Source organism: Syngnathoides biaculeatus, chromosome 17 (genome assembly GCF_019802595.1).
Source record: "Syngnathoides biaculeatus isolate LvHL_M chromosome 17, ASM1980259v1, whole genome shotgun sequence".
NCBI classification, from domain to species: Eukaryota; Metazoa; Chordata; class Actinopteri; order Syngnathiformes; family Syngnathidae; genus Syngnathoides; species Syngnathoides biaculeatus.
Genome location: NC_084656.1, coordinates 5,632,576 through 5,696,522, shown reverse-complemented (window position 1 = coordinate 5,696,522; position 63,947 = coordinate 5,632,576). Strand labels below are relative to the sequence as shown.

Below are 63,947 nucleotides of genomic sequence, written 5' to 3'. Positions count from 1 at the left end.
CTATCTATACTATTCTGACCCTTCTGCTCCTGCCCACATTGACATCTACAGTGAAGAAAATAAGTATTTGAACACCCTCCTGTATTGCAAGTTCTCCCACTTAGAAATCATGGAGGGTCTGAAATTTTCATCTAGGTGCATGTCCACTGTAAGAGAGAGAATCTAAAAAGAAAAATCCAATAATCACAATGTATGATACAATCAGTAAGGCTCAAACTTGTAAAATGGCCAAGACCAAAAAGCTGTCCAAAGTAACCAGAGACAAAATTGTACAAGTCCACACAGTTGGAAAGGGCTACGGAGAAATTGCCAAGCAGCTTGGTGAAAAAAGGTCCACTGTTGGAGCAATCATTAGAAAATGGAAAAAGCTAAACATAACAGTCAATCTCAATTGGAGTGGAGCTCCAGGCAAGATATCACCTCAAGGATCCTTAGAAAGGTGAGGAATCAGCCAAGGACTACATGACAGGACTTGGTCAATGACCTGACAAGAGCTGGTACCACTGTTTCCAAGGTGAGTGCTGTTAATACACTAAGACGTCATGGTTTGAAATCATGCATGGAAGGTTACCCTGCTTAAACCAGCACTTATCAAGCCCCATCTTAAGTTTGCCAATGACCATTTGGATGATATAGAGAAGTCATGGGAGAAGGTTTTGTGGTCAGATGAGACCAAAATGGAACTTTTTGGTCATAATTCCACTGACCGTGTTTGGAGGAAGACGAATGATGAGTTTCATCCCAACAACACAATCCCTACTGTGAAGCATGGGGGTGGTAGCATCATGCTTTGGGAGTGTTTTTCTGCAAATGGGACAGGACGACTGCACGGTATTAAGGAGAGGATGACTACGGCCATGTATTGTGAGATTTTGGGGAACAACCTCTTTCCCTCAGTCAGACCAATGAAGATGGGTCGTGGCTGGGTCTTTCAACATGACAATGACCCGAAGCACACAGCCAGGAAAACCAAGGAGTGGCTCCGTAAGAAGCATATCAAGGTTCTGGCGTGGCCTAGCCAGTCTCCAGACCTAAACCCAATAGAAAATTTTTGGAGGGAGCTGAAACTCTGATAGGGTCTCAAAAATATCTGTGTGGAGGAGTGGGCCAAAATCCCTCCTGGAGTGTGTGGAAACCTGGTGAACAACTACAGGAAACGTTTGACCTCTGTAATTGCAAACAAAGGCTACTGTACCAAATATTAACATTGGGTTTCTCAGGTGTTCAAATACGTATTTGCAGGTATATTACACAAATAAATAATTAAAAAATTATGCATTGTGATTTCTGGATTTTTCTTTTCACATTATCTCTCTCATAGTGGACATGCACCTACAATGAACATTTCAGAACCCTCCATGATTTCTAAGTGGGAGAACTTGCAATATAGCAGGGTGTTCAAATACCCATTTTCTTCACTGTGTATTGGACAGCACACTATGGCTCCACTAGGACAAACTGTCCGTGCCTCATTTGTGTTGCGACAGAAATTACATGTACAATATGTCGTTATGAGGGGTCCGCGAGCCACATGTAACCATCAAAAGAGCCAGATATTGCTCATGAGCCATAGGTTTCCAACGCCTGAGTTAGATCATTGGCCTCACAGCTCTGAGGACCGAGGTTCAAATCCCGGCCCCGCCTGTGTGGCAATTGTATGTTCTCCCCGTGCCTACGTGGATTTTTTTTTTTCTGGGCACTCCAGTTTCCTCCCTCATCCCAAAAACATGCAACATTAATTGGAAACTCTAAATTGCCTCTAGGTGTGATTGTGAGTGCGACTGTTGTCTCTCTCCATGTGTCCTGCGATTGGCTGCCGACCAATTCAGGGTGTACCCAGCCTCCTGTCCGATGAAAGCAGGGATAGGCTCCGGGACTTCCTCGACCATTGTGAAGATAAGCAGCTCGGAAAATGGATCGATGAATGGAAATAATTAATTAGTTGAATCCATGAAATAATTACTTTTAAGTCTTCATGTTTTAAGATTTAACTGTAATTAGTCATTGACATTTTGTCTCCATTGTTAGTTTATTTATCCAGGTGCCAACGTGGTCCAGATGCGTTTTCTGAAGTTGCATAGTAGCACGGCCACGCAGAAGATGACCTACTCCTGCCACCCAGGACACAAGTTGGGCCAGTCTGAAAAGGACATCAAATTCCTCTCTGACACAAGAAAGCAAAGTTTCCTTGGAGCAATTCCAGATTGTGTGGTATGTATTGAATGGTGTATATAAAAAGATTCCCCCCCGAGCAGTCGAGTTTGGTTTAGGTTTAATTTGGCCTGCAATTGTTGTTTCCATTATAAAGGGTCCCAATCTATCTAAACCCTTCTGTTCCAGTATTCAGTGAGAAATATTTTGTCCCTCCCCTGATATTTACTGTAGATAGCTGCAAACCTAAACACCATGAAATCACAAGCCCAATGTGTTTATTAACCACAAACTACACTGTGGCAAACTGAACTGGACTTGTACTGCTTGATGCCCAGGCAGCTGTCGTGTCAGTAAATGTTTGTGATTCCTTATAAGTTCAGGTAAGTAAAATGTATATATTTTGCTTTCTCTATCATCAGCCAGAAGAAGAGATGGCGTCTGGGCCCATGGAGTCGGTGTTTGAGTTTGAGGACCTCCACCTACTTCCTGTCAGAGATGTGGCACTAATGGGTGGTTCAAACTTCACATATCAGTTTGGCCTCAGTGTTGAACCCGTTTGTTTTAGCTAGAGTAGCTCATCTGTGCCATCCCAGAGGTTTCAGGTGTTGGGCACAAACTCAAGATAAATGCTGACTCTCCGCTAACTATTAAGGACACCCTCTTTTTTTTCTTTTTTGGTCTTTGGAGAATTCAGTAGAACTTGAATGATTCTTGTGCTCAAACTCATGGAGAAGTATGTTGTTTACAGACACTTACATGATGTAAATAGGGCTTTGATTACAGCCAGCCCATTGTATAAATAATGAATACAGTATACACTTCCATATCGTGCAGTCCATGCTTCATTGGAACATACTGTAGTCGCTTGTGAGCTCCTCGCCATCAGCCAACCGTTGAACTTGACTTTCAAGGTGCTGATCTCAATTTCTTTGAGTTCCACGTTTTTAATCCATCCAAAACCTCACAGGGCAGTTTTTTATTATATTCAAACTATCAGTAATGTCTTTTGGCAGTCATACAAATAATTGTTTACTGTGTTTTTACGTTTTCATTTGAATGTTTAATCTTTATATCTCAGGTAGGGTATGTGGATTCTGTACATGTGGGGATTGAAAACAGGTTTGTTCCCAAATGTCATAGCATTTATTGAGGTAAATGGGAATATTTTCTAATGAAGACATGAAATGACATCCAAGATGGCATAATTTAAACCCAAATCAAAATGACAGTTTCGTTTTACAAATGTTGAAAAGCGTTAACATTCTAAATCAGTACCACATTCATTCATGTATGTGTTAAAGAAACATCACTGGTAATGTCCTTTGTTTATTACCTCTTAACAGCCTTACTTTTTTTGGGGCTCTGTTGCTGTTCTAGGGAATAAGTGTCTTCCTAGCCTTACTCCAGAATTACTGCCAAGATCAACATATGAGATGCTGTACCTAATAATGGGCATTTTCTCTGCTTTTTGAGTAAATAAAGCCACTCTGAGCATTGTTTGCTCAGATAAAACCATCACTGAACTTGATCGACTTGCGATCCCACTTGGCAGATTGGTGCTCATCTTGTGATCGGTGATTATCTGATAGGAGTGGTGTACTCTCACGTGAATGCTTATTTTTTTTTTTTTTTTTTTAAAAAGAGAGCATACAGTACACTGTAATCAGTGCTATCGTATCGGGCATTTTATCAAAGACCCAAATTTAATGAATTCCCCATGCATTGCAATAACATAGAGATACAAATGTATTGTTGATTAGAATGCTCTGTACTTTGCTAAGTTAACATGATCTTTTCAAATGTTGCAAACTATTGTTTTTAATCTTCTTTAACCAGGGATAGCTATCTTTTTTCAACGTCTATACAATCTTGTTATGAGCCGCTTCTTGTCACAAGGCTCACAGGAGTACACCCTGAACTGGTCCCCAGCCAATCACAGGCCACATATAAACAAACATTCATACTCACATTCACACTCACAGGCAATTTACTGGCTTCAATTCATGTTTTTTAAATGTTGGAGGAAACCCATGCAGACACAGGGAGAACATGCAAAGTCCACATACAGTGTTATGTAAAAGTATTTTCCCCCTCCTGATTTTTTTTCGTATATCTATCACACACAAAGGTTTCAAATTATCAAAGCAATTTTAATATTACTGAGACACATGCCAAGGAAATGCATGATGCAGTTTTGAAATTATAATTCAATTTACTAGGGCACACAAAAAATCCAAACCTTCCTGACCCTCTGGGGAAAGGTAATTGCTGTCAGAGCCATTCTCCACAAATGGAGAAAACAGAACAGTGGCAAACCGTCCCAGGAGTGGACGACCAACTAAGATTACTCCAGGAGTGCAATGATGACTCATCCAGGTGGTGACAGAAGAATCTCAAACAACATCTAAAGACCTGCAGGCCTCACTGGCCTCTGTTAAGGTCCGTGTTCATAACTCTACCAGAAGAAAGAAACCGGCCAAAACTGGCATCCATGGTAGAGTTCCCAGGCAAAAACCCCTGCTGTCAGCTAAGAATACAAAGGCTCATCTCACATTTGCCAAAAAACATTTGATGATCCTCAAGACTTTTGGAGAAACATTCTGTGGACTGACGTGTCAAAAATGTAACTTTTTAGAAGGTGTGCAGCCTGTTACATCTGGCGTAAAAATGGCAAAGCATTTGATAAAAAGAACATGATGCTAACAGTGATACATGATGGGGGCAGTGTGATGATCTGTGGCTGCTTTATTGCCTCAGTACCAGGACAACTTAGCGTGATTGATGGAACAATTCTGCTGTGTACCAGAAATTCCAGAAGGACAATATCTGTTCATCAGTTCGTGCACTCAAGATCAAGCAATCTTGGTTCTTGCTGCAGGACAACAATCTGAAAAACAGGCAAGTCCATCTCTGAATAGCTCAAAAAAAAAAAAAAAAAAAGAAAAGAAAGGCCAAGTCAAAGTCCAGATTTAAATCCAACTGAGATGCTGTTGTGTGACCTTTAACGGGCAGTTCATGCTAGAAAACCCTCCAATATGGTGGAGTTAAAACAATTCTGCAAAAAGAGCAATGCGAATAATTCATCACCAATTATTGCTAACATATTGCTAACTTGATTTCATTTATGGCTGCCAACAGTGGAACAATCTGATATTAGGTTAAGGGGGCAATTACATTTTCACAGAGGGTAAGAAAGGTTTGGATTTTTTTCTGCCTTAATAAATTTAATTGTCATTTGAAAACTGAATTTTGTATTTCCTTGTGTTGTCTTCTGAGTGATATGTAAACAGGTTTGATTATTTGAAACCCTTGTGTGTAATAGCTATGAAAAAAAAATAAAAAACCAGGAATGGATCAAATACTTTTTCACAGCACTGTAGGCATGACTGATTTGAACCCTGGACCTCAGAATTTTCAGGCAGATTTGCTAATCAGTCACTCACTGTGCCAGCTTTCAATTTCTTGAACAGCCCTTAGAATGCTGTGCAAAATTTACGTAATCCGCTGAGATTTCAAGGAATAAGTATTTTTAAAATGGCATTGCATCAATGTCTCTTAGGTAATGTAATTACAATATTTATGGTATTGTAACCCATTACATTATTTGGAGCGAATCCATCCATTTTCTGAACCACTTACTCTCACAAGGTTCGCGGAAGTGTTGGAGCCTATCCCAGCTATTTTAGGGCAGGGTTATCATGATCCTGCCGGTCCAGCCCTGGCTGTGCGGGTGCCCGCACGCCCGCACTGATTGGGAGGCGCACACTTGCGCCTCATGCTGGCTGATTGGCCCCAGTGTATATAGGGGAAGACTGGTCCGGCGCCAGGTCGTTGCGGTTCATGCCCCGTTTCAGCACTCACATTTGTACCGACCCCGTAAGCCTGACTCCTTTGATATTCCTGCCTGCTTTGATCGATCTCCCGTGTACCGACTCCTGCCTGCCCGCGGACCTGCTCTCTACGCCCGACGTCCTGACTACCGCTGCTGCACCTGACTGCCTGCCCGTTCCCCGACCTCGGAATAATAAACGTTTTTCCCGAATTACCTCTGCATCTCCCAACTCCTGCATTTGGGTCCTACCTCCGTTCTGACGGGTCGTGACAAGGGTGCAGTCAAGACCCTGATCGGCAACCACTCGCAGGGCACATAGACGCAACCATTCACACTCACGAGTACACTAAAGTGCAATTTAGAGTCTCCAATTAATGCCTGTTTTGAGGGTGTGGGAGGAAACCACAGTGACCAGAGAAAACCCACAGAAGCATGGGAGAACATGCAAGCTACACACAGGGGGCCAGGATTTGAACCCCAAACCTCAGAACTGTGATGCAGATGCTCCGACCAGGCATGCACCATGTCACCTATTTGGAGAAAATGTGTAATTAAACTTGCTTTAGGCAATGTTCATGTTACCAGTTTCAGTTACAATTGAGAAGCAGCTATAAAAGCTAAGTTTTCTTGTATCACTTCCTCCTTCTAAAGTTATCACTCGTGATTTGTTCTCTCTGGTCATGTGCCATTTTGCTTTAGTCTCAAGGAAGACATATTTACAAATATGAATTAAAAGCACCACATTATGGAGTCAATTAATTTGTCTCTGATTTGTAAAAGCTTTGTTTCATATGTAGACTTTTGAACACATATAAGAATGTTGAGTTTTGAACAATTTTGTCTTAATAATTTTGGACTCTTATGGGAAATTGATTCATGTTAGTCACAGACACAGGTAGATAGAGAAATATTCATCAGTTATGTTAGTTAGTTATCTAATATTGACATGTGACTCCAAGATGTTGCTTTACACATCAAAGTATCTCTATGTGTATAAACACTGTGTACATCTAAAATGCAAAAAACATTTTTATTTTGTACTGTATTTACATTTCATCATGTTTTGTCATTAATTTCTTGTTTGTATGAAGAACTAATACCTGTATGTGGTTAATTCCAAAATAATGATCTATAGAGGAAACATCAAGGTTCTTTTCATGTCTTCATGTAAAATTAGTAATCGAAATCTAAAATATAAAACTGAAATAGTTTCAGTATTATATATTCAACAGGGCAACTTGTAATTGTCAAGAACAACACATCCAAAGTAACTACCAATATCAATGGAATCGACTTTAAAACATCTGATAAACCTGATCTCATGTGCATCAATTGACCTTTGAATTTTCCAAACGTATTTACACGTTGTTAGAGTTGTCTTTTTTTTTCTTCCAGAAAATACAGCACCGTCAAACATGGGAGTTGTCGTGGTGGAAAGGCCAATTGACAGTAATGACTGTTCCAATAGGGCGGCCACTCTGACGTGTCCAATGAGTGTTCAAACAAAGACTCATCACGTGATGTTACGGGACACATTACTTCCGGGTTCTTTGTAGCATTTCTCTCCAAATAATACGTTGTCTCCTTTAACGCAGTAGTCAATCCCTTGTTTTACAGTCATGGAATTTGTTGATTGACAATTTCCGATTAGTTATTTGAGGATTCCCATTAGGTTGAATACTAGCCCGGCTGGCCAGCACTAGCTAATACTACGAGCTGGTTAGCTTTGACGACAACATCGACGTGGGGCGCCAACTCAACATAAAGGTGAGGAATGGGTTTACTTATCCAGTGTATGGTTTTGTTGTGGTGTGGAAGTAAGAGAAAACACTATGTCGTGTTTTTTAATATGAATGTGTATTTTACTACTTTCACCCACACGTACTAAGAAATCAAGACATGCCGTGTCAAAACCTGAGGTGAAAATGCTGGGGCTCACTCACAGTTCAGTTTACTGGAATACAGGAAACTGCTATAAAAAACAAACTACAAAAAAAGACCAGGAAATAAATAAATATATCATGCCAAAATTTCTTTCGGCTGTTAGCATCTCTTTCAGTTTTCAACTGTGCTGCTGAAAAAATGCATTGCCCCAACCATGTTATATCTTAATTGGGGATATAACAGCACAAATTGTTCAAGATCAAAGCTGGAAGTACACGTCTACTTTTGCAAGGATTATAAAACTAAACTTTGAAAAGTACTCTATCACCGTGGTGTTAATGGGATTTTTAGTCATTATTTGGACAGCATTTGGAACAATTAAATTTAAATCTCCATTATTTTCATATTTTGGGTGTTTTGATAGTGGTACAAGGCCAAATGCTGACTAAACACGGCATCCACCTTTTCAGTGTTGACACATTTATCACTTTTTTTTCAGCTGAAAACTGGCAAAAACGTTTCCATGTGCAAATTACAATTTCTTATCATATGCACAAGTCTTCTATGACCATTAATATCTGTTAATCTATTCGAAGTCCCTGTCATGTAACTTATTTTAGTCCCTGTCATGTAACTCATTTTTGCTGAATAATGTGAGAATGCAACCAACATCCATCCATCCATTTTCTGTGTTGCTTATCCTCACCTGGGTTGTGGGAGTCCTGGAGCCTGTCCCAGCTATCATCGGCCAGGAGGCAGGGTACACCCTGAACTGGTGAATAATGCAGTAGCCTAATAGATTAAAGGAATACTCCGCTGAACAATGAAAAGCCTGATCGGTCTTGTCACATGTACTGTACCTTGAAAATTTGAGGTTAATCCGATATCATTAAGTGGTGTTTTGAGATGATTTTTATCGGCAATTACAAATTTTCATGGGCGCCGCCATTTTGGCGAGTTACATGACTTAAAACACAGAAAGTGACGTATCCTGTACGCAAACACAATCACTGACACCGCTGATTTTGTTGGATTTATCCTCATCTGCTGAAGAAATAGCAGCATCGGTTGATCGGGAAGACAGAGGAATTCGTCCATGCAGATTTGAACCTGTGCCTGTAAATAATGGTGAATATTTGGATGGATTTTCAGACAGGAATGACGCGGAGTCTGACTCACTAACTAACCACAGGCACAGCATGTGGAACAATAATTCTGGAAACTTTTGACAAAGGTCGCTCAAAGAAAAATATATGAGGAGTACTGAAGTTTTCAACGAGAATGGACAGCCTTTGTGGAGAGGGAGGGTTCTGCTGTCTGTTTGAATTCACAGATGGGGAGTATGCCAAAGCATTCTTACTCACCACTCAAAATTTTGCCAAATTTGTGCAAAGACAAGATAATCAAACAAATAAAAGATGTGACTTTGTTGGCAAGAACTGTTCACCATCGTACCATCATGATGGCAAATCAAATTGAATTACGTTCACGATTAACGGATGGAAGTCTCAACACCTGCATGACGTATGAAAGCACAAGAAGTTGCATTCATGGTAAGAAGTACTTTTGTCATCATTGGTTAGCAACATCATAACAATGTTATTAAAAATAATTCAGAGACTTATTGTACTCTAAAGGTGTTGGTCTTAAATGCGCAAATACGCCTGCACATAAGTTGTACGGCTCAGGGCGACCACACTTCGCTAGCCACTGGGTCCTTAAATGTTTCTTTTTCTTACTGGGGAGAATATGCCACTGAGCCTTCCTTGGATTATTTCTATTTAAATTATGGCAAAATTTCGCAATAAAGTAGGGTACTTTCACGTGTCCGATAGTGGTACTGCATGTGATTACACTACAAATCAGCCATGATTTCTTTGTTTAGGCACAGAATACGTCACATCTGCGCAAGTAGGTCATGTGGCTCACCAAATTGGCGGCGCCCATGAAAATATGTAATTGCGGATTAACCTCAAATTTTCAAGGTACAGTACGTATGACCAGACCTATCCGATTAAGGCTTTTCATTGTTCAGTGGACTATTCCTTTAATGCAAGGCTTTTAGATATACAATGTATGTTTTTTGTTAAGAATGAACCAAATTACAAACATCTTATGACTTTTGTAAACTTGCCTAATGCACAAATCTATTGATTTATGTGAACACTTAATTTCTTAACTTACTGAGCTTTAACAAATGTGTGTTTCGTTCGTGCACATTTCATTCAGAACAACTATTCTTTTTAGTGAATGAGCTTAACTGAAATAGTTTACCTTGGAGCGGAAATAGAACTGCTGAAGCATTCTGTCACTCCCTTCTGAATCTTTGGCTAAATGACCAAAGAGCATCCATCGTGCAGGCGGGGGCGGAACTTAATTAAATTTACTGCCATGTGATTTGGAATTTGCCAATGTTGTCCCTCACTTCGGTGAATGACCAATGAACAGCCAGTGTCGGGCAACATTCTGCTGGCAAGCTGAGACTTAAATGAACTGAGTGATTCGTTCAGTGAACTGGTATACTGAGGAACTGAAGGATTAGTTCGTTGAACTTATCACGGGCCATCTGTTAGACCAGTGATTTCCAACCTTTATTGAACCAAGGCACATCTATTACATTTGAAAAATCTTAGAGCACACCAGCAAACAATAATGTCCCAAAACATGGATCCACAAGTCAATTATATTTCTGATATCAAATAGAAAGGCAGAAGAAAAAAAAGCTTGTCTTTATAAGTTGCTGCCTTTGATAGATGAATAAAGATACATTAGGCCAAAAAAGAAATGTTGTGGTTCTCATTTCCTGCATTTCAGAACTAGGGTCAGTAGGTAGATTTTTTTTTTTTTTTTTTTTTTAAACAAAATATTTTTCCTCATTCTCCGCCATTTTCTTGTCAGTTCTCATTAATTCAGGCTCGTGAAAAATTTGACCCAAGGGTATCACGTACAGGCTGAACAGGAGGGGTCCAAGAACTGACCCTGAGCGACCCCATAGGCCATTGCCATTTGTTGAGATTGAGCGCTTTCAATGGTTACAAAGTAACTCCTTTTCTACAGGTAGGACCTGAACCAACAAGACCAAAATTGATACGTTTCCTGAATTAGCACTTTGATAAGAGCAGATTATATACTGTGATGAATTCAGAAAAAAGTCAATTTATAGTCAAGAAATTGCTGAGTTGATGAAAATAACTTTCTCGACAGTCTTTGCTATGAAAGTGAGATTGGAGGATGGGTCTATAACTTGCTAACTTGGAAACGTCCAGTGCCTTGTTTTTTTAGAAGAGGCTTAACAACACCTACTTTAAAAGCTTTAGGAAATTCGACAGACTGTAGTGACCAATTGATGCTGCAGATCAGCTAGCACTGAGTTCACAGTAGTTTTGAAAAAGTCAGATGGTATTGAGTCAAGACACCTCATTGATGGTTTCAGCTGCTAAACTCTTTTCTCTCCAGTTTTTTTGGTCAACTATCAAATTCTGACATGGGCATAGAGGTTTCCCTTGGTGACGTCAGATGTAGTATCATTTTATCGTTTTGTTGATTTGTGCTGATATTTAACCTGATGGATTGTATTTTTTCACTAAAATAACAGCGAAACTCATAGCATTTGTCCGCTGTTATCAGTTCTAAAGCTATGTGTTTTGGGGTGGGGGTTATTATTTTGTCCACCACAGCAAACAGAGTGCGAGTATTGTTGAAGTTCTGACTGATTATTTCAGAGAAGTGCTGCTGTCTTGCTCTGACCAACTCTTGGTTAAAATTACAAAGACTCTGTTGCGGTCATAGCCATTTGGAGTTTGTTTTTTTCTCCACTTATGTTTTGCTTTCCAACACTTTGATTTAGAGCTCTTGACCATCATTGTGCTCCGCCACAGTGTTCTAGGTTGCCTCAAGATTGTCTTAGTTCTTACAAGAGCAACAGCATTCTTGACATTTAAGAATTTCCTGGTGAAATTGTGGAAACATTCAACTGTCTCAACATTCTGTTTGTGGCACAGTTATAATCTAATACAGGTGTTTGGAACCTTTTCCACCGAGAGAGCCACAAATGCCAAATATTTTAACATAATTTTAAAAGACCCATAAGTATTTATTTTAAAAAATAAAGCTGTATTTCCTCATTTATGTAAGACCAACACTTGGAGTACAATAAGTCTCAGAATTTTTTTAAATAACATAGTTACGTCGTTCCTAACCAATGATGACAAAAGTACTTCCTACCATTTATGGGACATCTGGTGCAGAATAGTTTTGCTGATGGCTCTATAGTCTGTTTCATATGTTGCTTGATTAAGCGTCATGCAGGCATGCATTATTTGCCTTGAGGATGCTAGTGGAAAAGTACAGAGAAGGTCAGAAGGAGCTACATTGTGTCTTTGTGGATCTACAGAAAGCACATGACAGACTACCATGGGTGGAACTGTGGTACTGCATGCGTAAGTCTGGTGTGGCGGAGAAATATGTTAAAATAGTACAGGACATGTATAACGGGAGCAGAACAATGGTAGGGTCTGCCGTCGGTGTGACAGAAGAATTTAAGTTGGAGGTGGGACTGCATCAGGAATCAGGTCTGAGCCCCTTCCTGTTTTTTGTTGTAATGGATAGGCTGACAGATGAGGTTAGACTGGAATCTCCTTGTACCATGATGTTCACAGATGATTTTGTGATATGCAGTGAAAACAGGGAGCAGGTGGAGGAACAATTAAAAAGATGGAGGCATCCACTGGAAAGGAGAGGAATGAAGATTAGCCGAAGTAAATCCGAATACATGTGTGTGAATGAGAGTGGTAAAGGGGGAAGAGTGAGGCTCCAGGGAGAAGAGGTAGTGAGGGTGGATGATGTCAAATACTTGGGATCAGCAATCCAGAGCAATGGTGAGTGTGGTCAGTAAGTGGAGTAACGGGTCCAAGCAGGTTGGAACAGCTGGCGGAAGATGTCCGGTGTGATATGTGACAGAAGAGTCTCTGCGAGGATGAAGGGCAAAGTTTATAAAACAGTGGTGAGGCTGGCCATGATGTATGGATTAGAGACTGTGGCACTAAAAAGACAACAGGAAGTAGAGCTGGAGGTAGCAGAAATGAAGATGTTGAGGTTCTCGCTAGGAGTGAGCAGGTTGGATAGGATTAGAAATTAACTCATTAGAAAGACAGCCAACGTTGGATGTTTTGGAGACAAGATTCGAGAGAGCAGACTTTGATGGTTTGGACATGTCCAGAGGTGAGAGAGTGAGTATATTGGTCGAAGGCTGCTGAGGATGGAGCTGCCAGGCAAAAGAGCGAGAGGAAGACCAAAGAGAAGATTGATAGATGATGTGAGGGAAGACATGCGGGCCGTTGATGTTGGAGAGGAAGATGCAGAAGAGGTTAGATGGAAAAAGATGACACGCTGTGGCGAGCCTTAACGGGACAAGCTGAAAGAAAAAGAAGATATAGCTATATTGTTATACTTATCATGAAAATTAATACTGTAGTTATATAGGATCATGAAGAAGAGTAGAAGGTGTAAATAAGTTTGTCCTCTCACTCCTATTTTCATATAACTTAATGTATATAGATTGCATTTTTTTCATTATATTTTATCTTGTGTACAATAATGTAATTCTTGCAAGTTTGAAATAAAACAATTCTGTATCATTTGAGGCACACACTGACACCAAAGTAGACACAAAATTTTTAATTAAAGAAGCAAAGTATCAAAATGACTGAGTACGTAACATGGCAGCGACTAATCTCTCTTCAGGGTGTGGCTGAAAAAAGAACAAAAAGCATCAGTCTATACAAAAATCTCTCAGAAAAATACAAAACCCTTTCAAAATTCTAACAAGGTAATTAACTAAGAATCAATCGTGAACACTAGATGCCAGAATAAAAGTTCAGCAAAAAGTGTTAACACTTGAAGCAAGTTACTTGCACCACTGGGAAGAGAAGGCAAAACAGATCAATATCATGCGAGTAATGACGGCATTCTAGCAAGGAGTGTCAGTCTGAACTAGGCTAAATGAAAATAAAAGGGTAATGAGTAGTGGGGGACAGCTATGTGAAAAGCCTAGCACACCTGACCACTCCAGCACTGGAAAAAAAAAAAGACAGAGGGAACCCAGGAAACGGAACAACAATTTCAAAATAAAACTGGACCAAAAATGACTCGACAAATTCAATACGCTTGGGTTTCCCAGTTTTCTATTGGTTTAAAAAAAACCAACTCATGGTTTAAGGGTTAAAGCATTCTTATCTTGTTGACATTTTGTATGTGTCTTTGTGGTCTACCTGTATCAAACTGAAGATAAACCTATTGTATTTAAATGTAATTTCTGGCTAATTACATTTCTTTCTCACTTCTCAATACAGTGTTGATGACCACCACCTTCTCTCTATTTGTGATATGATGTATCCACCAACCAGAAAGGACTTCATCTCTCTTACCCTCACTGACCAAAACTGCCACATTTACAACAACGGGAAACACCGAAAACAATCGTGCTGGAGGGTGGGTAGTCACACAGATGGTGAATCATTTGGACACAGGTATCTCATCTGCACATATGCTATATATTGGTCCAGTTCTTTGCCAATGAACAGCGTTACGGTGGTCTCAGATAGGGTTCAATCAACCTTTCAAGCTCCCAATATTAATTTTAACTCTCAAGAAGTACAGTCTTGGATTTAAATCGATAAAAAATGAAAAGAAGCTTGTTATATATAACCTAATGCACAATAGACTAAACCTATGGTTTTCAACTGTTGTCACCCTGTGGCGCACATTCTTTCTAATGTCACTAAGTCACAAACTTATAGAAGTTAGGAATAATAAATGAGGATTTTTCAAATCATGAACTTTGAAAACATGTATAGCATATTTTAAACCAAACTATTCATGCTTTCATTTATTGATGTCTTTAAAAAGTATTTTATTAAGAAAATAAGGAAGAACATAGCCATATAGAAAAATGTGTATCTTGGTACTACATAATCACTTAAGTTTTAGGACAGTGCAACATCAATAGTTTGTCTTCATTTTAAATAGTAATGGTTTCAGAGCAAAGCAATTTTGACAGTTTCAACAGAAGGAACGAAAAGTACAAAAGTTTTAAAATCCTTTCATAACTTTTTTCTGCCACTTTTGCTTTCCTCCCATTCAGGCTCTCAACAAGAAATGCAAGATGGTTGCAAAACAGGTTTTTTAAAAGGGATATACAAATGGAAATATAGTTTGTCTCTGGATTTTCTGTTCATTGATCAAATGTAAAATTTCAGAAAAAAGTTAGTCTTTTCTTAGCTGCCTATTTCCAAAACATGTCTGTAAGCCTCCTTCCTCCTTCGACATCCAAGTCTCGGGAGACTATGGGCTTGCATGCTCTAGTTGAAAGCGTTATCAGCTGTGATTGGTGAGGCCAGCGAAGCTGGAGTGTCCTCTCCAGTGTGCAAGTGCCTGGGTAGAAGTATGGAGAACAGACTATTACCCACGTAGTAGGTCCCCACTGTTTTTGTATCTCCTGCCATGAAAATCATTTGTGTTAGAGAAGAACCAAGAAGTGATGTTTTTTTGCAGTAGCGAGGTCAAGTGTTTATATTGATTTACACCTTATACCGGCAAAAAAATACTTTTTGTGTTAGCCAAAATGCCGTCTCGTTGTATTGCAGGATTTTGCTCGAACACTCTGATGGATTCACTCTTCACACTTTTTCCAAAAAACCCAGTTCGTCATGAAAAATGGATTGCATAGATGCAAAGGATGAGACCTTTGTTGGTTCTAAATGACAGGTAGATGTGTATTACGCTATTAAAAAAAAATAATAGTTGTGGGGGACTAATTTGTCTCTGTTTATAGCATATGTTATATGTGAATTTAGAATAAATCCCCTTGGTCAAACTGGCAACATCTAACAAAGCACTTGTATTGCGTTTAAGACAATTTAATCACACGCAATAAAATACAACAGAAAACAATTACATAGAAGTACAAAGACAGTTTAGTAGCCTGTAAAACGAACTAACTAGCTTACTAGACATATAGTCACCAAACTCGAACAACTTATCCGAAAAGTGCAATAAAAAAAAGCTTCGTCGGCGTCTGGCGACATAATCCTTCTCTCAGAACGTAACAAAAGATCCGCCTCATATTGGTAGTGTCTGTGTACTTGTTCGATAGCAGCAGGATGAATTAAAAGATCCATCCGTGTCTGACGACGTAATCCTTCTCTCAGAATGTCCGTCTGTTGGGGAGTCTCTTGTCATTTAGAAGTGATCTGCATATCATCCAAATATGGCTTGATAGGGTAATATTGCCCCGGTCACGTCACTCGATTGTGAGATGTTCTATTCTTCGAAATGAGATTCAGTCTCACAGGGGTGTCGTAAAAATCTGAAAATCTCTTGTTCATCTCCGATAGCAGGTGGCATAGTGTCTTCTCAATAGTAACTGTCCCAGTGTGACATCTGCAAATGACGTTGCAGGCAATATGCCCGCCACTGGGATGTCGAGTGAGACTTTCGCAACTTTGTGCATTAATGACACGCTCTGGTCTTTTTTTTTTTTTCATATAGACATTTAAGTGAATAATGTAATATGGAGTTTTCATACAATCTATTTTAAATTGTATACAGTATATGGCTGTCAGTTGATCTGTAAGGACCCACGTTCCATCCTGGCCCCGCCTATGTGGGGTTTGCATGTTTTCCCCGTGCCTCGTGAGGATAAGCAGCTAAGAAAATGGATTGATGTCCTGTAGTCTGATGAAACTAAAGTTGAGCTCTATGACCGTAATGACAAACATTACATCTAGAGGAAAACAGGGAAGTTTGTTGACCTGACTACACCATACAAACATGAACAAGCATGAAGGTGGAAGCATCAGATTGTGGTGCTGTTTTGCTGCAGCAGGACCTAGAGCTCTTCATAAAATACACGGGATAATGAAGAAAGAACATTACATGGAGTGATTTAAAGCAACATCTAAAGACATCAGCCAGAAAGCTGAACAATGAAACTTAGCATACTGCCAAAATGGTTTAAAAAATGGCTTGAAGATAATGTCAATATCTTGGATTGGCCATCAAAAAAACTTGATCTAAGTGTCATCGAAAATATCTGGGCAGATCTGAAAGTTGTGTGCGAGTAAGAAATCCGACAAACCTGCCAGTTACACTTGTTTTGTGAGGAGAAATGGGCCATGATTCCAGCAGAGTACTGAGTAGGGTGGCCCAAAAGTTACTTAAGTTTAAAAAAAAAAAAAAAAAATGTTTCTGAATATTTCTCCATTATTTTTTTCAGAGCATTTGCAACTACACCTCTGACATCACCATGCGCAAATATAGCACCAGGGAATAAACCCTCATTGTACTGTGATACTTTGTCGACATTTCAATACTGGAGATGCCCTAAGCAAAAACACAATTTGAGGAATAGTTTGCCGTTTTCAGGAGCATGGTGCAGTTTATGATCTCCCAAGATATGGAAGGCCTCGTATGGCAAGAACTGTTGAGAATCAATGAGAGTTGGAGCAAAACCTGAAAGAAAATGCATCTGTTTCAACCAGGAGAATATCTCAATAAATGGGAGTTTCGCATTCTTCCTTACAAAGAATGTTGCACGAAATGGGCAGGTTTACTACAAATGATTTAAAACAAAATATTGCGGATGAAATATATGGGCCATAAGCCCAGAGATATTTTCAAATGTAATGCAAAGTGTGTTAGATTGGGCCAATCAGTGCAAAACCGAAAATGGTTGACATTGGAAAAACAATATTTTAAAAAATTAAGACATTTTGTTGTATATTGTATTGTAATTTCCCACATGTATATTACCTAAAATGTATGAAGTATCATTTTATCCACTGCTTTGTAAGTATAACTTGAAAATATATTAGTCATTAAAGAGTTAAAAGTGTCAGTAATTTCTAGGCCACCCTGTATAACAAGAAGTGAGGGTCTGTGCAGCAGTGCCTCATAGGACGAATGATCAGCCACAAAATTGAATTTGCGTGACTGAAGTAAAATATTCGTGTAGTCTGACCTTGGCTTCCTTCGACATGGTTGCTAATTTATAATTGGGATTTGGTGGGTGGTGATGTGCTACCTTGACGGCTGAAAATACCAATTGACTTGGTCTTTATGGAGACTCGCTTTTCTCGTAATATTGTCGCCTCCCAATCGTGGTGATAAAGAAACCCGCACTCAGCATTGGCCCAGTAATACAGGGTGGTGAGATAAAACAGTTGCTCATATGCTTGAGACAAGACTGCCCTGTCATAACACGATTATTTCAGCATGTCAAAAACAAAGAGTGTGAAATGTGCTGTACTTCTTGGTCTCTGGGGTATTTTAAAGAAGTGTTGTTAAGACACCTTAGAACTATTTTGTTAGTGACATAAAAAAATATTTGGCGCCAGCTTGATTTCTTAATTTTTTTTTTGCACGCTTTCCCCACTTTGTTTGTGATAGAAGAAATGTAAATGGCAGACAAATTTTACCCAAGTAAACTCAAAATACAGTTTTAAAATTATTTTATTGATTAAGGACAACAAATCTTCAAAGTTACCTTCCCTTGTGTGTAAAAGGACTTTCTCCCTAAACCTAATATTTTTTTGGGACACCTTCACCACTATCATGTGAAATCAAGCCTTTTTTCTAACTTGACAGTCTGTCTTTTTGCTCACTCTTCCTTGCCTTAATTTAACAGTACTGGCATGTTTTCAAGTATGTGACCCTTGTGAGGATAAGTGGGTTGGACAATGGACATGTTGAAACATGGCAGCACGCCACCGTGGTGGCAACTGGTTTGAGTGTCTCACAATTCTCACAATTCCGAGTACTGGGGTTCAAATTCCGGCTCTGCCTGTGTCGTTTGCATGTTCTCCCTGTGCCTGCGTGGGTTTTCTTAAAGTCATCCGGTTTCCTCACACATACCCAAAACATTCACGGTAAGTTAATTTGGAAACTCTAAATTTGCCTATTGGTATGGATGTGAGTGTGAACGGTTAGTTGTTTATTTTGTTTGTTTGTGTATTGTGCCTTGGCTGCAACTAGTTCAGGGTGTACCCCGCCTCCTGCCCGAAGATAGCTGGGATAGGCTCCACCATTATGAGAATAAGCAGCTCAGAAGATGGATGGATGTAGAAACATCTTCTTTTAAATGGTTTGTGTTGTTTAGTGTTTGCTCTTCACACAACAAATAGAACTTTGCCCTTACCTACATTTATGCACTTCAATGAAGTTACACTTTTGTAACATGTTCCTTTATTCTTCCCCAAAATATTTGTTTTTGTATTCCCCTGAAAATGTGTAGGTACCATTCCCTGTGTGTTCTTTCCTCCTTATGAATTATGTACATTATGTAAATTTTTTTCAGTCAACAAAAAGATTAGGAAATTATGAGGTACTGACACACTGGCAAAACACAAAGGTGTTCTCTTACTAAAGAGGAGATTGAAGGGACTAAACCCTGAAAACTACTGAGTCCATGGTGAAAGTCTCATCACAAAAGAAGCAAGCAAAATGTTGGTGAAAAATTACAGGTTTCATGTCGGTATTGCAAGCAATTTATTTTGAACTAGTTAGTAGTTCTGTTCCAAAACATTGGCTGTGTTTTGTTTAAAATAAGTCTTTCAGTTGTGTATTTGACCTGAAAATAATACTTATCTCTTTCAAATGTCAAATCCAAATGTTTTCGGTCTCCAGCAAACATAAAGGAATTGGCCTGTTCCAAAACTGCACATTGAGTGTCGGAAGAGTGAAACATTTTCCTAATCTGTTTTTGTCTCTACAGAAATGGAAGCAGCTGTCTCGGCTCCAGCGAAGCATTATCCTCTTTCTTCTTGCACTCAGCCTTGTATTGGCCCTAATGTCTTATTCTCGCATATCAAAGCAAAGGACAGGTAAATGCAGCAATCAGATCAAATCACTCTGCACACAATTATAGATTTGCTTTGTAAAATGTACTTATTGTTGTCATGTAAGTGACACTCCACACAAAAAGGGTTCACAGCATTTGACATTTTCACATTTAGTGTTATGTTATCTCGTAATGCAATATTTTTTGTTCATCAAAATTTTACACAACACCCTATGAGATTTCTTTTCAAATTTTAAAGATTTAAAAAAAATTGAAAACACGTGGATACAATTGAAGCCAGATGTTTACATACACTGCAAAAACTCATTTCATTTTGTTGTCTTACTGTCTGAATTCCAATCAGACTACAATTCTCCTGTTTTTAGGTCAGTCAGGATCACCAAAACAATGTAATTTTGTCAAATGTCGCAATAATGAGAATTTGTTCAAGAATTTTACATTATTTTCATCAAGGTCAAACGTTTATATACATTTTCTTAGTATCGAGTAGCGTTTCCTTTAAACTGCATGTCTTGGGTTAAACATTTTGTGGAACCTTCCACAAGCTTCCGTTGCGCGTTCCTCCTCACAGAACTAGTGTAACTAAGTCAGGTTTGTCAATTGCCTTGCTTGCACAGCCCTTTTCAGATCTGCCCACTAATTTTTAATGTTACTAAAATCAAGGGGTTGTGATGGCCACTCCAAGACACTGACTTTATCCTCAAGTCCCCTTTTCAACATTTTGGCATTAAGTTAAGGGTCCTCCAGATGTAATGTTGGTAATTGTGGCCAAACATCTCCGCTTTAGATTCATCAGGCCACCGGACAAGTCTCCAGAAGTTAACATCTTTGTCTTGGTTTCTTTTTGCACACTGTAATGTCTTTTTATTTAGTTTAATCTATATTTATGCATTATAGTTGTATTTATTTATCTTATTTTATTGTAATTTGTCTTTTTTGATTTTTCATTCTTGGTGAGTGGGCCTTCAGCTCATGTTGATGCAGGACTTGTTTCATTGTGGATAATGACACTTTCGTACCATCTTCACAAGGTTTTTGGCTTTTGTTCTGGTGTTGATTCACACATTTTGGACCAAACCATATTCATCTGTCATGTCAAAGCACAAACGAGTCAAATGATTTTCTATAGATCTCGGCGACAGGATTATCTCGAGGCACAAATCTAGGAAGGGGTAGAGAAAAATTTCTGCTGCTTTGAAGGTTCACAGTGGTCTCCATTATTCGTAAATTGAAAAGGTTTTGAAGCACCAAGACTTTCCTATGTCTGGCCACAAAGATGGCAAAGTATGAAACAACACATCAGGAATACGTTGAATTTTGAGGAAAAAAAATAATTCAATTTTGAAATGAGGCCGTCTAACAACAAAATGTGGAAAATTTTAAATGCTATGAATAGTTACAGGTTCCACTGTATGTGTGCATGTATGTATATCTGTAGTTTTGTCCTTTTTACTTACAAAACCGCACACATCTATAAATTTATGGACACGAGGAATTGTATTCAAGGGGAAAACTTACATGTTAGAAAAAAGCCACGCATGCCATAATTTTAATGTGATCCTTCCCATGAGACCGTTTCAGGTGGTGTTTGGTCAAGACATCAATGTAAAGACACCCAATGCATTCCCAATCAGCAAGATCAGCGAAATGCTTCCCTACCTTGCTGTTGATTGCCTTGTATTGGTAACACGGGTTCATGTTACAGTGCCCAAGGCCAAAGTCTCTCTCTGACAAACCGAAATAGATTGGACAATGAATAATAGATGTAAAAGTAGTGAGTGGCATGTCGCTCAACATAACGTAATAAAAGTAAAATTTTGATTTCACAAAAATACTTTCATAAAAGGGAAATGTGTTTTGTGTTAACACTATGACAAGTACAATTTATCCAAAATGTCACTGAAATCTTACAGACCGAAAGTACCGGAGTACTGCCATCCGTTGTTTAATTACTGTAATAACGGAATATCCCATTTAGTTATAGTTTATTATATTTGGTGAATATAATTGCCTTAACACTTCAGGGTCGTGATGATGGTAAGCCAACTGACTTGAGATTCTTGCCATCTGTCTGGATGTAACTTAAATTACCGTAATTTGTCATTACAGTGCAGTTTTTTGCCTCACAAAATCTTCCATTCTAAACGGCACACATTGGTATAGGAAAAATCCTATAAGTACAATCCCCTAAGTATATAAGATTAGTATTTTTCACAAATATAATTTTATAATGTCATCACACTTAGAGAAACACCCAAGTAACCCATAAGGTAAAAAGAAAGAACAATTAAGATCAGAAATTAAGTTGTGTGTGAAATGAAATAAAAATGACTGAAATAAGATGTGAATGTATGCTTCTCTTTATAATTCACAGCACACTGATTTTGTGTGTCATACAGCTAAAACCAATTTATTTGTCTGTTTAGGTTTATCCAAAACGGAAGACTGGATGGAAATGATTGATGGGTTAAAGCCTGCATTTCCTGATGTAAATCTGAGACCAGTCGTTGGTCCAGACTCCATGACTGAACTTTATGGACCAAACATCCCAATTTTTCAAAAACCTCCCATAAATGTAAGAAATGGTTATTGGTAATGTGTGTGTGTGTGTGTGTGTGTGTGTGTTTGTGTGTGTATGTGTGTGTGTGGTGTGTGTGTGTGTGTGTATATATATATATATGTGTGTGTGTGTGTGTGTGTGTGTGTGTATATATGTGTGTGTATATATGTGTGTGTGTGTGTGTGTGTGTATATATGTGTGTGTGTGTGTGTGTGTGTGTGTGTGTGTGTATGTATGTGTGTGTGTGTGTATATATGTATGTGTGTGTGTGTGTGTATATATGTATGTATGTATGTGTGTGTGTGTGTATGTATGTATGTATATAGATAGATATGGATGTTGTCCAACTCTAAACGTTAAACCATTTCTGTTTCTGCTTTACTATCAACAGAAGAGGATATTTCCAAAGAAGAGAGGTCCACCTAGCCTTCAGAAAAATGGTAATGTTTCACACACATTTTTTGTGGGAAGACAAGACCAAGTACAAGATGCAGAGGAGGACAATGGGGAGAACCAAAAAAAGTTGGTCAGGTGAACTTTTTTTCCCCTTCAAAAGATAAACAACTACTTGTTTGAATATACAGCAGCTGTAATTGAGAATAGTTTTGACTGGTACTTTAAACTCCCACATTATGAGATCTGTTGTTAGACTATCTATACAGTACTTGTTCTCTGCTATTCAGCTGGCGAGGGGCAATCATTGAAGCTGATCAGATCACTGAGCCTCCACCCTCAGCCAATGAGAAGGATGCTGCAGCCCCCCCAGCACCAGAGATTCCAGCTGGTTCTGCCCCAGTCACTGGTCAGTGCTGAAATTCCTTTGTTGTAATTGTTAGTACCGCAATCCATCCATCCATCCATAATTTACTTTGACGCCCATGCTCATGAGGGTCGCGGGGAGTGCTGGAGCCTATCCCAGCTGAACTGCTTGCCAGCCAGTTGCAGAGCACATTGAGACAAACAACTGCACTCTCAATCATACCTAGGGGAAATTTAGAGTATCCAATTAATGATGCATGTTTTTGGGATGTGGGAGAAAACCGCAGTGCAGGCATGGGGAAAACATGCAAGCTCCACACAGGTGGGTCCAGGATTGAACCCGGAACCTCAGAACTGTGAGGCCAACACTTTACTTGCTGACCCACCATGCCACCAGTACAGCAATCCCTGGAAGAAAAATTAATTAAGAAGCCAACCAACTAATGCCAATTGATCAAATGAACTTTCTGTGCATCTACTATTTTCTATACCGAGTCTAGTCCAGCAGACATAGAGGTGAGGGAGCTGAAATCTTAGCCAATGACACAAGAACCTACGCCCAAAAATACAGTTGAAGTCTGCATCTTGGTTTGAAGTTTCCATTGTTTACCATTTCCTGAGGCCCTCTCACGACAGACTTATCCTGCAGAAATAAAACAGAACACCTGACTCACTTGGGACTATGCAAGGTCAGAGCAAATTTTTCTTCTTACTGGTGGTAAGGTTTTGGTTACAGTTTTGTGTTTATGTTGAAAGAAAATTAAGAGCACAATTACTACTATTGAAAATATCTGTGCAATTAAATGAAATGTTTTAACAATTAGAAGACAGGAAAATCATACCTAAGAAAGCTAATTTAATTGGTCATAAAAAAGGGGGGTCATTTTGAAGGTATTCATAAGGAATATGAAATATTAAATATTTAGGAGTCAATTTAATGACAACTACTTCGTGTAAGTATTGTCTCAGGACGGTGATTTATTTCACAGTAATTGCCTGTTTCTCTTATGTATATGGATTACTAGCAATTCATAAGGGTACAGAAAATGCATTCCAATAGTGGATTTACCTACATCAGTTGGAGGGAGAAGTATTAGTATGACTGAACTGAACTAATATTTAACTTCAAACGTTAGTACTTACCCAACCGGCACGTTTCATTTACAAGGACCGTGAGTACTTAACTTTGAGGGTCAGATGGTGGTGGACTTTGCAAAAAAAGGATGGAATTGTCAGTGGTGAACACTTATTTCCAGAAGAGACAGGAACAAAGAGTGACCTACAAGAGCGGAGGTAGAAGCACGCAGGTGGATTATATTTTATGCACACGTTGTAATCTGAAGGCGGTTACTAATTGTAAGGTAGTGGTGGGGGAGAGTGTTGCTCGACAGCAAAGGATGGTGTGTAAAATGACTCTGGTAGCGGGTAGGAAGATGAAGAAGACAAAGGTAGAGCAGAGAATCAAGTGGTGAAAGTTGAGAAAGGATGATTATTCTGTGGCCTTTCGGAAAGAGGTGAGAGCTCCCGGAAGACTGGAATACTACTGGCAAGGTACTCAGAGAGGCAGGCAGGTGAGTACTTGGGGTGCCTTCTGGTCAGAAAGGGGAGAAGGAGACTTGGTGGTGGAACCCCAAAATACAGGAACTCATCCAAGGAAAGAAATTAGTGAAGAAGAAGTGGGACATGGAGAGGACTGAAGCGAGGCAGAAGGAATACATTGAGATGCGACATAGGGAAAAGGTAGAGGTGGCGAAGGCTAAACAAGAGGCATATGATGACATGTACATAGGTTGGAGACGAAAGAAGGAGAAAAGGATCCCTCCAGGTTGGCCAGACAGAGGGATAGAGATGGGAAGGATGTGCAGCAAGGAAAGGTGATCAAGGATAGCGATGGAAATAAGTTGACTGGTGCCAGTAATGTGCTAAGTAGATGGAAAGAGTACTTTGAGAAGTCAATGAATGAAGAAAATGGGAGAGAAGGTAGAGTAGAAGAGGCAAGCGTGAATGACCAGGAAGTGGCAATGTTTAGTAAGAGGGAAATTTGAAAGGCACTGAACAGAATGAAAAATGGTAAGACAGTTGGTCCTGATGACATAGCAGTGGAGGTATGGAAGCAATTTGGAGAGGTGGCTGTGGAGTTTTTCACCAACTTATTCGATAGAATACTAGCGGGAGAGGAGATGCCAGAAGAATGGAGGAAAAGTGTGCTAGTCCCCATTTTTAAGACCAAAGGCGATGTTCAGAGCTGTGGAAATTATAGAAGGATAAAGATGATGAGCCACATAATGAAGTTATGGGAAAGAGTAGTGGAGACTAGTCTCGGGTCAGAAGTAAGTATATACGAGCATCATTATGGTTTCATGCCGAGAAGGAGTACCACAGATGCATTATTTGCCTTGAGGATGCTCGTGGAAAACTACAGAGAAGGTCAGAAAGAGCTCCAGTGAAGACAAGTATTTGAACACCCTGCTATATTGCAACTTGTCCCACTTAGAAATCACGGAGGGGTCTGAAATTTTCATCCTTGGTGCATGTCCACTGTGAGAGAGGTAATCTAAAAAGAAAAATCCAGAAATCACAATGTCAGATTTATTTATTTATTTTCAAACGATTTGTGATACAGCTGCAAATAAGTATTTGAACACCTGTCTATCAGCTACTATTCTGACCCCCAAAGACCTGTTAGTCCGCCTTTAAAAGTCCACCTCCTCTCCATGTATTATCCTGAATCAGATGCACTTGTGCTAGGTCGTTAGCTGCATAAAGACATTTGTCCACCCCACACAATCAGTAAGACTCAAACTTGTAACATGGCCAAGACCAAAGAGCTGTCCAAAGACACCAGAGACAAAATTGTACAACTCCACACGGGTGGAAAGGGCTACAGAGAAATTGGCAAGCAGCTTGGTGAAAAAAGGTCCACTGTTGGAGCAATCATTAGCAAATGGAAAAAGCTAAACATGACAGTCATTCTCAATCGGAGCGGTGTCCCATGCAAGATATCACCTCGTGGGGTCTCAATGATCCTTATAAAGTTGAGGAATCAGCCCAGGGCTACACGACAGTACTCGCTCAATGACCTGAAAAGAGCTGCGACCACTGTTTCCAAGGTGTTTGTTGGCAATACACTAAGACATCGTGGTTTGAAATCATGCCTGCCACGGAAGGTTCCCTTACTTAAACCAGCACATGTCAAGGCCCGTCTTAAGTTGACCAATGACCATTTGGATGATACAGAGGAATCATGGTAGAAGGTTTTGTGGTCAGATGAGACCAAAATGGAACTTTTTGGTCATAATTCCACTAACCGTGTTTGGAGGAATATGAATGATGAGTTCCTTCCCAAGAACCCCATCCCTAATGTGAAGCATGGGGGTGGTCGCATCATGCTTTGGGGTCTTTTACTGCACACGGGACAGGACGACTGCACTGTATTAAGGAGAGGATGACCGCGGCCATGTATTGTGAGATTTCGTCTTTTGCTGCACACGGGACAGGACGATTTCACTGTATTAAGGAGAGGATGACCATGGCCATGTATTGTGAGATTTCGGGGAACAACCTCTTTCCCTCCGTCAGAGAATTGAAGATGGGTCGTGGCTGGGTCTTTCAACATGACAATGACCCGAAGCACACAGCCAGGAAAACCAAGCAGTGGCTCCGTAAGAAGCTTAAAGGTTCTGGCATGGCCGAGCCAGTCTCCAGACCTAAACCCAATAGAAAATCTTTGGATGGAGCTGAAACTGCGTTTCTCAGCGATAGCCCAGAAACCTGTCTGATCTAGAGAAGATCTGTGTGGAGGAGTGGGCCAAAATCCCCCCTGGAGTGTGTGCAAACCAGGTGAACAACTACAGTAAACGTTTGACCTCTGTAATTGCAAACAAAGGCTCCTGTACCAAATAGTAACATTGATTTTCTCAGGTGTTCAAATACTTAACTGCAGTTGTATCTCACAAAAAATTGTTAAAAAAAAAAATCATACATTGTGATCTTTTTAGATTATCTCTCTCAGTGGACATGCACCTACAATGAAAATTTCCTACCCCTCTATGATTTTTAAGTGGGAGAACTTGCAATATAGCAGGGTGATCAAACACTTGTTTTCTTCACTATATATTTGCTGACTTCAATTTATTAAATTACATGTAGCAGTGATAAGTGGGTCACTGATGAGCACAAATTTTTCATTACTTAGCAAGGTAAGGTGAAAGTTTTCGAGATTCAGTGGATACGGAAAGTATTCAGAACCCCTTAAGATTTTTTACTGTTATAATGCAGCCATTTGCAAAAATATTTTTTTATTTTCTTCCTCATTATTGTACAAGCAATAATGAACCATCACTGCAGCCCTCTACCAGTCGTGGTCTTATGGCAGAGTGGCCCTACAGAAGCCTGTCCTAAGTGCAATACGCATGAAAGGTCACATGGGGTTGGCTAAAAAAAATTCCTGAAGGACTCCAAGATGGTCACAAATAAGACTTTTTTTGGTCTGATGGGACAAAGATGGAACTTTTTGACCGCAATTCTAAATAGTATTTGTGGAGAAATTCAGGAACTGCTCATCACCTGTCTAATACAGTCCCAAAATAGAAGCATGTGGTTGAAGATGAATGATGAGCTCCATCCCAAGAACACCATCCTTACTGTGAAGCATGAGGGTGGGAGCATCATGCTTTGGGGGTCTTTTACTGCACACGGGACAGGACAACTGCACTGTATTAAGGAGAGGATGACCGTGGCCAAATATTGTGAGATTTTGGGGAACAACCCCTTTCCCTCAGTCAGAATATTGAAGATGGGTCGTGGCTGCCATCTTTCAACATGATAATGACCTGAACCACATAGCCAGGAAAACCTATAGAATAGAATGAAGATCTGTGTGGAGGAGTGGGCCGAAATTCCCCCTGCAGTATTTGCAAACCTGGTGAACAACTTCAGGAAACGTTTGACCTCTGTAATAGCAAACAAAGGCTACTGTACCAAATATTAACATTTGCAGCTATATCACACAAATAAATCATTCAAAAAATCATACATTGTGATTTCTGAGTTTTTCTTTTTAGTTTCTCTGTCACAGTGGACATGCACCTACAATGAAAATTTCTGGCCCCTCCATGATTTCTAAGTGGGAGAACTTGCAATATAGCAGGGCGTTCAAATACTTGTTTTCTTCACTGTACATTGTCTTTGTAGACCTAGAGAAAGCCTTTGACAGATTACCAAGAGAGGAACTCTGGTACTGAATGCACAAGTCTGGTGTGGCGGAGAAATATGATAGAATGGTACAGCACATGTCTGAGGGGAGCAGAACAGTGGTGAGATGTGCCGTAGGTGTGTCAGAAGAATTTAAGGTGGAGGTGGGACTGAATCATGGATGTGCGCTGAGCCCCTTCCTGTTTATGGTAGTCATGGATAGGCTGACAGATGAGGTTGGACTGGAATCCCCTTGGACTATGATGTTCACAGATGATATTATGATCTCCAGTGAAAGCAGGGAACAGGCGGCAGAACAATTAGAATGATGGAGGCACCCACGGGAAAGGAGAGGAATGAAGATTAGCCGAAGTAAAAGAGAATATATGTGCATGATGTGAGGGGCGGAGGAGGAAGAGTTCAGCTCCAGGAAGAAGAGATAGTGAGGGTGGATGACTTCAATCAAATACTTGGGGTCTACAATACAGAGCAATGGAGGGTGTGGTAAGGAAGTGAAGAAACAGGTCCAAGCGCAGTGGAAAAGTTGGCGGAAGGTGTCTGGTGGTCTATGTGACAGAAGATTTTCCGCTAGGATGAAGGGTAAAGTTTATAAAACAGTGGTGAGGCCGGCCATGATGTACGGATTAGAGACCGGGGGACAGAAGAAACAACCGGAAGCAGAACTGGAGATAGCAGAAATGAAGATGCTGAGGTTCTTGCTTGAAGTGCACAGGTTGGATAGGATTAGAAACAAGCTCATTAGTGAGACAGCCAAAGTTAGATGTTTTGGAGATAAGGTTCATGAGCGTAGACTTAGATGGTTTAGACATGCTCAGAGGCGAGAGAGTGAGTATATTGGTAGAAGGATGCTGAGGATGGAGCTGCCAGGCAAAAGAGTGAGAGGAAGACCAAAGAAAAGGTTGATGGATGTTGTGATGGAGGAGATGAGGACAGTGTGTGTTAGAGAGGAAGATGCATGAGCTAGGCTTAGATGGGACAAAGATGACACCCTGTGGCAACCCCTAACAGGACAAGCTGAAAGGAAAAGACGAAGAAAAAGAAGTTGGAGGGAAAAGTATGTGAGCCCAAGTCAAGCCCTAAACCACAAGAATAAAGTGTCTGCTTAAACTAACCCCAAACAAACTATTGTGCTCATATTTGCTCACCTTATTGAAACCAACATCTAAACAGTAACAGAACAGGGAGGAAAAAGGAAGTAAACCTTGAAGTTATGAATTTTCTAAAATCTAACCAGACATGTATGAACCAGCGACAGTATGTGTCCAATGAATGAGCTTGAGTCAAAAGAGCCCACAGAAACCCACAATTAAAAGTTCCTGACATACACATAAAATGTAGTCTGATCGTCATGATCACAAAAACAATTGTTTTCATACTCTTATTTCCTTGAAAATATAAAAGTGACAAGAGTGGGAAATAAAAACAAGTAAACCTTTGGGTTAGGGACTCTCCAAGAGCTGATCAGAGTCAGGCGTGAGGCACCCGAGAGACCAATCAGTGAGAGGCCCAGTCAAAGTGCTGACCTCAAACAGATTTAGATGCTGTGGCATCCCCTCACCAGAGCCCCAGGAAAGTTTCTGAACTGCAGCTGTTTTGTAAAAAGGTCATTCAAATTCATTTGAAAATTCATCCTGATTCTGTACTTCTGATCTGGTCTTCAGGAAACGCTTGGTTGTTATTGTTGCTAAAACAAAGTAATCCACTCATTTTCTCCATGTCCTGTGAATGTTTACGTTATGTTTTACAAAAATATGAAAACACAACTGTGTGGGTATTAATTTTTTGCCCTGTTTTTTTTTCTTGACTTGGATTGAGACTACATTTGAAGACTCAATTCGTGCATACTTCTCAGAAATTCCAAAAGGTTCACGTAGGTTAGTCCAACCACTGTATATTCTTTATCCCAGGAAACAGCCTTTCCCCTCCAAAAAATGAAAAGCAAAAAAAATAGATTTCCATAAATTGAATCAAAATGTTAAACTTTCATATATGTAAACATTTAGTTGTTTACCTAATTTGGGTCTGCTGCTCATAAAACAATGAAATCAGGAATTCAGAAAAAAATACTACTGTGAAGAAATAATTTCCTTCAGCTTTTGTAGGAAAAAAACTAAAGAAATTACAGAAACTAAATTCACATTTAAATAAATCAAAGTATGTAACTTACAAAATGATAAGTTAAACTTCAATACTTGGTTGGTAATTTTTTTTGCTTTAATCACAGCCTCGATGCAGCATGGAATTCTGGCAGTCAGCCTGTGGCATTGCATGACAGTTGTGGAAGCCCAGATTTCCTTGGTGCTTGCTCTCATTGGTGATATGTCCAAGGGACAGGTCCTGCTGGAAGATTAAACCTTAATCTCCATAAAGATCCTCAGCAGAGGGAATCATGAAGTCCTCTAGTACACTCTCTTAGACTATTGCAGCTACTTTGGATTTAAGGAGAGTTTATCGACCCCTGCGCTGGACGTTGCACCCCAATTTCTGACTGGCTTCGGATATTTCACCCTGTACTTCAAGTATCTTGACTTTTTTGTCCTTCAGACATCTTCCTCCAAACCCTGGGACCTTGATTCCCAAATGAAAGACACACGTTGTCAGTCCAGTCCTCATCCTCCTCCTTGAGACATTTGAGACACTTCCTATTTTGGCTCCGAAGCACCTTGACTGATCTCCCGGATGTTTTTGAATGTAATGGTTTTTGAAGCTAGGACTCCTGCCTCATTCCACTTTTTCTGGATCTCTTCTAGGTTCTTGAATCTTCTCTGGTTTATAATCTGCTAAAGCCCATGGTCATCTATTTTGGTATTGCATAATCTTCTGTCACATTTTGCCCTTGCAGTAGATATTCCATTGATATACTGGGACACAGCACTCTGTGAACAGCCAGCCTCCATAACTATGAACTTTTGTGACTTACCCATCCTATCGAGGGTAACAATGATGGTCTTCTTACCAGTTGATAAGTCTTCAGTCTCCTCCATATTGAGACAAGACAAACAGAATCAATTTAATGACACCTGGGAAAGGTGCTTTGAGTTTAGTAAATAAGTTTTTGACACTCAATTTCAAACATGGTCTGTTTTTTTTCCCTCACAGTTTTCCAATTTTTTTTAAAATTCTTTTATGGGGTTTTTGAGATGGAAGACCAGATTTAAAAAATACACATTTTAACATGTTTAAAATTATTGGCCCTTAATCTATAATCTATGAAATTTGAACTTTTTGAATGGAATTATGGAAATAAACCTTATTTGCTATGCTACAGTGTGTTGTGAAAGTATTCGCCCCCCCCCCTTGAACTTTTAAGCCTTTCGCCACATTTCAGGCTTCAAACATAAAGATATAAAATTATAAATTTTTGTGAAGAGCCAACAACAAGTGGGGCACAATCTTGAAGTGGAATGAAATTTACTGGATATTTTAAACTTTTTTTAACTAATAAAAACCTGAAAAGTGGGGCGTGCAATATGATTCGGCCTCTTTACTTTCCATGCAGCAAACTGACTCCAGAAGATCAGTGAAGATCTCTGAATCATCCAATGTTGACTGATGAGAATCCACCTGTGTGTAATCAAGTCTCGGTATGAATGCACCTACTCTGTGATAGTCTCAGGGTTCTGTTTAAAGTGGAGAGAGCATCATGAAAACCAAGGAACACACCAGGCAGGTCCGAAATATGGTTGTGGAGACGTTTAAAGCCAGATTTGGATACAAAAAGATTTCGCAAGCTTTAAACATCTCAAGGAACACTGTGCAAGCAATCATATTGAAATGGGTGGAGTTTCAGACCACTGCAAATCTCTGGATGAACTGCAGAGATCTAAAGCTGAGGTGGGAGAGTCTGTCAATAGGACCACAATCAGTCGTACACTGTACAAATCTGGTCTGGATGGTAGAGTTGCAAGGAGAAACCCATTTGTCAAAGATATCCATAAAAAGTCTTGTTTATAGTTTGCCGCAATCCACCTGGGAAACACACCAAACGTGGAAGAAGGTGCTCTGATCAGATGAAACCAAAATCAAACTTTTTGGCCACAATGCAAAATGATATGTTTGGCGCAAAAGCAACACAGCTCATGCATCACCCTGAACACACCAATCCCCACCGTCAAACATGGTGGTGACAACCTCATGGTTTGGACCTGCTTTTCATCAGCATGGACAGGAAAGATGGTTAAAATTGAAGAAGATGGATGGAGCCAAATGAAAAGAAAACCCGGTCTAGTCTGCAAAAGACCTGAGACTGGGACAGAGATTTGTCTTCCAACAGTACAATGATCCAAAAGATAAACTTTGTATAAAGCCAACTCTACAATGGAATGGTTCACAAATTAATATATCCAGGTGTTAGAATGGCTAAGTCGAAGTCCTGACCTGAATCCCATCAAGAATCTGCTGAAGACTGCTATTCATAAACGCTCTCCATTCAACTTTTTTTTTTTTTTTTTTTGCAAGGAAGACTGGGCAAGAATTTAGGTCTCTCGATGTGCAAAACTGATAGAGACATACCCTAAGCGACTTGCAGCTGTAATTTTAGCAAAAGGTCGCGCTGCAAAGTATTAATGCAAAAAATATTGCACGCCCCACTTTTCAGGTTTTTATTTAAAAAAAAAAATTAAAATATCTAATCAATTTCGCTCCACTTCACAACTGTGTCCCACTTTTTGTTGATACTTGACAAAAAAATAAATAAATATATATATGCATGTGTATATGTAAAACTTTGAAGCCTGAAATGTGGCGAAAAGTTCAAGGGGGACCTAATACTTTCACAAGGCACTGTATCTTTCACACATTTGAGTCAGCATTTGAATGATAGCCAAAGCAGAGACTAAACATTTATTGTCGTCCCTTTCTGCTAATAGCTTTATCTGGAGCTGTGGACAGGTTGGAGGCTGTGCGTGATGCTTTTAGATACGCATGGAAGGGATACAAGAACTACGCTTGGGGTCACGATGAGCTCAAGCCTATCTCAAAGTCTTATAGCGAGTGGTTTGGTCTTGGTTTGACCCTCATTGATTCCCTGGACACCATGTGGATTATGGACTTGAAAGAAGGTTTGTCTTATACATGTTTTATTTAATTATTTTCCCATTTAGGTGGAATGATATCTAAATGGGTGTTTTGGTATAAAGCATAAAGAGATTTTAATATCTTAGTGGTGATGGCGTCTCATAATGCAGTGCACCTTATGTGCAAACTGAGTTCCAGCATTTGCAAATTTTATGTGACTTGTCCAATAAAGTACATGATATGGTGGCACTCACGAGGCAGTGAGGAACATTTGCATTTTACATCTGTAAGCAGAAGAAGCTTAAATTGGCCACACACTACTTGTGTAGGCAGGCCATGACTGATGAAGTAGGTCACACTCACGGTGTCACATCGAAACTAAAATGATCACACCACAGCAAACAGAATGGCATAATTAGCAAATAATAAAACAGATAAAAGAATGACTCAAGAAATAATTAGCACAAAACATGCACTTTAAACACTCTTTACACCCTCCCAACTTGCTTTGCTTGCGGCAGTAAAGAAGTCTTTACTGTCTCAATTGGGCGTACTGTGATCTTTTCGGCATTGTATTCCAATTGTGTTTTTCTGCTTGAATAAATAATGACGTAGTACACAGATGTTATGACTATTTTCTTTTCAGCTGTAGGAGTAGTCGGCACTCATTATATAATAGAAAGTGTGGCAACAATTGTCATTGCGCTTGTGCATAGTTGTGCTGTTCTTAAATCTAAATCTAAATTTATGCTGCACAAGTGTGGAAGTTAACGGGAGATCAAGTTCATATTTAAGTCCAAGTGGTAGGTCCCCTGCACTTTTTCAGGGCGCTGATTGGGTCACCTGCAGTTTCGTGACCGTTCAAAAACAACATAACACAATAATGACCAAAGGCTCGACAAGCATTAATACAACGTGAAAAAATCCTGCCAATTACAGCAATGTACTGGTCAACACTGTAAATGACACTTGGCTGGCCCAATCACTTAAACGCTTTTCAACTTATTCACTGCCAGCCTCCCAAGTGAACATTTGATGTTTGACGTCTAAAGTTGTCATTGACAATTAATGTTGGATGTTAGATCAAGTCAAATCCTGCACTGTATCCTCAAGTGTATTTTTATTTGTATTTGTTTAAAAATTTTAAACTATTTTTTCTTTTTTATATCTCATTAATCACGTAAAGCACATTGAGTTTCTTGTGTATGAAATATGCTATATAAATACATTTGATTTGCTTTAAATCATATTCTTGTCTGTGTGACGTTGTATATTGTATTTGTACTCTGTGCCACAGAGTTTGCAGAGGCAAAGCAATGGATAGAGAAGGAGCTCTCGTTCAACCAAAATGTGGATGTAAATCTTTTTGAAACAACAATACGTGTTCTGGGTGGTCTGCTGAGTACCTACCATCTAACTGGAGACCATTTGTTCTTAAATAAAGCTGTAAGTCCTCCAACAAGCACCTCTCTACTCTTTGACTGGTGTCAAAACTGTCATCAGTGGAAATACTTAATTCTGTTTTACTGCTCTGCCAGTAATGCTTTTAAGTCAATTTTCTTTGAGAATTAAAAGCTTGGTCAGTTACAGTAACTCGTGTCACAAAAGATATATTTCAAATCCACTCTATTAGTTTTCCCCTTTAATGTGTGTGTCTATAAAGAGTTGTAGTGTTGTTTGCTTGTCAGTGCGCAAGAACAAGTGGGAGCGCCTGCTCAAATTCCCTTGGCTGAGAAGAACATTGCCCTGCTTGAGCAACCACCCAACTCACCCCATCTGTTTCCGTGTAATTTTTCTTTCCTCTTTCCCATATATAAGTGGGTTATCAAAGGGACCCATTTTAAAGACATGTACGTTATTGCGCTAGCTGTGATAATGGAGCTGCAGCAGATCCGAGAAGAATCCTTCCAGGACTGCATTAAGGTGTGTCAGAAAAGGCCGGAAGAGTGTTTTTGACTCCAGGGGCCTACGTTACAGGGGAAAATTATTGTGTGTAGTTTGGATTTGAAATATATCTTTAGTGACACCAAACCTGAAGCGTTTCTGACAGCTATTTTCAAAGAATTTATGTCACTATTACAGAAAGATCTCGGGTCCAGGTTGATGCCCGCCTTCAAAACACCTTCAAAGATCCCTTTCTCTGATGTGAATATTGGGAAAGGAACAGCTCACCCGCCTCGATGGACATCTGACAGCTCTATGGCTGAGGTCACAAGCATTCAGTTGGAATTTCGAGAGCTGAGCCGGCTCACTCAGGACCCACAGTACAAGGTCAGGAACCCAGGAGCATCATCTTAACAGTCAAATATGCTATGATGTTTGTGATGTTGCGTATATTGTTTCTATTTATGTAATGTATTACTATATAGTCGTTCTATATTGTTACATAAAGTGGCATTTCTCACCCTTTAGGAAATGCTCTGGTACGCCAACAGAAGTCAGTCTGATAAAGATTAAGCATAATTTTTAATAAAGTAGAATAACATTAAAATTAAAAGGTTTCCAAATGTAAAATTAAAATTCTTATTTCTACTTTTGGTTAAGATTTTGCCAAATCGAATCACTTTGATGATGGCTATCATCATGTCTGTGTGTTGATTAAAATTTTTTGTCTTATTACAAAGAAATGGAAGCCAGACTCACATTAGCAAGTTGTTGACTGACAAGACTGACCCAATACAAAAGCTATTCTTGGTGTGATTAGAATCAGAGACATGCTGGCAGTAAATTAAGGTCTTCTGCGAGCATTATCAGATTCTCGTGGCCTAAAGGGGTGACTTGATTTATCCTCACAAACGTAGTTCAAGTATCTTACCCCATTTTATTTACTTCAGTTATGTCCTGTAAAATGTTAACTTTTCTAATGGAGAAATAATTGCACAACTGTAAGTCCAGTTTCACAACACTGTCACCGTCCCCACACACGTCTCATTCCGACATTACATGCATTTTGTATTAGTGGTGGCGTTTCAGTAAGCTGGGACTGAATAGCATTTTAAAAGCACGATCAATTTAGTCAGTTACGTTTAATCTGTATTGTTTGTCACTTCAAAAATCTATCCCCCGAATCATTATTGCTATGTCAAATCATGTGCCTGTTCATATAATTCATTTTGTTGAACCTTGATTTTCCACTCATTCCCAATCTAAAATATTGTCAGGAGTTTTTGAAAAATGTACCGTCAGTGGTCAATCCAAATTTTCAACAAGAATTTCAGTTCCACTTGGTATTATAAGGGCTGGAGTTTTTTTTCACCTGTTGGATTTACAAAGAAATTTGAAAGGTACCGAACTATGGTAACACTTTTTGTGAAACTAACAACTTTAGTGGTAATCTACCAAAATGGTGGGAGAAGACACTCTGGAGTCAATTTGATAATTAGAATCTGATAGGAAGAAGACAAGTCCCTCTGATCACAAGAAGGTATTTTTAAAAGGGAAAGAAAAGGAAACTGTTCTGTGACATGCTAAAATTCTACAGTCTAGGCTTGATGCATGCCATTAGGGTTGGACTACTTCTGGGTAAAACATCGATAATGTATGGTCGTTTAACTATTTTAATCTTGAAATTTATCTATCCATGACTTCTCCTGTCTTCCTATGGTAAAACCCTTTTCAGGAGGTTGTAGATGAGGTAATGAAGCAGGTCCACAAGCTTCCGGGCAAACACGATGGTCTGATACCAATGTTCATCAACACCAACAGCGGCCAGTTCTCTCACAGAGGCATCTATACACTGGGTGCCAGAGCAGACAGCTACTATGAATACCTGCTCAAGCAGTGGATTCAGGGAGGCAAGACCGAAGATGAGTAAGGACAACTTTTTACTGGAAGATACAGAAGACAGATTTTTATGATGTGATTTTACTATGTGTAGATTAGAAATTGTAGTGCTAAACAATGCTGCAAAATTTAAATTGAGAGGGGATTTATTATTGCTGATTTGATTATGCTTATTTTTTGTTTGTATTCTGCCAGGCTGTTGGAGGACTACATTGAAGCAATCAATGGTGTAAAGAAACACCTTGTGAGACAGACAGGGCCACGCAAATTGACCTTTGTTGGAGAGCTCTCCCATAATCGCTTCAGTCCAAAAATGGTAGAAATAAACACAAAATCTTGCCAAGTCTTGAACTTTTACTTGTCTGGAGGTAGTTAGTTCCTTTCCATCTTTATACAGTGGGTATTGTTGGTGTTCAGACCCCTCTAAATTTTTCACTTCTTTGTTATATTGCAGCAATTTTCCAAAATCATTTCGGTTCATTTTTTTTCTCTCAATATAGCGCTCGTGCAGCCTACATCATAAAATCATGTGACTTGTTTACCTTGCCATATGGCCTTTCTAAGAAAGCATTGTTCAATGCTAAGTTGGTTGGAGACGACACGAAAATATGTATACGACGCCCAGAGTCTTGTCCAATATCTTTAGACATTTAGAAGTTTAAAATAAACAAAAGTACATGGAAAAATTAGATAAACTCTGCATAGAGGACACGTATTTAATGCGGAAGTCGATGTTTTCGCCATGTATCTGGTGATTAAGCCGTAGAGATTTACACGGAAAAGTTTGAAAGCGTATAAAAGTCTGTACGCATAAAAATACTTCGTTGCTGAATCTGTTCTCATCAGGAATAAATCCCACATAGTGACGGATTTGATGGCCCGTGAACAGGGAAGCGTTTGGCTACATGTTAACCTTTGCTGGAATCCATCGATCTTTTCAGCTAGTATTCAATACAAATACCAATATTTAAATAAATGACCCGTGGTTTTACAGAAACTCGCAATCATTAACTATGATTGGAAAAAAAAAATTAAAGACTGAGTCGTCTCCATGGAACGTACACCAAAGCGATTTCGGCCACACATTCACCTCTCCGATGCGTTGTTTTTTTTTTTTTTTTTTTTTTTAAATATGGATTGTTCTCAAATTAGCCAACTTGGCATTATGAATACTTGGTAATTTGAGCTTGAGAAGAATAAATCCTACCTGAAATGAAGCGATCGCTACACAGGCGTGTGTGTATTTTGGTTTGGGCACTATCCATCATGTTTAACTGCCAAAATCCATAGATATTTTCTGGTCTTTTCGGCTGGTATTCCATAGAATGATCTCTTTGAATATCTGTCTCGACTATTGTGACAACCAACAGCACAAAAGGTCTCGGGTATTGTAAATATTGTGTCTGTTTCAATGTCTCCCACAATGTCGAACAGCTCTGTTTGACCGGCAAAAATGCGCCGTGAAAATGGTGACGTCACATGCATGAGCTCTATTGATGAAAAAAAAAATACTCCTTGAAATTTATCCTGATTTTATTAAAAAAAAAAAAAAAAAAAAAAAAAAACACAGCCATGACAATACAGACCTTTTGCTGTAACTCTATTTAGTAGAAAACGCCCTTTTGAGCTAATACAGCCTTGAGTGTTTTTGGGAATCATGGAACAAGTTTTTCACATCTAGATTTGGGGATCCTCTGCCATTCCTTCTTGCAGATCATCTCCAGTTATGCCAGGTTAGATTGTGAACACTGGTGTACAGCCATTTTCAGGTCGCTTCAGTGATGTTCAATTGGGTTTAAGTCCAGGCCAAAGCTGGGTCATTCAAGAACAGGGACTGAGTTGTTTTGAAGCCACTAATTTTTTGTTTTAGTTGTGCTTGGGGTCGTTTTGTTGGATGGTGAACCTTCGGCCCATTTTGATTTCCTGAGCACTCTGGAAAAGGTTTTGTTCGAAGATATCCCTGTACTTGGCCACATCTTTCCTTTCATTGTAACCAGTCATGCTGTCCCTGCAGGTGAAAAACACCCCCACAGCATGATGCTGCAACCACATGCTTCTATTTTGGGACTGTATTAGACAGGTGATGAGCAGTTCCTGAATTTCTCCACAAATACTATTTAGAATTGCGGTCAAAAAGTTCCATCTTTGTCCCATCAGACCAAAAAAAGTCTTATTTGTGACCATCTCGGAGTCCTTCAGGAATTTTTTTTTAGCCAACCCCATGTGACCTTTCATGCGTATTGCACTTAGGACAGGCTTCTGTAGGGCCACTCTGCCATAAGACCACGACTGATAGAGGGCTGCAGTGATGGTTCATTATTGCTTGTACAATAATGAGGAAGAAAATAAAAAAATATTTTTGCAAATGGCTGCATTATAACAGTAAAAAATCTTAAGGGGTTCTGAATACTTTCCGTATCCACTGAATCTTAAACTTTCACCTTACCTTGCTAAGTAATGAAAAATTTGTGCTCATCAGTGACCCACTTATCACTGCTACATGTAATTTAATAAATTGAAGTCAGCAAATATATAGTGAAGAAAACAAGTGTTTGATCACCCTGCTATATTGCAAGTTCTCCCTCTTAGAAATCATGGAGGGTAGGAAATTTTCATTGTAGGTGCATGTCCACTGTGAGAGAGATAATCTAAAAAGATCACAATGTATGATTTTTTTTTTTTAACAATTTATTTGTGTGATACAACTGCAGATAAGTATTTGAACACCTGAGAAAACCAATGTTACTATTTGGTACAGGAGCCTTTGTTTGCAATTACAGAGGTCAAACATTTACTGTAGTTGTTCACCTGGTTTGCACACACTGCAGGGGGGATTTTGGCCCACTCCTCCACACAGATCTTCTCTAGCTCAGACAGGTTTCTGGGCTATCACTGAGAAACGCAGTTTCAGCTCCATCCAAAGATTTTCTATTGGGTTTAGGTCTGGAGACTGGCTAGGCCATGCCAGAACCTTTAAGCTTCTTACGGAGCCACTCCTTGGTTTTCCTGGTTGTGTGCTTCGGGTCATTGTCATGTTGAAAGACCCAGCCACTACCCATCTTCAATTCTCTGACGGAGGGAAAGAGGTTGTTCCCCGAAATCTCACAATACATGGCCATGGTCATCCTCTCCTTAATACAGTGTAGTCGTCCTGTCCCGTGTGCAGCAAAAGACGAAATCTCACAATACATGGTGCGGTCATCCTCTCCTTAATACAGTGCATTCGTCATGTCAAGTGAGCAGTAAAAGACCCCAAAGCATGATGCGACCACCCCCATGCTTCATATTAGGGATGGGGTTCTTGGGAAGGAACTCATCATTCATATTCCTCCAAACACGGTTAGTGGAATTATGACCAAAAAGTTCTATTTTGGTCTCATCTGACCACAAAACCTTCTCCCATGACTCCTCTATATCATCCAAATGGTCATTGGCAAACTTAAGACGGGCCTTGACACGTGCTGGTTTAAGCAGGGGAACTTTCCGTGCCATGCATGATTTTGTACCATGATGTCTTAGTGTATTACCAACAGTCACCTTGGAAACGGTGGTCTGAGCTCTTTTCAGGTCATTGACCAAGTCCTGTCGTGGAGTCCTGGGATGATTCCTCACGTGTCTAAGGATCATTGAGACCCCACGAGGTGATATCTTGGGGCTCCACTCCAGTTGAGATTGACCGTCGTGTTTAGCTTCTTACATTTTCTTGATCCAACAGTGGACCTTTTTTCACCAAGCTGCTTGGCAATTTCTCCGTAGCCCTTTCCAGCTGTGTGGAGTTGTACAATTTTGTCTCTGGTGTCTTTGGACACCTCTTTGGTCTTGGACGTGTTGCATGTTTGAGTGCTACTGATTGTATGGGGTGGACAAGTGTCTTTATGCAGCGAACAACCTCACACAGGTGCATTTGATTCAGGATAATACATGGAGTGGAGGTGGACTTTTAAAGGCGGACTAACAGGTTTTTGAGGGTCAGAATTCTAGCTGGTAGACAGGTGTTTAAATACTTATTTGCAGCTGTATCACACAAATGAATTGTTAAAAAGTCCTACATTGGGATTTCCTTTTTAGATTATCTCTCACAGTGGACATGCACCTACGTTGAAAATTTCAGACCCATCCATGATTTCTAAGTGGGAGAACTTGCAATATAGCAGGGTGTTCAAATACTTATTTTCTTCACTTTAAATCAGACTTGTTAATTGTTTCATTTTTTTTTTTATTCCAATCAAATTCTGGTTCTTTCAGGACCACTTGGTATGCTTCCTGCCGGGAACCCTGGCACTGGGAGCTCACAATGACCTTCCAGGGGACCACATGGATTTAGCGGCACAGTTGATGGAGACTTGTCACCAAATGTACACACAAATGGAGACTGGGCTTAGTCCAGAGATCGCTCACTTCAACATGCACGCCACCGATAGTAAAGACATTACTGTCAAGGTTAAGCTCCACATCTCTATTATACTTTACATTTTTATTATACAATTTCAAATATGTGTTTTTTTAAGAGTCAGTCTTTCTACTTCTACTTTGTCATAGTGAAGTGAGATGCAACAGTCGATTAGCACTGATTTCCGGCATTTGATAGGATTTTTGAGGCAGATACTGATAGTGGTGGCTTAAAAAAAGCCAATATCCTATATATTGGAGGATAACTAGGGATCGCAAAAAAACGCTTGCTTTCATAACCGTTTTTAACCGAACAGCTGTAGCAAAAAAACGATTAACCGGTTTTAAAACCGGTAACATTGTGGTGTTTACATAATTCACCCGCGGGACCTCGAGTTGGGGTGCGGGGTTCCGCACAGACTGTGTCTGTTGTTGCTCTTCCAGAGTGACGAGTTCACAGAGTTCCCTCCGTTATGCGAGTAGTGTTTTGATGTCTGCCAATAAAACAAGTATTGTTCCTGTGTCCGACACTCCGCCTCCGACTCCTTTTCTCCGGCGCTACACCATCGATCGTTAATTTACTCTGCGGTAATGGGGTAATTTGTATACAATATTGACAAACCAGCTTGTTGAATGTGGCTTTCAACAACGCACTCGTGTAAGTTAAATTTTCGTTATTTTTTTATTGTAAAAATGTTTTAACATTCTTCTTTTGGACTTTCAGAAAGGGCATGAAAGTATACCGAGCGTTTCCTCGATGCCATGTTTGTTTCTTTGATTTAACTGAATGTTCTTTTGAGTCCAACTTTACTCTAACAGCGAAACTTGAAAAAAGTAGAAATGATGTTGAAAAAATAGCGCAATGTGGAGTACCGGAACCGGAAGAAATGATTGGAAATTTTAACGGATTTCGAAAGTCCGATTACGGTTTCGGTTTTAAAAAAAAAAAAAAAACGGTTATAACCGGTTATTTGTAACCGGTTGCGATCCCTAGCGATGACTGATATATATCAGAATAGATAGAGTAGCTAAAGTAAGTATTTAACACATAACCATTTTTCTCACTGAATATACTATTATGCTATTGGTCTGAAAATTCCATCAGATGATGGCAACAATGCAAGCAATTTATACATACAAAGAATGTAGAACCAATACGATCAGAAATTGTGTAAAAATGGGAAATGACATAGGGAAACCATATTGAACACTTATAAAGAGTCGCAAAAAGGCATGAAAAGCCAAGACAATACCTAAAATTTTTCAAATAAAAACAACAATCCTGCCCATTGCCAATGCAAATCAGTATCAGCTCATTCAGACATAATTGATGGCCTCTGTACTTGTGTGCTGCAACCATGCTGACATAACTGCAGTTCCCCCACATGTAGTTTGCCTTTATACTCAAGTGAATTCCATGTAAGCAGTTTTGAAACTGCTGCAGTTTTTTTCAAAGTCAGAGGTGTGATTTTGGCTGGTATTTGTAAGGACGCTGTAGGGGGGAGTTTCCACAACACTTTTTGGGCATTTCCAATTGTTGCAAAACATAACGGTGGCAGAATGCTACAGTGAGCATGTTGTGGGTCATATACGCAAGTGGAAATCAAACCATACCAGCATAAATTTGCTTCACAGACTTCACACAGAGAAGTTCAAAGGATAATCACAAGAACTGTCTAAGCGCCAAAGACCATCATACCAACAGTAAAGTTTGGAAGTCGGAACATAATGGTGTAGAGCTGATTTTCAGCAAATGGTACTGGTAAATGTCACATCATTAAAGGAAGGCGGAATGTGCAAAAGTGCCTATACATTCTTGACCAAAATCTATTGCAATCAACGAGAGATGAAAATTAAACCAGGGTGGGGATTTCAATAGGATAATATCCAAAACATACTGCCAAGGAAACAATCACTTGTTTTCAAAGAAGAAAAAAAAATGTTTAAATGTGCCAGCCAATCACGTGATCTGAATCAAATGGAAAATCTATTGAAAGATCAGAAACGCAAGATCCATAAAAGAAGCCCACAGAACCTTCGATGATTTGACTGCTTGTGTGGAGGAATGGGCCAAAAATGACAGCGGAGGAATGCATCCGACTTTTTTATCCATACCAGGAAGTGTCTTGAAGGTTTCATTGCAAGCACAGGCTTTTACCAAAGGCAAAGTTATGAATAAGTCCTAGTTGGCGTTTTCACTATTAATTTCCCTCTATTTGACATAATTACACACAACTTCTTTCTGAGTTTGTCAAACGTTTTATGTATGGATTCCTTGTTCTTCCTAACATCTGGTTAAACTTTGTCAATATCTTTGGAAGAAGAAAAATGGTGACGTGTTAAATACTTAAGACCCTACATATATAATGTTGTGAAGTTATTTGCTCCCTCCTGATTTTTTTTTTTTTTTTTTTTTTTTTTTTTTTTTTTTTGCAAATCACACAGGTTTAAATCATTCAACCAATTTTAATATCACTCAAACAACTCAAGGAAATACAAAATACATTTTTCAAATGACAATTGAATTTAATGGGGCACAAAAAATTCTTTTATGACCCTCTGAAAAAGTAATTGCACAGATTATTAAATTACAAAGTCATTGTGACTAACCACAAATTTGGGAAAGGTGATTTTTTTTTTTTTTTTTTTTTTTTTTTTTTTTTGGGTGGGCCACACCCAAACCTGATATCCACCATACTTGTTGAATCATGAGATCACTTAAATAGAATCTGACAGAGAATGTGAAGTAGGCTAGAAAATCTTAAGAACAAATGCATGCCACAATCCAAAGAAATGAGAAAAAATGTGATTGAAATCCATTAGTCTGGAAAATTTTACAAGGCTTTGGGGCTCTAGTGAACCACTGTCAGAGCCATTATCCAAAAATGGAGTAAACTGGGAACAGTGGCAAACCTACGTAGGAGTGGACAAAATTAATTAAGGACTAAAATTACTCCCAAGAGTGCGACCCTTCATCCAGGAGGTCACGAACCTCAAACTACATCTAAAGACTTGCAGGCCTCGCTGGCCTCAGTTACGGTTCAGAAAGACACTGGCCATAAATGGCATCCATGTGAGAGAGTTCCCAGGTGAAAACCCCTACTGTCAGGAAAGAATACAAAGGCTCGTCTCACATTTGCCAAAAACATCTTGATGATTCTCAAGACTTTTAGAGAAACATTCTGTGGACTGATGAGTCAAAAGTTTAACTTTTTGTAAGGTGTGCACACAGTTACTTCTGGTGCAAATATGACACAGCATTTGATAAAAACATTATGCCAACAAGGAAGCATGGTGGTGGGAGTGCTCAAGCATTCTTGGATCATGCAGCAGGACAACGATCCAACAGACACAATCAAGTCCACCTCTAAAGGGCTCAGAAAAAAAATAAATGAAAGTTTTGGAGTGGCCATGTCAAAGTCTGGATTTAAATTCAATTGAGATGCTATGGTGTGCCCTTCAACGGGCAGTTAATGCTGGAAAACCCTTCAAAATGGTATTGTTAAAACAATTTTGCAAAGAAGAGTAGGTTAAAATTCCGAGAGAGTGATATCACCAATTATCGCAAATGCTTGATCTCAGTTATTGCTGGCAAGGGTGACACAACCCACTATTGTGTTCAGGGGGCAATTACATTTTCACAGAGTCAGAAAGGTGGGTGGTGGTTTTTAAGGATGGGTCTTCATAAATTGAATTGTTTGTATTTCCTTTGCTTTTTGTATTTCCTTGGGTTGTCTGAGTAATATTAAAATTGGTTTTGATGATTCAAAACACCTGTGTGATGCCAAAAAATACTGAAATCAGGATGAGGGCAAATAGCTTTTCAGAGCATCCTAGAAAAATTAGAATCGCAGTCTTCTATTTGCCAAGGATGCAAAAAGACACGGAGTTTGTCTCCGGTAGTTGGTGTGCATTTCTTTTTTTCATAAAGTAGCATCACCGCCTCTAATCTCATAACAGTGATTGGGCTGCAGGTTTATCACCTTGAAGGATGTAACATAAATCCACGGATTCATATACTTTTTGTACCCTGCACTGTGAGGTTTCCAATGTCTCATAAAACCAAATAATATAGTAAGTTTTTGGTTTTAGTTCAGTCAGTCAATTGTGATGATCAGAGTCAGACCAAAGGATTTACGTTTTCTTGTAACTGTATATTGCATGATTTGGTTGACGTACTAATTTTATCTTTTCAAATATGTGTTGACAACTTTTGTTTTAAATACAGCCTGCAGACCGACATAACCTGCTGAGACCCGAGACAGTGGAAAGTCTGTTCTACATGTACAGATTGACAAAGAACCCCAAATACAGAGAGTGGGGATGGGAAATTCTGCAGAGTTTCAACAAGTATACAAGGGTAATATGAATGAACACCTACAAACTTGCTAGCAAAGAACAATCCATAGTTCAAGAAGGATACATTTACTGTTAAATTCGGTGGGCTGTGTGCGCGTGCGTGTGTGTGTGTGTGTGTGTGGTGTGTGTGTGTGTGTGTGTGTGTGTGTGTGTGTGCGAGTGTGGGACGGGGGTGCTTAAATGAAAGATCTAATGTGTATACTATTCTAGCATCATAAGTATTACTGTGGGGGGGATCAATGCATGGACTTGTACATTGGAAACATATTGAAGCCTTTATGGGCTATCATGAAGAACAAACAACATTATCACTGCTTATACATTATATAAAAGTATTATGTATATGGGTGATAATGTCCTGCATCAAATTTTCTGCCTTCAAAAAGATAATATTCAGTGTTAATTTAACAATATGTGGTGTTAATTTAACAATGTCTTTGAGAGATTGAATTTAAAGGGGAAATCCACTGATTTGCATTAACAATGTATCCAATAGGTCATGTAATATGTACTGTATTTTGACAATGTGATGTTAAATCCTCTCTCTTTTAATAGTGTTTTGAGAAGATTTTTATCAACAATTACGGATTTTCAGGGGCGTTGACATTTTTGTGAGGTGTCTGTCCTCTGCATAACATGTCACTCACGCCTTTTTCCTTCACATTGTGGAGGAAGAGCCGACATCGAAGGATCAAAAAGTGACGTCGCTATGAATGCTTGGCCGCCACAAGCCAGTTATCTCTGTGGTAACTTTTCTGACACCTCCCGTTGAAACCCACATGCAGATGTCCTCCGTCCCGCACGGGCTCGGGACCGGGCTGCCGGTGGAGAGCTCAAATTGCACAGCCCGCCGTCCTGCAGCCGCCACCGCGCCAGATCCTGGTTAATTCCGATAATGAACGAGACTCCAGCATGCTAACTAGTGACGCGGCCCACTGCGGCGCGTGTATGGAAGTATTTCTCCATCTTCCCAATCAACCAAGCGGCCGAGCCGCTCACGACTGTATGGAAGTATTCCTCCGTCTTCCCGAACAACCGAGCGGCAGAGCCGCTCACGGCTGGGTATTTAAGTATTCCTCCGTCTTTCCAATCAACCGAGCGGTAGAGCCGCTCATGGCTGTGTATGGAGGTATTGCTCCCTTTTCCCGATCAACCGATACTGCTGTTTCTTCATCAGATGAGGATAAATCCGAGAAATCAGCGCTTGGCATAAATGGTGTCTCATGTAATCGAGCCTTTGTTGCGGCACGGTACACGTCACATCCGGGCACGTAGGTCATGTGACTCGCAAAAATGGCAGCGCCCCTGAAAATTCGTAATTGTCGATAAAAATCTTCTCAAAACACTATTAAATGAGACAGGATTTAACATTACATTGTCGAAATAGAGTACATATTACATGGCCTATTGGATACATTGTTATTGCAAACCAGTGGATTTCCCCTTTAAGAGAACCAAACCTTAGTCCTTTGTAAAGGGAGAACACTTGAAACAGCACTTGCATTGCATCTCATCATACAATGCAAGTGGACAGGTTATTGTGGCTTGTCAGTAGTGTAAATGCCTACATTGTTAATCTTTGGAAAAATCCTAAAAGTAGTGGATGTGTCTGGGGGACTGTTTCATTAGGGAACCTAGAAGAAACACATTAAAGGTGACTGGACTGAACTACATAGTTATATGAATGTATATTGTATGTCCTAAAACGTTACCTTATCACTATGGAATAGATGTTATGCTAAGAACTAGATTAATCAAATAGTGTATCTGCACTTGAATGGACAATACACATTCAATGTAATACTTGATTAATACAATATATTTCATTCATACATTTGCATTCAGAATAATAGATTTCAAAAAGTCAGTGAAACTCAAATTAATGCAATATATTTTATTAATGCAGTCACATTCAGAATAATAGATTTTGAAAAGTCCGTGAAGCTCAACGTCCTTAAAATTGCTGTTATTTCCATATGCTCTGCAATGGGAACACATTCTATTCATAATCTAAAAATTGAGTAAAAAACGTGAAAATACACTGAATTAAAATATAAACGCAACGATTTTGTTTGTCCTTTTTCGTGAGCTGGACTCAGTAAAATCGGGATTGTTTCTTTAAGGTCACAAAGAGACCCCAAATCCTGAATTCTAGCTATAGTACATTGTGGAGACAATGAAGCATAGTGGTGTGATGTTAGACCTATTTATCACATATTAAGGTATGGAATTATTGATAAGTTCAAATACATCAGAATGCTTCAAGAAGCCCTGCCATCTCATGTCAAAGAGGAAATGGTCTCAAGACAGGGATTTCAAATGCATTAACAGCAGCGTTTTTGTTCTATACCAGCTACATTGACATTATATATATATATATATATATATATATATATATATATATAATATATATATATATATATATAGTGGCCAGACCAGGCACACGACCATAATGTCTAATTTCAAGAACTGCAGAAGAATTGTGAAATGTTCTCCATTTAGCTTGGGCTGAAATAACTTTTTCACAGGTGCCAGAAGTTGGTTGAGTCCATGCAACACAGGTCTGAAGTAGGTCCAAAGAACAGCAGTTACAGTACTGTGAAAAAGTACTTGTCCCCCATCTCAAATTCTTAATATTTTTGCAAAGTTGCCCCACTTCAACATAATCCAAAAAAAATTTAATATCGGACAGATTTAACTGTGAACTTAAAATGCTCCTTTTAAAATAAATGGCCTGCCTGAAGATAGCTTGGGATAGGCTCGAGCACACCCTTGGCTCAGAAAATGGTTGGATGGTTGTATCTGTTGGGGAGCGTGGGGAAAATACTGCCCTGTGTGGAAAAACTAATAGCCCCTTAAAGATACAGTCCCCTCCAAAAGTGTTGGAATGATTCCTTTACTTTTGCTGTATACTGAAACATTTGGGTTTCAGATGAAAAGATACAAGTTCAGAATTACAGCTTTAATTTCATGGTATTTACATCTAGATCTCAACAACCCAGGACAGAGCACCTTTTGTTTGAAGCCACCAACTTTTCAACTGAGGAAATGTAATGGAGCAACTTAAAGTGAGTCACTTTATTTGGTGCCATAACCATTACTTGCATTGCATTACTTGCAATAACTATAGCAAGTCAATGACTTCACCAGACTGTGGCAGTCTTCATTTCAAACGTTTTCTCAGGTATTTGTAGCAGCCCTCAGTTTGTTTCTAGGGCCTTGTCCCTCCAGTCTCTTCTTCAGGAGGTAAATTGCATGCGCTATTTGGGTTAAGATCTGGTGGTTGACTTGGCCGATTTAAGGCTTTCCCCTTTTTACCTGTAATGAAGTCCTTTTTTCTGTTGGCAGTGTGCTCTGGGTCATTGTCTTTTAGCATTGTGAACCTTCTCCCTATTACTTTGGATGCATTTTTCTGTAAATTGCTAGACAAAGTGCTTTTGAAGACTTCAGACTTAATTCTGGTGCTACCATAATGTTATATCATCAAAAAAGTCGCTTCCAGAAGCAGCCATTCAAGACCAACCGCTGCTCTTCTCGCTCTATACAAAAAAACTGCACCTCAATGCACCCGGCTGTCAAACTCCTGAAGTTCGCAGATGACACCACAGTCACTGGGCTCATCAAAGACAACGAAGAGTCTGCGTATGGACAGGAAATGGAACTGTTGGAGATTTGGTGTGTCTGACACAACATGGAGCTGAACAGACAGACTGTAGCGATAATTGAGGACTTCAGGAGGATCCTTTACCACAGCTGCCTCTCATGCGTCCAAGTGTCTTGTCACCCATTGAGTCTTTCAAGTTCCTGGAAATTACAGTCTCACAGGACCTAAAGTGGGAGACAAACATCAACTCTATCCTCAACAAAACCCAGGAAATGATGTACTTCCTGCAGCTAAGGAAACACTGCCTGCTACGAGAGTTGCTGAACAGTTACAGTTATGATACAACGGTCATCGAATCAGTACTGTGTACCTCCATCACACTCTGGTTTGGAGGTGGCACAAAAGAGGACAAAATCTGACAGCAGCGGATGATCAAAACTGCTGAAAGGATTGTCTTCACCACCCTACCCACCCTTGAGGACTTGCACGGCACCTGACCTAGAACAAGAACAAGCAGGATTTTATCAGACCCTTCACATCCTAGCCACCAACTCTTCCAAATCCTTCCCTCAGGTAGACTCTACCAAACAATGCAAACCAAAGATTCGAGGCACTCCAACGGCTTCTTCCCACTATCAATTACATTTTTGAACAGTTGAAGTGTATTGAAGGTCCTTAGTCCACCTTTTTGCTAATACCGAGATTTTTAATGCAGAATTCAAATCTGAATTCCGTTATGAAGGAAAGATTTTTATTTTTCGGTTATCGGCAAAAAATTAGCGCACATTGCTGGATTCACAGAAAGACAAAAACAAAGCGGAAACAGCCGAGTAGGAATGTGGCGTCCTAGCCGGTGTCAACAATGGCGAGCATTGGAATACATTGTAAGAACGATTTTCCAATATTTCGTGTGATTAACACTATTCTGAAGGGTCACACGAAGACGGTGAAAAATACGAGCTTTATGAAGGCGTTAAAGGTTATCAATTTAAGCCAGTTAGATAGCATACGCATTCAAATGCAGATGAAATAGCTGGCCATGAGGAAAGTGCCGAGCACGCAGGGAGCAGGATATGCCTCGTTTTGGAAACAAAGACTGGTAAGCATTTGTGAAGTTCTTGTTTGGTTTAGTTAGTCCTAAACTGATAAATAGTAAAGGGTTCGATATCCTGAATGTATATACGAAAATGTCCGTCTTGTTTTAAAATTATGCAAACGCCGTGTATTTAGTAAATATGTATGCAACCACCGGCCGTTCATTGTACAGCGCCATTGATCTGTCTGTGCTTGTATGAGAAACTATCTGCAGTACGAAGTGCATCACTAATTTGCGTATACAAGGCTCATTTATTATCGCACCAAAAGGAATAGATGATAACATAGTCCAGTCTAAGTTGGTATATTTTCACAAATAAGGATTTTAATGAATGAAATCCATTTAAAATGTTGGCATGTTAATTTGAGAGCAATAACTGGTGATATCTTGCTTCACCATAAATATAGTTTCACGTGGTAAACTTATGCCATAACCAGACAGTACCAGTTGCCCAAAAGCAGGTCCACCAGTAGTGATGTTCGAGGCTCCACCCCTGAAATGAGTCGTCTTTCATGGGAAACTCGGTCAAAGTTCAGGGACTTTAATTCATAAACACTATTTTTTTTTTAAAACATCTAAAAGGTTATCCATTTTATTGCACAGTTTAATATATATTTTCGTCTAGATAAGATCACGTGGGTTTGAAATGAGGCATTACAAAAACTTTAACAGACAATTGTTGTCGCATTCTGGTGGGACAATTAGTGTTATATATTACAGATTATCGCACACCTAGTCACCTTAAACTGCATACACTCCTTGAAGTCTTGACACCCATTGCACAAGGGTCATTGCAGTGGACTATCGCTGTGATGGGCATTATAAAAATGCTAGAAAACTGCATCCTTTTCACAACTGTGAGTTAAAAATAAGTTACCTGTCAATTGACAGTCTATTGTCATACTCAATGTATGTCGTACTAGGGCGGGTCCACCAACCTGCGACAAATTCTTTTTGTGTGGACTACATACTTGGTCAATAAAGCTGATTCTGATTCACCGCTACCCTGTTGTGTTTGGTAATGATAACTGTTGTCCTTGGGTGTTTCTTAACAGTCCTCGCGATGTCACTGTTATCAATTGCTGTTGATACGCTCGACTGACCTGTTTGATTTCAGTTGCTCAATAGACCTGTAATCTTTTTTTCAATTCCACATTCTTGTATTGGCTATGCCCAATGATTGTGCTGTTGCTCTGATTAACGTCCTCTCATCTCAGCTTCAAAATAGTTTCCTTTTCTCCCATAGGCAGCTCTTTTGGTCTTAGAAAATTGCTGAATAGCAAATGCAGTTTTCACAGATGAAACCCAAAGCCAAAAATTTAAAAAAAATCTCATGTTGAAGCAATCAATCTAAGAGGCAACACCTGAGCAACTAGCAACACCCATCAGTCGTGTTCCTATAATTTTGCTCACTTGAAAAGTGGGTGAGTGGAAACAAAAGGTTCTCTCTCTCTCTCTCTCTTTCCCCCCGTGTTGTTTAACACATCTAGATGTAAATATTATAATATAACAGCTACAATTGCAAACTTTTGTCTCATGCATCTTTTCATCTGAAACCCACATGTCTTCATTATGGAGCAAAAACAATGGAATTGGCCAAGCCATTTTTATCATTTTGGAGGGGACTCGTTTCATAGCTGGTTGGGCTATCCTCCACAGCATCTGAAATTAAGCATTTTCCTTAAATGGCAATGTGTCTTGCACATTTCTTGGAGATACCTTGGCTGACTCCTCCTTGCACAATTGTTTGAATTCAACAAAACTTGGAGGGTTTTCGTGTACGGCCTTTTTAACGTCATGCCACTATATTTCAGTCGGACTCAAGTCTGGACTTTGACTTGCCCGCTACAAAACCTTTATTTTGTTTGATTTTAAACTATTCAAAAATTAACTAGGTGGTGTTTATTGCTACTCTCGTTGTGTAATCTTTGTATGGCGCCACTCCTGGGAAAGTTCACCACTGTTGCATGTTTTATCCATGTGAGGACAATGGCTCGCCATGTGGTTCGCTAGAATCCTCAACTTTAGAAAAGGCTTTTGTCACCCTTTCCAGACTGATTAATTTCTAATTTAACAAGGTTAATTCCTTTATCCACAGAGTGCCATGTAACTTTAACGGGCTTAATAACATTAATAATTGAAGTCACCATTTAAAAACTGTATTTTAAGTTTACTTGTCTGTTTAATGAAAATTAATACCCTGTTAGCTTCCTGTTCCATTATAATAGTGAAAAAACAAAAATAATCCAGTCGCTTCAACTGCCAGGGAAATTAGTCAGTCTAATATCAATAAAATTCAGTATTTTTGTGGAATATCATGATGTAATTCCACCCCTGAGCCGAACTCATGTGCTTACTTCACACTGACTACTACACTCTCACTGTAAAGACACGAGACAGTCACACTAAAAATACATCACTTGGTAAACAGATTATCATCTTTTATCTAGTACTTATATTTAAGATGTTTAGTTAGCTGGCGTGATTTTGACTGTTTACAATATTTTGATATTCCAAAGCATCTTTTCCCAATGATGTCCTAACCATAATAATATATTTGTGCCAACCTCCTCTGCAGGTGTCCGACGGCGGTTACACATCTATCAATAACGTTTGTGACCCCGAGAACCCGGAGCCTAGAGACAAGATGGAGAGTTTCTTTCTTGGTGAGACATTGAAGTACTTATACCTGCTCTTCTCTGATGACATGGAGCTTCTCAGTCTGGACAAATATGTCTTCAACACCGAAGCCCACCCGCTCCCTATATGGCCCACTCCACCCAAGTGATGGCATCACTCCTGATCATGCTGTGGGGGTCTTTGTAAGACCTGAGGCAGTCCTCAATTGGGCGTGCCATGCCGCCTAGCTACTGACACCACTTGACCACTGTGATGGCCAGGGACCCAGGTCTGTTCTGGCTACTTATACTTTGGTACGTTTTCCCTATGGAGGAATTTCTTTTAAATGTTTCCTAAGGAAAATGTATGAGCTGGTCTCTGTAAATAAATTGGCTTGGATGTAGGACTCGGACTTGTCATGACATCAGAAGGTCCAAATCACCTGATGGGCTTCATTTCTTTGTTTGATTGGAATTCTTTATCATTAAGAGCCTCAAGGTTTTATCTAAACATTGTCAAGTCCTGTATGGAATATGACTGCTTCAGTACTTTTCAGCACTTTGGAAGAATTCATCTGTTTTTGTTCTGTCAGAAATATTCCAGATCAGAACCGTGCAGTTAAGAGAGGTTCATTACTAAAAATCTATCAGGCTTTATGAAAGCAGCTTCAAATATCACAATGTTAATAGACAGCCATTTTAATTTTATACATATACACATGTAAAGACCGAGAGAGAGTGCATATGTGCAAAATAGGTGATTCTTTAATACATTGAAATACAAATGTACCTGTCAACTCACTGATTGTCATTCTCTTTTTACATCAGGTTTGATAGACATTACACCATGTAGACATGGAAGATATCCTCATTCTGTACTTTTCACCAGTATTGTATCTGCTTGCCATCAAAATTTACTTTAAAGCTTTAACTCTGGTGTTTCAAAGATTTTGTTTTCGCCGCTGTTTGTTGCGTTTAGTTGCTTGTTACTTTCCACCTCATCCATCAACAGCCCAGGAGGCACAAGGACATCTACTGGTACTGACGGGATTCAAACAGTTTTTTGAAGAGATTTCCCCCCATGTGAAAGACCCAATCTAGTCGTGTTATCATGGACCAGAGGTCCACACACACTGAACCACACAACTGAATGAGAACTAAGGTCGCCTGCCATCTTTGTGTTCTGTTCTTTTGTTTCTGTATCTATTCACGCTTATGAAGTGGCTGCAGTCCCCGTTTGGTTGTTGTTTCTGTTGTGTGCAGGTGACAAAATATGATGTACACATTTTGTATGAATTTCTTTTATCATGCATTTCCATCTGAACCAGTGTTTTAATTTATAGAATACATTCCATTTTTGAAATGAGATCGAGTGTCAGGTGTACACCATTTAACTTGTTCCATCAAGATGCCTTCTATTTTACCTTGAACTAATGTCTGCCTAGTTATTAATACATTTTGATGAGTTTGTGAAAATTGTAAATAACCTCATTATAAATTATACATAAAACTTGCTTCTTCCGATGACTCATTTCACATTGTCGTGCTCCATTTAATTGTCACTAATAGCCAATTGTAGAGCCTGGGAAGTTCTATTAAATGAGATCACTTCTGACGACCTTTTAACACCACTATTAACTTGATCAATTCACCTTGAAATTCAGTTGACCCATGCTAAGTGTCAATTATCGAAGTGAAACGTGGGTGTCAATGTGACTTTCAGGGACAACGGTCTACTCCAAATTTTAATGCAATTCCCCACTCGGGTCACTCATGGACAGCGTATGGGCAATGACTACTAGATGGAGACCTGAGGGTGGTGGGCCCCTGCGGCTGGTTTTGGAGTGCCTTGGTGGGGCTGTTGAACCACCCTGGGTCACTTGATGTGGGTTGTGTCCCGTCTCTCGTGGGCTCATGGGCCTGACCCACCTCTCAGGTGACTTGGGTGGGATCCTCACCACCTTCAGTGGAGGCGCAGCAATTTCAAGACATTTCTAAAGGTTTTTGTGCATGCGAGACTGTCAGTTCACTTCCATGTGTCCGCAGATAAACACCCGTGGGACTTATTTCGCGAGAGGCCACTCATTGCAATATAATAAGTGTAGCACTACTGCCCCATACAACTTTCTAATCTAATGCGTCATTGTACTGGGCATATAATGACTTTCTTTCCTCATCTTCCTTACAGCTAGTGTTCTGCTACCCCTTTACTCCCCTTTAAAACTTTATTCTGTCCGACTGAAATTTTCATAAAAATATATCAAAATTCAAACTTCAGTGGCAGTTTAAAACTCCACTCTGGCACAGTAAAACTGTTCCGGCATAATGTGGATCTTCCTTTCCGTTCAACCTAACATCCAAACACTGATGGTGAGATGAAGCTTCATGTGGACATGATATCACCTGCTGGCCATGTGGGTAATTACAGGTAGCTGTTCCTTCGTGTCTGATGCATTGTACGCCGTATGACCAAAAATGTATGATAAAATCCATCTGTCCATTTTCTGATCCGCTTATCCTCACAAGAGTCCCGGGAGTGGTGGAACCAATCTCAGCTGTCATCGAGCAGAAGGCTGGGTGAACTGAACTGGTTGCCAGCCAACTGCAGGGCACATGGAGACAGACAACAGTTGCACTCATAATCACTCCTAGGGGCAATTTAGAGTTTCCAATTAATGGTATGATAAAATACGAGTTAAAAATGTGAATGTTTTTTTTGTCCATAAGTGCTTCCAGTGTGATGTGACATAGCTCATCACATTTTGATGTCATTTTGCATTGCCTTATGCAGGTAGAGGACAGTGGAAGTGCTTGTGGAAGTAGGAGAGGGCACTGAAGATGCATCCTTGTGTAACTTGGACAATGAGATTTTATTCATCTTTGTTTTCTCTCTCTAAACTTTCCAATCTAGCAAAACACTATCCAGACTCTCATATGACTGCATCTCTCTTAATGTCGGAGCCTGAGGGGTTTATATGGCTTGCCAACATCGCACAACCAGAGGTGGAAAGCAAACTTTTTAGGCTTCTTCACACTTTCCCATGCGGCAACCACGCTGACCTCACGGCGAGTCTCCCTTGCGTAGTTTGCATTTATATTTGAGCGCAACCCAAGGGGTCAATTATGAAAATGTACTGCAGTTCTTCTCTTAGTCATAGGTATTCCTACAGCTCTTATTGACTTGGACGAAGTGGAGTTTTCTCAGGACATTTTGGTCATTTCCAGTAGCCTTTTTACTTTCTTTTCCATAACAAGGAACAAAACGACAACATTGGCAACTGTGGACAAGTGTCTGAACAAATGGAGCTTAAAGATCAGCGGGTGCGTTTAATGATGCTGCTCAATCAATCGAGAAGTTGGCGACGTATGTGGTTTGTAGAGCTGAGAGCAACGGGTGAGTATATCATAACACCATGTGACTAAAATGAGCCAATCACAAGAGATGACGTCCGCCGTGTTCCCCTCGCAGCAACTTTTTTTATGTGTTTGCGGCAGGCTACGCACAAACTACGTAGAGATTTCTGGCTGGGGCCATGGGTAGGTCACCTGACGCAATGCGGGCATTGTCAACTGCGTGACCGCGGGAATATAAAGTGACCTTTAGGCAGAAAGAGAAAAGGAAACTACAGACTCTACAACTCAGTGTGGGGACTTTGCATGTTGGGTCCATGACCTGAAAATCTTGGAAGTTGGTTGACATGATAATGCAGAGAAAAGTTGATATATACTGTGCATCCAGGACAGCAGGTGGCAAGGCGGTGAGGTTAGAAGTCTAGGGGTAGGATTTAAATTATTTTGAAACCCACAAAGGCACAGGAAAAATATTCAAACTGAACATAGGCGGGGCTGGGATTTGAGCCCCAGTCCTCAGAACATTGAGGCCAAAGCTTTAGTAAGTTGCTCCACTGTGCTGCTATTACAGTATTTATTTACTTATTTATGATGCTCACTCTGGGTCCTGTTAAAAAAAAGAAAATATTTTTAGTTTAAATCACCCAACATAAAGTACTGTACTGTAGTTGTGTCCACTAAAGAGTCCCAATCATCGAACAACAATGCACCATGAACAAATAGTATTTAAATTATAGAGTGAGGAAAGTAAATATTTGAACACCCTCCGATTTTTCAAGTCATCCCACTTTGAAATCATGTAAAGGTCGTACATTTTCATCTGAGGTGCATGTCTATTGAGAGACTTGATCTAAAAAAAAACAAAATCCAGAAATCACAATGTGTGAGATTTTTAAAACATATTTGTAGGCTACTGCTACAAATAAGGGGGAAAAAACAGTAAAATAAATAAATGAACCAGACCCCTTCGCAATCCGCTTCCCAGTGCGATGAAAATTACTGCTGAGAATGATTTAATTTGAGTTCCCCGCAATGTCCTCAAGAAGAGGTGTTGCAAAGAAACTTAATTGTCTTCCAATCAGCACATTATAACGGCCCAGGGATCAAAACCAAATTAACCATTTAATCCATCTTCACATTAATTCACAAGTGTGTAATTTTCTCATTAAACCTGATTAAATCCAAAACGAGCAAGACAGACGTTCATAGAAAAATTGACTTCAACCTGAATGTGAAAAGTAAGAATTTTTAAACACGGAATGTCAGAGATTTCTTTGCTAAACACCTGACTAATAAAAAAAATTAATTCCGTATGTACAGCCTTACCAACTGAAGGCAATGTACAGTAGATGGTGCCAGAGACACTCCTTGTCAAAAAGGCAATTCCATGTGCTGTATGCATATCCTGTAGATTGGATAGATGGTTTGTAAATAAAAAGATCAATGCAGTCCATGTTCCATCCAAGTGTGATATACATTTGACAATTTCTGAAATTATTTTGATGCATTTGTTCAAATTTTGTTCTTCAGGTTTTTATGTTTAGTGTGGGTGAAAAAGCTGAGAGAGTGTCTGTGCTTTCCTTGAAAATGGTCGCCTGAAGAGAAGATGGGGTGTGTTGTTCATAGAAGTCAGGGTTCAAATCCCAATCAAGCTTTATATACAGTTTTTCAGCATTGCAGTATCAATATATACCGTAATTTCTCAAGGATAATGCGCACCCCCAAATTTGACCTAAAAAAATCAGGAAAACCCTTCTCCCAATGTGTAATGCACACCACCAATTTGCTGCTATCTATATGCTCAAAATCTTGGGAATTTTTTTGCTAGGTTTGTACTTTTATTGTTTGTACTTGTATTGGTTTTAAAAAAAAAAATGTCTGTACAACAATCATTAATAATAATAATCTTTGTGCATGTACTGCAGCAGTAATATTTATCTCGGGACAGGCCACAGGACACGGTTGTCTTGGTACTGCAATTGTCAGAGCAGAATTCCTGAACGAACTAAAAAAATGCTCAACGATGGCATAACATTTTATTAATACTGTTGATAACACATATTACAGTCTTAAATAAATAAACTATTTAACACTACTTAACTTAAACATTTTTTGCATTAAATATTTGTGCATAATGCAATTTATTCACTACATTACGTATCATTGGCCAAGACTTCAAAAGAAGCATCTGACTCATCTCCAATCTGAAAAATATCCATCGTAGCTACCTTTGCTGCATCACTGTCAAATTCATCATTGATGAATTAGTCTAGTTGTGGTGCTTCCTGCATTCTTGAACGGTGATCCCATCTTGTCATCCTCTATGCCATCCATGGCATTTGCGAGGAAACATTTTTTTGAAACCTAAGAGTCTTGGTTCCTTTTGTTTCTCATTATTGTCAGCACTTTGAGGGCAAGGTCCACCGTGCTAACAGCGGTGCCTCTTGCTCCCGTTTGGCTGCAATCTGTGCCAGCTCTTCATAGCATCAGGTCGCGATCAAAACGAAAGCCCAAACTACGTAGAAATGAGCGTACTGGGCACTTTTTTAAAAGTGAGCATTACAATTGTGCGCTATCCCTTTTCTCGAAATGATCGTAGGGTCATACTACGTAGTTGCAGCTCACATTGTTTTGCTTCTGAGTTGCTCTCGTCATCGGCCAGACTGGTGAAACATTTCTTATTAAAGTGGCTGCACATCTAGCCCTTGCAGTCAACATTTTTTGTCTTCGTTTAAGTTAAAACAAACTCACCGACAGTTGTTTCTGATGTTTGGTACAGTAGCAACAAATATGTTACGCTAACGATCGTTAAATGTAAAGGTTCCTGCACCCTGCCCCACCGAGGAGGTGAGAGTTCAGGTTGGTGGCGCACATTACCATAATAAATATAAATGTGTAACATGAAACATCGAATATGATATCAAAATTTATATGTATACCTTTTTTACCACTTTATATACCTGTATTCAAGTATGTGATCTGATCGTATTTTTTATTTTTCATCCATACCGAAATATAATGGGCTTTATTGACTTTTTGAAAATATTTTTAGAAAAAATTGTGCATTATTTTTGAGAAATTACGGTAATAATATATGCATGTTTCAGAACTTAACATCTGAAATACAGACTGAGCGACATAGTAGACACACCAACATACAATTGAGCCATATAATAATAATTCATGGGTTTTTTGCTGCTCGTCATCTTTTTGTGTGGGGAAAGTAGTGTTCAGGAAAACTACTCTGAAGATGGGAAACTGACAGTCTAGTGGTACTTAGTGTCTATTACCAGTGAGTGACTTGTGACCAGTCCAGCGTAGGTATATGGTATAAAAAATAGATAGATGCGCAATTTCCATGTGATGGAAAAACCATCTGACATCAGGAAGCAGATGAGAAAATTAATTGTTGCTTTCAATAGCTCAGGTGCCAACTCCTGTTTTGTGTTCTGTGATGCAGCAGGTACACAGTTGAGCAAGTACACTCGCTGTAGCACCTGTTGCTAATGAAATACACCACCAAAAAAAAAAAAAAAAAAAGCTCCCACAATGCTTGAATATCTTTGCAGCGGCCTAACTACTTGTGGCAGGTAAACCAATGTGAATGGCAATGTAACAGTTTTTGACTACCTTTACTGTGCCAGGGGACACACTAAACAGTCTTTTAGATTCGAACAATCGCAAGGCACACTACAAACAAACATGTCACAACAACAAAGAATACTACTGAAATAATGATGATGCCTCACTTTACTCACAAAATAACTTACTTCATCAAATCTGTGGCTGTTAAATTGAACACAAATCTGATATACTCACAGGAAGCCATAACTTATTCGGTCATTGCTGGCATAGGTAGGCGCATAAAGACAAAACTTTCTCCTACTGACAATCTGTGGCCAATAAAAAAGTCACATGGTTTGTTATTACACACTTTGGTATCATCTGAAATTTTCATTGTGGGCTCGCCAACTCCAGCACAGAGACCATTTTTTTTTTTTTTTTACACACACCAATTAACTGAAACCGACCAGAGAAGCAAACTGCAGGTGTGAATCACCCAGATGTTGCTACAACACATTAGGGTGAAGTAGGTAGTCCAAAAGATGGCCAAGTAGGGGAACGTAGTACACAGGAAGTGTGTAATAAAATGAAAGCAAAGCAGATTTAGTTGTAGAGCACATTTCATACACAATGTAACTCAATGGGTTTTACATGATTAAAGCATTCATACAAAAAGAAGTAAAACATTTGAAACTAAAAGTACAATAAAACAGCATACAGTGCAAGAAATATAGTTGAAAAGTGGAAATACTCAAAAAGTGTGAGAAAAAAGTTTTCAAACTGGATTTAAAAACATTCACACTTGGGATAGACCTCACCTCCTTTGGCAATTTATTCAATTTGTTTGCAGCATAATAGCTAAATGCTGCTTCACCATGTTTGCTTTGAACTCTGCACTCCACTAATTAACCTGTGTCTGTCATTCTCAGAGTTGATGGTTTGTATTCAGTAAGCATTTCTTTCGTGCAGTCAGGACCTAAACCAATTAGTGATGAATAGAACAGTCACAGAACTTTAAAATATATTCTAAAGCTGACTGGAAGCCTGTGTAAGGAGATTAGAATTGGAGTTATATGCTCTGAACTCTTTGTTCTGGTCAGAACCCATGCTGCAGCATTCTGGACTAACTGCAGCTGTTTAATACTCTTTTTGCAGAGTCCAATCAGAAGACCATTACAATAGCCAAGTCTACTTGAGATAAAAGCAGAGATTAATTTTTCCTGGTCTGCTAGATACATGCAACCCTTCACTCTAGATATATTCTTCAGATGGTAAAAGGCAATTTTTGTGATTGATGACTTGAAAGTCAGGGCAGAATCTATCAGAACACCAACGTTTCAGACTTTGTCTTTGTTTTTTAAAAGATAGTGAGTCCAGGTATTTACGAACAGCAATCCTCTTTTCTTTATTGCCAAAAGCAATTCTCAGTTTTGTTGTGGTTTAGATGAAGAAAATTTAGGGCCATCCAGTTATTTATCTGTTTTACACAGTGCCACAACACCTCAATTGTACTGTAGTCATCTGGAGACACTGTCAAATATATCTGCGTGGGTGGATAACTATGATAGTCATAGTTAAAGTTTTGAAAATTTTGACCCAAGGGTAGCATATACATACTGAACAGGAGGGGTCCAAGAACTGACCCTTGAGGGACCCCATAGGTCATTGCCATTTGTTGAGATTGAGCACTTCCAATGGTTACAAGGTAGCTCCTTTCCTCCAAGTAGGACTTAAACCATTTAAGGACCGTTTCATTTAGTCCTACCGCTTGTTTCCAACTTGTTCAGCAGTATATTATGATCTACCTTATCAAAAGCCGCTCTGAGATCCAGCAAGACCAAAATTGATACCTTTACTGAGGCAGTATTCAACCGTATATCATTTAGAACTTTGATAAGAGCACATTCTGTTCTGTGATGAATTCAGAAACCTGGTTGGAATTTGTCAAAAAGTTAATTTAAATTCAGGAAATTGCTGAGTTGATTAAAAATAACTTTCTCAACAATCTTGGCTATGAATTGGAGATTCGAGATGGGTTTATACCTTGCTCTCATCGATGCACCGAGTGCTGTTTTTTTTTTTTAATCTACTTTAAGAGTTTTAGGAAACTTGCCAGACGACATTGAGCGATTGATTATTTGTTGCAAACCAGCGAGTACGGAATTCACAATAATTATGAAAAAGTCAGAAAGGCATTCATGACCAGAAGCAGACTTGACTGCCACCAGGAACGTTACCATTTAACATAAAGTACCATTCTATTTTCCAAGCTGCTTATCACAGGACTGCTGGATCCTATCCCAGCTAACTTTGGGCAATAGACAGATTACACCCTGAACTGGTCACCGCTCAGTCACAGGGCACATGTCAACACCATCACTGAGGAAGAATCAATCAATCCCACACTACCCACACCAAAGTCAGGCGTGTGTACCACCACACCATCAGTGACTCTTACACATACAGTAGTTAACACAACCTTACAATGTCTAAATATTGAAATGTTAACATAAATGAAATAATGGAATGAAAATTAAATTGAAGGAGCAGCATCTGATGAAACACAAACAGATGAGAAATGCACTAATTAATTGGCCCTCTATTATGTCCCCTTGTTGGCATTTTTTGCATGTATTGTTAAATACTATGCTCCACACACACTAACACACTCATACACATTTCATTAATCTTTTCTGAATTAACTTGTGAAGTTATTATTGTTGTTCGTCAACTTTCCACAACCTATGTGGCATCTCTTACATTTTGTAGTCATTTTAGCAGTACCATAGGTACAATGAAAAAATGTGAACTTATCTAGAAGAATATAAATGCATGTTTTAATGCCCCAGAACAAAAAGCCTTGGTTCAGGCAAATCTGGGATTGCGACCAACACTCACAACCTGTTCAAACCACAAAAAACGATGAGTTATTATTCCTCATTTTAATAACGAGTGACTTAAAACTATGGTTAATCTTTTCACTGGTACAAGTCAAATCTGATGTAAGTATCAGAATATTAAAAACATCATAATAATACATGTGTTTTGTGGTCTTGGAGAAGATATTCCACTGTGTACCTCAGGGAATCGTGTTGGAGGTGTTTCGGCTGTATGGGGTGCTGAACTCCCTGATATGTCCTGCTTGGTCGCTTACGACCGGTGTCAGAGTTTGGCCCGCATTACCACCAGTAAGTCGGTTTGGACTCCATCAAGGCTGCTCTTTGTCCCTGATTGTGTTCATAACATTTATGGACATAATTATTCGGCACGGCCGAGGCGTAGAGGGGATCTGGTTTAGTGGCCTTAATTTTGCATCCCTGCTTTTTGCAGATGATGTGGTTCTGCTGGCGGTGGAAAGGGAAGCCTGGGCATCCCTGTTAAAGCTACTGCCCCCGTGACCTGACCTCAGATAAGCAGTAGAGTGTAATGAGAGTAATGAATGAATGAATCATAATAATAATAAAGTTCTTACAATTGAATGTTCTCAAGAAGTAATGAGAAACATTTACTGTTGGTTGATTTAAACAGTAAATTGCTTTCACTGCACAGATTTTTAATGATCTGCATCCTGGTTTAAAAAGTCCTGACGTTAATCTTGTTTATGTAGCATTTTTCCAAATGAATTCAACAGTTTTTAACTCACGGTTAGAAATTGACTGTACTTTTAGAACTACAACACAATATGCACAAACTCACACAGTCAGCTTTACATTGCTCTTGTAAAATGGGCAGTGGGATTTGCAGTATTTCCACAATCGCCTCCAAATATAAGCCAACACTTTCACATGGGCTTTGCATAATTAGGTCGGTATATTTCTCAGGTCTATGCTATTGATGACTCGTGGGATACTCTGTTGGAAGTACCATGATGGGCTGCAGTTAGGCTGGCAGATTTCGCCTGAGGCTT

At 39.4% G+C, this 63,947-nt stretch overlaps 1 protein-coding gene across 1 annotated transcript; it reads left to right on the top strand.

Moving 5' to 3' along the window:
• The first annotated feature begins 14,225 nt into the window (after window positions 1-14,225).
• On the top strand, window positions 14,226-54,656 carry man1b1a (mannosidase, alpha, class 1B, member 1a). The gene is given in 14 exon segments (XM_061800498.1): window positions 14,226-14,238; window positions 14,241-14,359; window positions 19,641-19,749; window positions 22,154-22,302; window positions 22,679-22,818; window positions 22,971-23,089; window positions 33,129-33,320; window positions 34,574-34,722; window positions 35,359-35,547; window positions 36,896-37,086; window positions 37,255-37,375; window positions 41,305-41,499; window positions 45,677-45,808; window positions 53,086-54,656. Coding segments are annotated over 14 exon segments (2,028 nt in total). The 3' UTR covers window positions 53,296-54,656.
• The last annotated feature ends 9,291 nt before the right edge of the window (window positions 54,657-63,947 follow it).